Genomic DNA, 65,810 nt, shown 5'->3' on the forward strand with positions numbered 1-65,810 from the left:
GTAGAGAATGTTGGTTTAAGTTGTTATTAACAGTTACAACAAGCATTTCATAGTGAAAATTGTAGCACCAGATGTGGTTCTGATAATGAGTGTTTTACTTCTGAGTCTAATCTGTATTTGAGCAGAATTGTTTAAATACAGCGATACAAGCATATGCTGGATTTTATTCTAGAAAGCTGATGAAGTGTGAAATATTCATCAGGTATTGAAACCTTACCCACTCCTATTTGAAAATGACATTTCACTATGAATCAAATGAATCAGGCAAAATGTAAGAAAATGGCCAGACAGGATTGCAAAAGAATATAATGAATGAAATGTCATTTCACTGTGAGATTTGATTACTTCCGGCAATTTGAGTCATCTTCTCACTCAAAACACAAAACTTAATTATATTGCCGAGGAGATGGATAGCGATAATTGAAGACCGGAGATGCCTAAAATAACATTTCATTGATGTACTGACTTTTGATTATACTTGCTAAGCAGAACAAATTACGGAACTCATCTATGTGGTATTGAATTTTTTTGAGCCAGGAGAAGCCTTTCAGCATTTATAATTCTATATTTTCTGAATGAGTGTATGCATCTATTTCTCCTATGTAGATTCATGAAGTGATTTCAGGGGGTCACTACTCACTTAGCTGTCATGCATTAGTTTTAATCAGACTGTTTGGCGATGCCACTGCACAATTCTCACTACTCATTTAGCTTCGATGCATAGATCATGTAGTCCAACTTTTGCTGCATCATCATCAGTTCCAATTCCAAGTTGGAATTTCCAACTGATCATGCTTGGTCATGGACTCATGGTCATTGTTGTAAAACACGAAACAGGGTAGTGAAACGTATAAGTATTGTAATATGTTGCCAATTCATTTGAATCTGACCAGGGTCTCTCTGATTATGCTAACGACTTTTAGTGACCGGGTAGAGAGAAGAGAATATTACAGCAAGAGATGCTTTATGTCTATAACATAACTTCTTTTCTTTCTCTGTTGTTAGATACTTGGATATGTTTCTCTTTGCTTCTACATTTTCCTTCTGTGGCATTGCCGCATTGTTGAGGACAAGATCCATTTGTGTGTGGCACATATTTGTTGATACCTGTATTTCGGGATATTTTGACCCTAACCCAAGAATCAAATGGTGGAATTACATCAAAGAACTGATTGTTAGAAAGTAAAAATTGTGTCAAGGCGACCAATTGATCCCTAAAAATAAGGGTATCTGACCTGAGAATTGGTTTTAGAGAGGTTCCAGATTTCTAATGCAGTGAACTCGGAAAGAGTAGTCCAATTGGTCCTTGGAAAATGTTGCTACTGACATTTAATGCAATTGGCAAAGATGCTGGCCTCCAATCTCACAGCTAAGAGCATCTCCAACAATGGAGTCAAAAGCCAAAGTCATATGCAAAATTTGACTCCTCTAGTGTCATAACTATTCATTCAATTTTTGCATGTCCAACCATTTTTAGTCAAAAGCTAAAGCTAAAGTCATTTAATAAATTAATCATTTTAGATAATTAATTAACTACAGTTAAGCCTCTATCTTCCCCTCACCACCCATGTGCAGCTGGGGATCCACCATCTTCCATATGAAGAAATATGGCTTTCATTCTAGCTTCCTTAGTCATTTTTAGCTCCACTTTTGACTCATAAGTCAAAATAGCTGAGAATTGGGAACGGTTGGAGATGCATGCCACAAGAGCCAAAGCCAAAATGGCTTTTGACCCTTACCGTTGGAGATGCCCTAAGTGATTTTGCCCAACATGGAGTTCTAACAGAGAACTCACTGAGGCTATAGTGTTGGGGATGGAACCTCTGAGATTGTTGTCTTGAAAGTTCGTGATTCTACAAGTTTGAAACTGGAGTTGATATTGAACCATTCAACTCGATCAGATACCAAACAAACGAGCACCTATACCAAAAAATCAGTACAAGCAAATGTTAATTTGACGTGAAATATGGTTTCTGGCAAATCCAAATTGCTGAAAAAGACAAATACAAAGAAGTATTTAATGTTCTCTTTGGACATAATGAATGAAATGGTATGCCTTTCAAACTTAAAAATGCTCATTCAGAATTTCAAAATATGATGAATGACATTTTCAATCCTTAAACAAAATTTTAAATTGTTTACACAGATGATGTTATAGTCTTTTCTGAAAGGGTTTTTATCATGAGTGGGGTTAGACCCCACTTTCAAGGACCAAACTAGATAGTACTTGAACTTTAAACGCAATCAATTAGGTACCTGAATTTTGAAAACCAAGCCAATAAGATATTTCCGTTAGAATTCCGTCTATTTGCCGTTAAATATGAGGGTAAAACGACATTTGACATAATGTTCACAACAAAATGACTTTTATACCCTTATTACTTTGTATGGAGTCTCCTTCTTTTTCTCTCTCCTTCTTCTTCTTCGTCTTTGGCTATTCTGCTGTTGTCTTGAACTCCAAACTCAGAGAACTCAAATTGAACAAACAAAATATGATTAGTGTATTTAGTGTATTACCCATCCCGTGCATGGGATATATAAACCATAAATCAAAGATTTAAGGATAAGAAATCCTCATCCATCATCATAAACACATGGTTCCTCTTGTACTTGCATGAGTATTTGCCTAAGCATACTTAGTTACAATGAGCCACGCTCATACTGCAGCTATCAAGGGTGTGACCTACGGAAACACCGCCAAATAGGCTATCACCTGAGTTATGGCTTAGCCCGAGATCACCGCTGACGTGCCCACACGCGCCGCACCAAGCTCACCTCGCTGAAGCATCAGAAGCTGGGAACTGAAGCACATCAGTCCCACATCAAAAACAAAGAAGAGATTAGTCTCTCCCTCACCTATAAAAGGTCAACTCATCTCTTCTTATTACCTACGCATTTATTACTTACCTAACGTTATTCTGTCAATATAAATACATTACCTGACTTAGGCATCAAAGTAGAGAAGACCGGCAACCGTGGTCTCCCTTTGACACCCTTTGTATTTTACTTGACAGGTGGCGTTGGGGCTACGACTTCTTCAGTAGTGGTCCAAACTTGGACCAGCATTAACAAGATTTAGCTACTGCTGTAGCTAAATTTGAGACATTAACATTGGCGCCGTCTGTGAGAACTCTTGAACAAAAGGACATCCCACCATAATCTACCATGACTAACGATAGCGGTGAAGCTAACCCCTAACCCACTAATCCAACGGTTGCCGTCAACCGCGCACTCTTTAATACTCCGATCAACCCCGGAGTTGAACCCCAAGATACCCCTCTAGTTCTACACACCCAGTCAGTGGTGGAAAATCTCCCTGGCAATAACCGCCAGCCTCCAGGACAAGACCTTGCGGCTAAACTAGAATTGGCACTAGCAGATCTCCATAAGGCAAATAGAGAGTGAGAGCAAGAGATAAGGGAAAAGGCGGAAGCCCAGAAGCAAGTAGCCACACTGATGTCCAAATTCGACCTAAAGAAGGCGCTGGAGGCAAACGCTAACCCAGCTCGAAGTGAGAACTCACGAACCACGAGACTCAATCTAAACGCCGGGATAAGGATAAGGTCATCACCAATAATTCAACTGGGCGTTTCCCTAAATCCCCCTGAGCTAGTAGGATTGGGCCCTCCACCAGAACCAGTGTTGGTACAGGAGGCAGAGTCACAACCGTGCATCAACCTCGGCACAAGGCGAGCAAGAATAGAGGGGAATCACTGATGTCCAAATTCGACGACCTAAAGAAGGTGCTGGAGGCAAACACTAACCCAACCCGGAGTGAGAACTCGCGAAGCATGAGAGTCAATCTAAATGCTGGGATAAGGATAAGGTCAACGCCAATAATTCAACTGGGCGTTTCCCTAAATCCCCCTGAGCTAGTAGGATTGGGCCCTCTACTAGGACTAGTGTTGGTACAGGAGGCAGAGTCACAACCGTGCACCAACCTCGGCACAAGGCGAGCAAGAATAGAGGAGAATCCGCCAGCCCCCAGACAGCACCTAAACATGGCCCAACGCAATTTACAAGTAAGGCCCGCCAACTACGTTACCACCCTGATCTTGTAAAAAATGCAGAAGTTGGAAGAAAGACTGGTCCAAACAGAGGCAGGCGCCCCAGGGAAAATCAAAAACCCACTTTTCGCATCAAGGCCAGGACCATTTACGACAAGAATCTTACAAACCATTAGGCTTAGCGTATGCAAAAAAGCCAAAAATCGCTCAGTATATCGGCTTAACGGACCCCTTTGTGCATATGGACACATTTAAGAAGGTAACTAACAACAAGGGGTTTGATGAACTACCCTGTGTCACTTGTTCAGCGAAACGCTGGATAGTGAAGCAATAAGTTGGTTCTTCAAGTGCCCACCCAGATCCATTGACCCATTCTCTGCGTTATCAAACTCCTTCTTGTTGCTGTTCATCCTCCTAGTGGCAGGATATCACAATACTAGCTAGCTGTTCAGCGTCAAACAGGGAACAAAAGAATCATTAAAGGCTTTCGTCACAAGATGGAGGGCTTTGGCATCTCAGTGCTGCGACCTTCACAAAAAGATGGTGCTGGCAGCCTTCAAACAAGGGCTCTTAAAGGAACCATTCCTTTACCATCTCAATTACAATTTGCCAAACGCGGCATATGACCACGTCATGAGCAAGGCAGTCCTCCATGCACAGACAGAATACATTACATATGGTGAGACACTGCCACCTCCACAAACTCCCGCCAAGACAACTCAGCCTTCTTTCACTCAGTAGGAAATCGCCAACAAATCATCCGCTACATCCCTGAAGGACAAGAAAAGAGAATGGCAATAAGTTAACTATCAGGATATATAAGTGGCAGAAGGACCAGCAATACCATAGCAAGGGCAATCAGTCTTTCGATAATGACAACCGCAACAACAAGCACGCCAGGTCTTCCCAACGGTACATGGTGTTCATAGTTTTTACTGCCTCTTATGAGGAGATATATGATCAATGCAAGGATCAAACCCACCGCCACCCCCAAGAAAGTACCCAAGGACAGGAAAACCAAGATACACCGGTAAGTGTTGTAAGTACCACGAGGATAGCGGTCACAACGCTCTAAAGACGTCAATTGAAACACTTTATTGGGACGGCAAGCTAGAACAATTTAAAGTGCGTCAACCAGCGCCAGTGGTCGCCAACATTGATTCGATGCATCGCATCAACAAAATAGATGGCGGCGCACCCATCAGTAATATGTCGCACATGGCAAGAAAGCATTATGCACGCGGCAACCACCTAAAGGAAATCTGTAACATCCGCTACGAGAGATCCGTTAACTTATCAAAGATCGGTTGGGAGTCCATAACTTTCTTCGAGGAGGACGAACGTGGTGTACACCTTCCCTACAACGACCCATTCTCAATCGACGCAATACTCGACAAGTGGTCAGTGGAAAGAGTATTAGTCAATAGCGGATCCGCAATTAATGTCATGTTCAATGGCTGTTACAATTAGCTTGAGCGCAACAGAAAACTCCTCTAGGACCATGAACCGCAGCTAAGCTTCTCTGGTGACATCACACAACCGCTAGGTTCAGACTATATGCACCTATCTATCCGAACTAGTCCTTGCATAGCGGAGGTACACACCGAGTTCATCATCATTGATTATTTCAGTTTATACAACGCCATCATTGGTTTCCCAACGCTCAATAAGTTGAAATGTATTATCACTGGATACATGCTGCTCATGAAATTTCCCACCCCCAACGGCACCGGTTGAGTGAGAGGAAGCTAGCAACTTGCGCGAGAGTGTTATTCAACAGCTGTGACACACTCGATGTGCCGTCATGAGATCCTGATGGTAAGAAGTCAACTATCACTAACGGATAAAATGGATGATACCAGGGACGACGAAGAAAAATATGTCAGAAAAGAGCCTGTCAACCCGGAGACATCCCCATAGATCGTCAGCATCTCTGACAAGCACCCAGAGAGAACAGTGTGCATTGGCGCCCAACTCTCCCCTGAGATAGCGATGGAGCGCACGCAATGCTTACAAGAAAATGCCGCTGTATTCGCATGGTCCTACGCATCTCTCCTGACATCATCATTCTAAGTATCAAACCATTCTTCTACCCCGTAAAATAGAAAAGAAGGGCCTTTGACGAGGACATGTATCGTGCAATCAGGGAAGAGGTGTATAGGATTCATCCGCCAAGTCAATTATCTGCAGTGGATCTCTAACCTAGTAATGGTAAAAAAGCCCAGCGGCAAATGGCGTATGTGTATAGACTTCAAGGGTCTGAAAAAAGCATGCCCTAAGGACAGTTTCCCACTACCGCTTATCGACCAACTGGTCGACGCCACTGTGGGACACGAGCTGCTCAGCATGATGGATGCCTTCTCTGGCTACAACCAAATCAAAATGCACCCCGATGACCAAGAGTGCTCCACCTTCACAACTGACAAAGGCTTATACTGTTATAATGTCATGCCTTTCGGCCTCAAGAATGTGGGAGCAACATACCAGCGGCAGATGAACGCCATGTTCACGAAACACCTCAGCAAAATCATAGAGGTATACGTGGACAATATGCTCGTCAAAAGCATCAAAGCCGGCAGCCATGCAGCCAACCTTCGCATCATATTCGCCATCCTCTTGGCTTACGGTATGCGCCTCAACCCAGAGAAATGCTTCTTTGGCGTTACCGTTAGCAAATTTCTAGGCTACATTGTCAGCGAACATGGCATAGAGGCTAACCCGACAAGGTTCAGACAATCCTCAACATGTAGTCCTCTGAGAAGAAGGTATATGTTCAAAGCCTCTAGGGCAAATTAATCGCGCTATCCCGCTTTATTTCAAAACTCACTGACAGATGTCTCCCATTCTTCAAAGTTATAAAGAGGTCCCACCAAAAAGAGGTGGATTGGACGCCATATTGTGAGGTGGCGTTCCAGAGTTTGAAAGAGTACCTAGCAGCAATCCCACTCCTCTCCATACCTGTACAAGGTGAAATACTATACATATACCTAGCGGTCAGCTCTGCCATTATACGGAAGGAAGGACAGGAAGAGCTCCCGGTGTTCTATGCCGGCAGGGGTATGATAGAAGCAGAAACAAGATACACCCCCCTCGGGCAATTAGCCCTAGCGCTCATCATCCCCACTAGGCGCCTCCGCCAGTACTTTTAGGCTCACACCATTCATGTTTTGACAAATCAACCTCTGAGGCAGGTTATGCAAATTCCTGAGCACTCTGGTCGCCTAAGAAAGTGGGAAGTCGAGCTCAGTGAGTTCGACATTGAGTACAAACCACGAATGGCCATGAAAGGCCAAGCAGTTGTGGATTTCATAGCTGAGCTCACAGAGTGCCAAGCGGAACCCACTTCCGGACCAACACGGGAGGATGGCACCATAACAGACATGGCCCATATCAGTCAAGTGTCAGAATGATATCTCCATGATGACGGCTCGGTGTACGCTAAGGCTTGTGGTGCGGGAGTCATCCTTAAAAGGCCAGGACACTACTAGAATTCTGTTCATTTACATCAGTCCAGAACCGATGTAAAACTAAATTCTGACCGATCTCTTTGTGGCTGATGTAAAATATATAGACATCAGTATAAGCGCGTTTTTAACCGATGTCCCAGACAACCACCAACATCGATTCTAAAACACAAATCGATGTATAATCGTTATAATCATCATAATCTTATATGTTAACTATATTTAATTCTTCATATTTTCACATTTTATGCTTAATAAAGTATATCTCGAACAATACTTAAATGAACATTTAAATCGATTACAATTTCAGAAATGATGTCTAATACTCTCGTAGACATCAGTCTCCAAAAAAATTTGTTTGTTCGTGTCCATTTTTACGTGCATCTTGCCGCCTTATTCTCCTGAGAACGATGTATGTACCTTTAGGCAACATCAGTTAATCTATTAAGAATGATGTTTTATGTTACTAGGAACATCGTTTTTCGTTAGTTGAAACGATGTCTAGTAGTTTTGTAGACATCATTTCTATTTTTCAAAACCGATATCCTATATTTCATGGTAAATCGGTTTACTTTATAACAGCTGATTTGTACGTTGACAGTAGATAACGGTTTGGTGTTTAGATATCGATGTGCATTGGTTTTGTGTACATCGATTATTGGGTGACATTTCGATATGTTCATAATCATGAGACATCAGTCCAATTTTAGGTACTGATTTGTAATCTCTGAATTGACATCGTTTTCTTTGACATTAGTGTTTTGTTTCCCATTTATATACATAAATTCATATATATAAGAATGATGTGCAAATAATCATCTAGTTGCTGGTGGTGGGAAAAGATCTAGAAGTACATTTCTCATCATCCAAAAATTGGGGTTTTCCATTAATTTTCTCATCTTGATTCATGATTCTACATAATTCACAAAATAAAACCCCAAAACCTACAAAGGCTAGCCCATAAACATATTAGCAACTAACTACAAAAGTTCAACCCCAAACTTTGCTTCAAAGCAAAAACTAGTCTTACTCAAAATCATGTTGGTAGCCAAACTCTGTATATAATCAGCCACTTCAATACGTACAAAGTCTGGTCTTTCACAATTATATGTAGATGCCGGATCAACAAGCAATGGTGTCAAATTCATCTCTTTGAGTAAGAAATTCATGCAAGTACCTGTGTCAAAAGCACATACATGAAATTGCAGGAAAACTCGTTTCCAAATGCAGTAAAACCCCATAATATCATATCACCTTTCCACACAGTTACATTGCAAGCCATGTGTAAGCAAAGGAAAAAAAAAAGTGAAGAAAGTTGCAGCCATTACCTAGCTTTCCATAGTTCTGTATCAAATCAATCTTAGAGAAGACATTTATGTGTGGGAGCTCCATATGTATCATGGTTGATAAAGAAGAAGAAACGCAGTAATGTTGAAGTTTGTAGAGAACATAAACAGAAATTCTTTTCTCCAATTATTTTTAGATATTAAAACAAATCATTTCAAATCTTCAGCATTGAATAAAAGTTCATCTGACCAGTAGTGGGAATGTAGGACAACCACAGTATGAGTTACTCACCCCATGCCAACTCTTGGTTTGGCCAGCCTTTGAAGTACTCTGCTGTATTTGTGAACCATGGCTCGTGGTAGCTTATACTGAGAATGCGCGCATGCTTCAACAGTTGTATGATATGTTAATTAACTTCCACATTGACTCTGAGCATTTTACAATCTTTGCTAGTTGGACCATATCAATCTTTTTCAATGGAGCATAACATTTACTCAACAACCAGATGACAAGCCTATGAAATGCAGAAAAAATAAAATAAAATAAAGACATGAACAATAGACAAAAACAAATTACAATCAGTCAAACATTGTTTCTGTAACTTCCTTTCACATGAATAAAACAAGTTCATGCCATAGAAAGAACATCAAGAGTGCCTACCAGTTTGGAAAGGCACACCAGCAGAACTGTTAGTAAATCATAAATCAGTACAATGCATCATTCTTGGTAGTGTGAGTTTCAATCCATGAGCATGATTCCCAGACCGTGGATAGCTTGTATGGATAATGACATGCAGGCCTTCTGAAGTGCTAATTATATAGCTATCTCATAACATACTAATAAAAGGATATCCAACTTTTTCAACTAGATGTACAGTGGACAGAAGTTGAGGGAACTTAATCTCTAATGTCCAAATGAGGAACAAATATCACTACAGGGACGAATAATTGGATATAGCTCATGAATAGAGTATATTGGCATTTCATATAGAACTCCACGACATCAGGTCTCCTTAGTATATTCTTTAAAAATTAGTATTTGAATTAAAGCAACATAATAGGATTTAAACAGACTATAATACTGGGGGTTCCTATATTTTACTAAAAAAAGAAGCAAGTTAAGGGCCTAGGATTAAGTCTCAAATGAAATTCTTAAACAAGATTCAACCCAACATAGTTAGCCTTGAACTAAAAGCTAACACTAACTAACCACATTCCAGAATATAATTCATCAAATGCTCTCCAAACAAGCAGATACAAATATACATTCCCAATAACATTGAAAAATGATACAATGTAGATGGACACAAGAATATTATGTATAAACACTGTCCTCATATAAACACTCCATATCAAAGCTAGTCATACTAAGTTGCCAAATCAAAACTCACAAGAAACACAAATGATTATATGCCAATAAATCATCCCACGCCACACAAACAATAAAAATGGAGCACCATAACATATATAAATATATATATATATATATATATATTCAATAATTCATAATATTTATAAGTACCATCCATAAGTTAAATGCTAAGAAAATAACGCAGACCATTAATGTTTTTTCATCTTTATTTTTTGCGTGTGGCATTCCTTAACTTTCTAAACCTTTCAGCTAAAAGATGAAGCAATGGAGCATAGGTTGTGCTCTTAAATCAAATAAATCTAGAAAACCCCCATGATCACAAAGAAACAAGAAACTTTCACACCATAAATATCTCAAACCTAATAAAGTAATTCTCTTGTAGAGATATTGAGTAGCATAGTTATTGAACCAATAAGATAAATAGTTGCAGGATATCAGTGTCCAAACCTAGAGCTAATCTTTATTGGTATGCCACTATTTGTTACTCTTTTTTTTTTAAGCACACACTAATTGCCAGAGGCTAAATGGCATGTAGAAAGTGGAATATAAGAAAGGGGGAACTGATCCTTCCCTCCTCTACACATTAGTAGAACTTATTTCTCCTATCAAGAAGCAACATTTGCAGGTGGGGCAATCGAAACACAAATGTAAACCAAAGATATAACAAGCATTACCAAAGGATCCAAAAAGCTTCGAGAAATAACAAGAGGCACCTACATCTAGAAAAAGTCCCAGAGCTGTTTCCGACATTGCAAAAACCTGCAATGTCAATGAAGTTGACATAAAAAAATCAAACTATAAAAAAATGAGGGACAAGAAAGAAACTTCTTTTTAAAAACATATGAGAAACGTCAATGAAGTTGGTATCAGGAAGAAACTCATATGAATAAGTAATCTCATGCATTCTATATTATAACCTAAGTGGCAAAGTAAAGTAGAATATCAACTTTTCAGCAAGTATTTTCTTAAAAGCCTGAAAATGTAGATAAGCATGATAGTGAAGCATATCTACCTGACAAGTCCACAATATTGAATGACCTAACCTTGTCAAAGTCATTGAGCTTCAGCTTGGACTCTCTCTCAATCTTTGCACCAAGACCTGACAACAAATTCATGCCCGCCGAAAAGAAGGCTAGCATTACCTGCGGTTCATTATTTTAGTAAAAGTGCTGAACAGATATATGCACAGAGAAGAAGTGAAATTGCAAAGTGCCACAGACAACATCATTATCTAATGAACTATCCACTAAACATGACAATATGCATACCAAAGAGATCCTCCTATAGTTAAATAGTCTAATAGTGGTGGCAAGAAATTGTATTCCCTTCAACAGTTTATAAATTACACAGAATAAAACCCTACTTTAAAATACTACAGTCTTTATCAGTAAGAAAAAATATAAAAACTCAAACTTGTTTTAAAATTTATATAAGTAAGCAGTCAAAGTAATTCTTTAATGCCTCCAAAGATCCCAGAAAACCTGTAGTTTAAGCTCATCTGAGTTTAAAAAAAAAAAAAAAAAAAAAAAAAACACTACAACCACAACTAATATAAGCAAGAAGCTATTAGCCTATTACAAAAGAAGTCCAAGGCATGAATCAAAGTGCAGTAACACATTCTTGAAGCCAAGAAAAATAGTATGTGGAAGCATTACCAGGCCTTATAAAATCGGAGAGACCAAAATCAATAACCCTCACTGAAGCATCCTCTTCTCTTGTGGCAAAAAGAAAATTCTACCAAGCAGTCAAATGAAAAGAGTTATTGGTAATAGGTTCGGACGAGAACTGAAGATGTAAAACAAACTACATGTGGAGGGGACTTTCAATACTATTCCATCCAAATGCAAGAAAGTAGTGGAAAGTAGAAACTCTGAATGTAGTTGTACCTCTGGCTTTAGATCACGATGCACAACTCCCTGAAGATGACAATAGGCAATAACACTTAAAATTTGCACAACAATAACTTTAGCATCTTCTTCTGTGTATCTTCCACCCCTGCCACAAGGAGTTACTGAGAATAAATCAAACTGAATTCATAAATCTGAAAGTGCCCAACCACAAGTTTCAATATAAAGAATATAATTCTACCTGGAGAAAATTTTATCCAGTAGTTCTCCACCTTCACACAACCTGAAAGTGAAAGAAATGAGAGAAAATCATATCAAATTTTAAAACAGGTTTTTCTGCCAACAAAAGTGTTCATTCTTCTCAATTATAAGACTAGGCTTAATATATGTGTGTGTGTTCATAAAAGTAAACCATAAACAACAATACAAATGATGTCCCAACAAGGCTGACTCCTATAAATTGGTGTGAAGGAATAAGGCTAAAAGAAAAATTACACGTACTCCATGACTATGTGTGTGTGGGTAAAGGTAAACACCATAAAAGCTTGAGGTCCCCAAACTCATAGGCATGGAGGATGGTTCAATTTGCAAGAAAATTTAAGAGGAAATTCATAAACTTGAATAATCAAACAGATGTGAGCAAAACCCATGAACACAAAAAGGGCTCTCTTTTCATTTCTAAGCTCATTCACATTCACAGAAACACAAATAAAAAAGCAAGTCAACTCTGAACCCAGATGAAACAAATAACCAGTCAATAGCCACCATTAGCAGAACAAAGATATACCCATTAAAGAAAAATTAGAAACACCCTCAAAGCTCCAAGCTTTGCACTGGAAAATAAACCAACATTGCAGAAATCCCAAAAACAAACACAGAACAGAACACCAAGAATGTTAGAGATTTCTCTTACAGGTTTCTGTTCCCGATCTGACAAGATCTCCAATCTCTCTCTCTCTCTCTGAGATAAAAGTCTCTTTTCTTTTTTCTGAGAGAAGGGTCTAAATTCTCTGTAGAACAAGTTCCTAATGTTTTGTTAAGAACAAGTTCCATGAAGAATGTTAGGCTTCATGTAGAACGCATATGCTAGAAAGCTATAAATCCCAGTAAATAAATTGTTTTTATTCAAATCCCCAAAGCCCTACCTGGGAGAATCTTAGTACTTCCAACAAACAGAACATCCCCAGTAACCATCTCAGCTACAATATTCAATTTCAGAATACACAAAACACTCAATCAACTAATTGAACCATTAAAATCTCAACTGAATTAAGAAAGTATGAATGGAAATTGAAAGTACCGAAGATGCAGCCGAGGGCCCAAATGTCCGCCAAGTTGAGTAATCTGTGGACCCAAGCAAAATCTCCAGCGCCTGGTAACAGAGAGTGACCGTCTCCGGCATAAAAACTCGCAAAAGAAAGCAAAAAACTGACTGATCCCATCGCCAATCTTGAGGCTCTGTTGTTTCTGGTCAAGCAGCAGATTCTTAGGTCTAGGTTTCGGTGAGGATGATGTTATCGTTACAGTCGTCGATGCCCTTCAGGAGCTGGAAGAGAAGCTTTTTGACCAAATCGGACGGCAAGGGTTTGATAGAGACCGTCAACGACCCCAAATTCTAGCCTATGGTAAGCCGTTGTCTTCGTGATCGGAGATTGAATCGGCGGGTTGAGGAGCAGAGGGCGGAGAAGACCAGAGCGAGCTGTTCAGCAAGGTGGAGAGGGAGATCAGAATTCGAAGCCTCTTTAATTTCTTCGACTCTGCCAATCTCAGATTGAGGCCGGGCCTAGGATTCAGAGCTGTTACTTCAATTTTAGATCGAGATCGGGATCTCGACGCTTCAGATTCCGCCTGAGAATGGAGGAGGGAGGATTGTGATGGTGAGGAGGAGGAGCTCGAGTCTCGGTTGAGAATGGAGGTCGAGACTGAGCTTAGGGTTTGTGTTTCAGTATTGGGGTTCGGCGCAATTTTTTTTCTAAGTGTGAAAGTTTTGAGTTTTAGTCCCCGCTTCTTTATTTCACTTAAAAGACTTAGCGCTTTTTGCAAAACTAGGTTCCCGCAAATTTTCGAACAAAACATTTAACACCAGTCATTTTAAGAACCGATGTTAATGATATACATTTAAATCGATATTTTTCTAAAACGATGTCAACTTACTTTTTTACATCATGTGCAAGTCTGACCGATTTAAATGATGTGATGTAAATGAACAGATTTCTAGTAGTGGGAGGACTGAACGTGGAGTATGCCCTAAAATTTAACTTCAAAGCTTCGAACAACATGGCGGAGTATGAAGCGCTCATCACAGGACTACTCCTCTACATAGATTTAGGCGCTGATAGCATCAATATCTTCAGTGACTCCTAACTTGTCGTCAATCAGGTCAACGATAGTTTCCAGGCTAAGGACAAACAACTAATGACATACTTAGGGTATGTAAAAACCCTCATTGAGAAATTCAAATTTCACTCCATCACACAGATCCCAAGAGACAAAAACACAAAGGCAGATTCCCTTACAAGGCTTGCAACTGCTCAACTTCATCAAAGTCCAACGAACACAAGAGTGGAATTCCTTGACAAACGAAGCATCACCAAAACTCTAGCGAAAATATCAACATTAAGGTCAATCCCAGTTGGATGGAGAAATAATAGAGTACAAGCTCAATGGAATGCTACCAAGGAACGGCTGCTCAAGCGGAGAGCAACCCACTATAATATCCAAAACAATAAACTCTACAGCCAGGGTTTCACTCGCCAAAATCTCATATGCTTGACGCCAGAAGAAGGGAGGGTGGTGTTAGCAAAGATCCACGCAGGGGAGTGTGGAAACCATTCAGGCGCACGATCTTTAGCAAATCGAACCATGCGGCAAGGGTATTTTTGGCCCACACTCAACGACTACACAAAAAAAGTCTCCAAGTCATGTCGCAAATGTCAACAATATGCTGACCTCCCACATGCACCACCGGAACCCCTTTCAGTCATCAATATCGGTCCCTGGATTCACTCAACTTGGGGTCTCGGGTACTTAAGCAAGTTTCGCTCCACCGACATCTCTCTACTCACCCGGAGTTACCGAAAGAAGTTAGACGATTGCCATTGTTTTGCATTAGCTAGTTCATTTGGATTAGATTCTCTTAATTGTTAAGAAACAATGATGAATGATGTATTTAATTGGCTTATGAATAAAATTTCGAGTTCTTTTCATTATGGCTCTATTTTGATTATGAGCATATTACTTTGTGACTACGACGGCTGGGCCATTAGGATTAGTTCAAGGACATGGAATAGCCCAAATTCTGCTTGCCAAGTGGCACCTTGATTATTGTCACATAAACTTTCTACGCTCTTAGGGTAAATCAAACCCTATTGAGCCATTCGAGCTAACAGATTTCATGCGGAAACGCATGTAGAGAACGAAAATAAGTTCATTTGCAATACCTTTAATGATTGCAAACAAAGGCGCATCATAGACAAGTTTACGTGTCTCTCTAGTAGACTCTATGTCACTATATGAGCTATTAGATCCAATAAAGTCATGAGATAAGATCTCTTGAATTTAGACACATATTGGCTTTGTCACGACAAGATAGTTCATCCTAGTCATGATATGATGATCTGTCTACTAAAGACATCACATGACATCCATTCTTTCGAGCAAAGTGAAACAAGAATCAAAGGTTGATTCCTGGACTAAGTGTGATCACCGCCGCCATCCATTACAGGCCTAGGGCCGCCCTTGTCCCCCCTAATGATGCCATGGTTGGCGTCTCTTATGGCCATGACACCATGGATGGTGTCCATCATGGTAATGGCACCTCAAGTGATGTTGCAATCACCAACTTTGCTTCAAATAGCATTTCAAACTCTCAGGCCCAACCAAAATCCTCATTGGTTACTTCTAAGGCCTCTCACTAGTTTTACAAAGCTTGTTCCTTAGGGAAATTAGGACTGAGACTGTCCTATGCAAATGATATGAAAATACTAATTCTTTTTGTACATAGAATCCGTGGGGATTTTATGGACTGATTCAATCAACTTGCGGACATTTAAATATCTCATGATGTTGGTTGACACGCAAATACGATAGTCACGTGTGGTGCCATTGTCCACTTGTCATGCTGCTATACTACACTCCTAGCACATATCATATGACGACGGGCTCACTCCACGGAACATCCTATTCAGTCAATTGGACTTGACAATGCTGGAGAGTTTACATCGAAGACTTTCGGTGGTTACTATCACGCCCCGAATTTTGGATAAAGATATTTGAATTCGAAACGCGATAACTTAACCAACTTCCCAAAAATAGCATAGAAACATTCTCAATTTAATCTAAGCAACAACAAAACGTCAATAACGACTCGATCACTTAAGTCGAATATCACATCAACAAGTGTTTACAAAACTTGAGAGAACTGATATACAAATGTAAACGCTCGCTAGGAGCATACCAAAAACAGCAGTACACTAACAAAAATAGGTTATGAACCTACACTGCTGCAACCACGCCCTCGTACTCAGCCCTGGTGGTCCTCACCTGCAGGAATAATCGCTATACCATGGAATAGTGCACGGGGATTGCAAACAACAAACCCGGTAAGCTTTTTAAGCTCGTATGAGTAAACTCAATTAAAATGACTCATGTCACGCTGTTGAAACCAAAAAAAAAATTTCAAAAGCCCATAAAGAAAAATATCTTTCGTAAAGGAAAAAGTGTAAAAGAAGCACGTTGCTTCTAGAAGTTTATTTTAACTTTATCTACTGTTGGGTTACTCTAGCTTTATTCAAATTCTACAAAGGAGAGAAAGTAGAACAATACAACAATTAATGAAGCTGAAGGGTACACGTTCAGCAGATAAAGGTAGAGTTATTGATGCCAAATTAATCACAAACTCTCAGCCTTGATATGTTGGAGTCCAACTCCATCACTATCACGTCATCTTGGCAAACCCAAGTTGCCTATATATAAAGAGAGACTCTACAACAAAAAGGGGGGACGAACGTGAGGAGTATAACAGCTGCTTGAGGAGGACTGTGAAAAAAAAAGCAGAAGACTGCCAAGGAAAGGAAGAAAGCAAGAAAGAAGAGGGTGAGACTTTCACCAATCTGCATCTTTTCCTTTGCTGTTCTCAAATGATGCAGGCCTCCAGCGAAGCGATACCATAAAATGCTCCGACACGGCGTGCCTTAGGGTGCTGATATTGTCATCGAGCTCCAGCACGGCGTGCCTTCGGGTGCCGTATCATCCTCAAGCTCCGACACGGCGTGCCTTAGGGTGCCGATATTGTCGTCGAGCTCTAACGGCGTGCCTTAGGGTGCCGTATCATCCACAAGCTCCGTCTGTTACCTTCGGGTACCATGTCGTCGTCGAGCTCTGGTGGTGCCTTAGGGTACCATATCATCTTCAAATCCTAGCAGCAGGCTCTGCTCTCTTAAATCCCAGTGATGCAGGCCCTGTTCCTGCTGTTTCTTGTTGGCTTTCCAAATACCAGTGATGCAGTCCTTGTTCTCTTAAAATGCCGGCAGTGGTCTTGCTCACTCAAGTTCCAACAACATGATCCTGGCTGTCTATACTTTTCAGCGACGCTTCATGTATGCTGTTGGCTCCAAATTTGCTCTAACGTGTTGAGGCTTCTGAGCATTAGCCATGGGTTGCAGGCTTGCAGCAGAATGATGCAGTGGCCCATGTTTACGAAAAGCCAAGTCCTTATATATAAGAGGAGTTTAATCCACCGATCCCTTATAAAACAATATGCATGATTTCGAACAAAGTAAACTAAGGCCAGAAACAAAAAAGAAATTACAGTAGTCGAGATTCAGCATGAAGTGTTGCTGCAAAGATTACATAGAAAAATGAAACTGAGAACAATGAAAGGAACAAAAGTTTTTTTTTTTGTTAAATGATATGATCAAAGATAGAAGCTTTTGTTTGCATACTTTGCACGTGGTGGTATTGCAGACCACATATGGAGGTTTAGTTTAATATATGAACATGACAAAAGATGATAAGGCTTGAACTTGCTGCCATGGAAAAGCTAAAGAAAAAGAAGTTTGGCGGTGGCCTTCCAGCTTAAACATGAAAGTATAATCAAGGTTGGATGAAGACAAAAACTACGTCAAGGTCTACATGTTTCTTTGTTGATCACATTTGGAAATAATGGAGGTAGTGGCATGTTCTGGACTCTTGTTTTGGAGTATGTTGCTGCCAGCAAAAAACAAAAAGAGAGGGAGAACATGATAAAGGAAGCTTTTTTACATGGAGCGGTGGGTTTTGCAAGTCCAAGCATGAAAGTTTAATTAACATATCTTGTCATCAAAGTATACTGGAATTCTAAACAAAAGGGAAAAATACAAGTCAAGAAAAGGGTAAACCAATTTAAAATGTTCAAGGCAAAGAGGTTTACAACAGGACGTGTGTGTGCTCATCTTCGATGACACCTATTGTCGAAAATACAATATTTGAATTTAGAGTTCTGATGACACCTGCAACAAGCAAAAAGGAAGTTAATTTTTCTCCTACAAACCGCACGAAGCTAAATCTATTCTCCGTGATGCACTCCACCTGTTTGAATTCACTGACTGGCAAGACCAAAAAGATAAGTGAGAGCACCAATCACAACCTTCAGATGATGAAATCCTCCCCTGCTAAGAACACAAATGCGATTCCACTTCCAGATTAGATTGGGAGATCTACAGTCCATCTCCAAATCTTTTATCGATCGGCAGGAGTATTATGACATCGCTTCGTGTTTGTCTAGTTTTGGTGAACAAGTGAAAAATGAAAAGGAAATGAAGGGAGAGGTGCATAATTCCAACAGATGGGTCATTGCGGGTGCCCATATCAAATTTGGGGTTCAAAATACTTCTTGGGTGTCCATATTAAATTCAATACCCGGAAGAAAGGCTCGATGGGTGCCCCCGAGTTCCAAAAGAAAGTTGAGAAGTGTGACTCGGAGTTTACTCGACGCTACGGGTGTCCATAACAAAATTTGATGCCCAAAATAAAAGTTTATGCATGTCTTTGGATTCTAAAAAGTGGAGACTCAGAGTCCCCTCGGTGCATCGAAAGTCCCCGTGTTAAGTTTGGGGTCAAGAAAGCTTCATGAATCGAGGAATATGATTCGCGAGGATACAAAATAAGCCCAGTTCAAAATTTGAGCCCGTTGGAAGAATTCGGCAAAGCATGATGCTATGGGTTCCATTTCCAAATACCCAGGCTTTGGTTTCGGAAAAAAATGCTCCGGAACCTAAAAAATATCCTTTTGGTACAAAACCAAGAAAAATCCCAAATTCTCAAAATTTATGAACTACAATGGTTTGATCCCTTCACAGGGTATGTAGGCAATCTAGCGACCCACAAATTCAAATCGAATCCCTGACTCCACCAGTCACATTCAGCCAATCCAAATCTCTGACTCTGCCAGTCAAATTCACCCAAACACCAGAAAAATCAAATCATTCCCAAATTACCCAAAAGTAAATTCAGGGGCTCTAAACCCTCACAAATATCTCAAACACAAATCCAAAAATAAATGGGTCATCTACCCATTTAAATCCCAAATGCCGGAACTACATGTGGTTTGATCCCGCAAGGGTATGTAGGCAATCTGGAATCAAATAATCTAGATGCAACCGCATCCTAAACACTTTTCCTATTCCAAAATCCAAGCCTTCCAATGGGTCGTTCACCTATTGGAACTCTTGAACTACGAGTGGCTTGATCCCTTCCCGGGTACGTAGGCAACCAATTCCAAAATTCGGGTGCAGCCACAAAAACAAACAAACATACACTGGTTTCTTTATAAATGGAATCAAAGGGTGTTCTCTTGTAACAGGAGATTGTAATTAAGAGACACATTCTGTCTTGAATGGGTCGAACCCGAAATAATTAAAACTCTATTCTGTTAATGAATACGAGTGAAATTACGTTGGGTGACATTTTACACTTTGTGCAATTTTTAACCCAACATAATGCTTATAATTTCTCAACTTGTGAGATTCATTAAAGCAACAATATTTAACTCCACAAAACACAACCAAACATACAATCACACTAGGTAAAAATTAGTAATCCCTGCGTACAAATTTAGTTAAGGAGATCACCAAAAGTTACACAATTCAAATTATAGCAACTCCTGCATATAGTTTAGTTTAGGAGATTACACTAAAAATCGATAAAGAAGTCAAACAACTCACACTAAAATCGATGATCACCCATCAACTCCAAACTAAAGTCGATGATCACCCATTAACTCCCAATAAATCATATTAACTCACACCATAATATGAAAATCAAGTCCCTCCTCGGACAACAAAAGAAAGCACACACTTGAAACTCTCTTTTAAAAACATGTACTCTTGAGTGCCATAACACAAAGTTATCCCCCAAGAAGTACAACTGCAAACAGACTAGAGCTCTAACTGTATCGTAACCTACTCCCTTGACCAAGGTGCAAGCATCTGATAACTGAATGGTAACCTGCCCCCTTGACCAAGGTACAAGCATCCGATAACTTAACAACAGGTTACCACTGTAACCGTTGGACTTTGGACCACTTGGCCCTCAGAACAAAACCTTTTAAGGAAATCCCAAACGATTCACAATGTCACATCACATTTTCAATTCACTCTTTCAACAATATAATCATCAAACATATACATATCACAACACCACACCATCCAGATATATATTTGACGTAAATATATATATATATATACACACACACGTAGTCATTCACGCAGGAATGACCACTAATACCAACTATAGTTCATAGCATTAAAACCAAGAAATTCCTTTTATACTTAAATTCATTTTCTTTACCTGTGAGCCGTGGTCCTATGAACCGTAGTCTATCGAGTTCATATTATTTCAAACAAATCTTTATTTTCGAAAACGATTTACAATTATCAATCCATTCCGACAATTAAATAACTCGGTTCGTAAATGAACCACGTGAGATTTATTCACCTCTAAATTCCCGCTGTGTCTTCTTAACGGCTCAAAATACGATTCACAATCGTCTGCCAACTCAAACCGTCAATCACCTCACCAAATACGATATTTAACTTAGCGCACAATTCATAAAACGCACTTATACAAAGATCCAGCGGTCGGATCTTCACCCGTGACCACACAAAGTCATTGGGACAGTCCTATGATCATTATATCAAAACTACAAGTCGATCGGACTGCCCAATCCTCACAAATCACAAACCGAACTATCGAAATCGTAAAATTCAAAACTAAATCAAACGATCTCCAAAAATTAAGTGTTTTATGCCGAAATGATCGTATTGATATATAGAACATAAAAATGGGCAGAAATTGCCCTTGGGGTGGCCAGAAGTGGCAGGAAACGGCCGCCGAAGAAGGAGGCAGAGCCGCCGACAACCACCGCCAATGGAGGTGCAACCAGGCTTCACCTATTCGTTTCAATGTGGTGAACAACTTTCATAACTAGCTCGAGGTCAGAAAATAACGGGAAGAGGTCGGAAATTACCTCGCAAACTTCGGTTTGGCCGGAAAATTTGCAGAAACTGGTGACAGCTCCGACGAACTTGAAAACGTCCACCACTCGGCCTGATCCTTCGTAAAGCTTGTTGAGCATCTCAAGGCGAGTTCAACAAGCCAAGAATCTCGAAGATTGGTGGCCGAAAACTCGAGTTATCGGCCTTGACTCAAATCGGGTTCTTGGATCGGGTCCGCCGAGAGGGGATGAGATGTTACCATGAAGAGGTAGAGGAGGAAGAGGCGACTCCAGCGCCGGTGGTAACTCGTCCAGAGGTGGCCGGAGGAGGAAGATATGGCCGGTGGAAGGAAATCGGCGATTTCCCATCGGAGGAGAGATAAGAGAGGTTTGACTTTCTAATTTTGGAAAGTTAGGGTTTTCTGAAAATTTTTCTATTTAACCCAAAATGGAAACTTTTTCCGAATGCCATAACTTCTTCATACAAACTCGATTTTCGCGTTCCACATGTCCACGAACTAGTATCGACGCGCTCTACATCTTTTGTGAAGGAATTTTCTACAGAATCCTAACGTATAAAAATTCAACCTTCAAATTGAAACATTTCGAGCGAATAATTGTTCGAAATAATTTTCGCTCCACCCTCGAACCACTAAATTGCACCAACGAACACTTTATTAATTCCCGAAAACCATTAGGAATTAATAACGAATTTTTAGGGTATTACAGTTACTGCAATGAGACTGATGTTGGACATCAGATTCCCATGTACACACCTAAATGGTCTCACCGAAATGACTACGATGGTAGCCCGAAAATTGGTAATGCGCACCAATCTCCCTATATCCTACTTGAGGTGATGCAATATCGCATGCAGCTATGCTACTTCGTCTACGACCCACCACCACTCAATCTATCTATGCGTTACAGTTAGTGACTGGGTACCAATGTTTCGTACTTACGCATATTTTGAGTATGTCATTCATGTGCCTATTGCCCCGCCACAGCGCACTAAGATGGGTCCTCACTGAGGAATGGGCAAATACATTGGATTTGAGACTCCAACAATCATCCGCCACTTAATACCCTTGCTAGGCGATCTCTTAACCCTATGCCTTGTGGCTTGTCACTTTGATGAGACAGTTTTCCCGTCATTAGGGGGAGACAAGAACACGGTTGTTCAACAGGAACGACATGAATTTTCGTGGTTTGTGTCACGCCCCAAATTTGAATAATAAATTCAAATCCGAAACATGAATTAAACAACTTAATCAAATAAACGTTCTGAATTTTTTTGTCAGAAATAAGCACACCTCACATCACTCAATAATACATAAACCAAATCCTCAAGAGTTTATTATTACAGCACACTCTCTCCAAATTTAAATGTAAGCTCAAATGAGCATAACAAGCTCACAATAAAAATTCAGAGTATCACAAGCAGCTACTCTACACAGCTCGATCACCTTCCTGATTCTCCTGTCCTGTAGGATTACCCGCTACACCGTTTGAATAGTGTACCGGGAATTGCAACAACACAAAACCCGGTAAGCCTTTTGCAAAGCTCGTATGAGTAAAAGAAGGGATTGCACGATTTAAAGAAATCAAATCAACTCAAGCATTTTCTTTTTGCATAATAATTGAAGTGTACAACGTCACTTCAAGCATCAATCAACTCACATCTCACAATGATCACTAAGAAAACACCAAAACTTTTCTTATCAATTCAAGTTCCATTGAACGACTAAGAAAGAACAACCCCGCACTTTCTTTTATACTAAAAATATACCATGGGTGCAATAATACTATGTATTCCCCAAGAGGTATATTGTACTCAAGGGCACAATAACACAAAGTCATCCCCCAAGCAGTACGTTGCACCCAAGGGCGCGATAACTCGCAGTTATCCCCCAAGAAGTACAATGGCAGACAGACTAGAGCTCTAACTGAATCGTAGCCTGTCACCTCGGCCTAGGTTCAAACCTACGATAATAACTGCCTCAATCATCAATGTGATAAGAGTACTAGACTCTATCATTTAATCAATCTACACGACTCAATTATCACACTTTACTCAATTACTCTTCATCAAAATCAACTCAACAATATACTATAATTTATATTTTTGAAAGAGTAATGCTTGAAACGGTAAATCAATCAAATCAATTCCACACTTCCCAAATGCCACACCATCCAATATATTTTCCACGTAAATATATATATATATATATATATATATATATATATATATATATACACACACGTAGTCACCCTCAGAGGAATGACCACTAATACCAACTATAGTTCACAGCAACAAAAATCAAGAAATTCATTTTATAGTTTAAATACATTTTACTTACCTATGGACCGCAGTTAAACAAGTCCATATAATTTAAAACAAATATTTATTTTCTTAAAAACAATTTCCACAAATTCACAATTGAATACAAATCACTGAATTTCGGTTCGTAAATGAACCATGTGCGATTTACTCACCTCTAATCCAGCTGTGTCTTCTTAACAGCTCAAACAACGATTTCACGAATCGTCCGCCAAATCAATCCGTCGATCACCTAATCCAATATGATTTTAACTTAGCCAACAACTCATAAACATACTTAAATGACGATCCAACGGTCGGATCGAAATTAAACGATGATCCAACGATCGGATCTTTACATATCACCCTTAGGATCATCCTCCTAAATTATCACGAAGATCCAACGGTCGGATCTTTACAGATTACCCTTAGGATCATCCTCCTAAATTATCACGAAGATCCAACGGTCGTATCTTCTTGCATCGCCCTTACCAACATCTCCACAAACTTATACGAAAATCCGACGGTCGGATTCTCACGAATCGCCTTTCGAATTATCTTTTTACAATTATACGAAGATCCAACGGTTGGATCTTCATCCATGACCACACAAAGTCACTGTTAGGGTCATACAATTATCATATCAAAACTATGAGTCCATCGGATGGTCCGATCTTCACAGATCATGAATCGAACGATCGAAATTGATCGAAACGTAAAAATTCATAACTTAATCATACGATATCCAAAAATTTCGTATAATATATCGAAATGATCGTATTGAAGTATAGAATCTAAAAATGCACAGAAACTGTTCTTGTAACCCCCGGAGGTGGCCGGAAAGGGCCGCCGGAGTTAATGGCAGAGCCGCCGCCGACCACCACCAATGGTGTCGGGGCCGGGCTGGTCCTTTTCATCTTAACATGCTTATCAAAAAAATTCTAAAGGCATGATAACAGAAAACATCTGAAAGGGATCGAAATCTACCTTAGAAGCTACGGTGGCTGGAAAAATTCCAGAATCCGGCAGGTGCTCCGATCCATGTAAAAACTTCAACAACTCAAGGTGAGCTCACAGTCCAAGAATCACACGAAACGATGGCCTACAGCTAGAGATATCGGGATCGATTGCTCGTTTTCGATTTCGATCGGGGCTGGCTTCTAGCCTCCACCACGCACAGCACCACCTTGCAAGGACACTTCTGGGAGCTTCAGGAGGTTGAGGCGAGCTCGTGGATTGAGTTTGGTGAGGAGTGGTGACCGGTAACTTGAGATATCAAGCTTGGAACCAAAACGGGGGTAAACCGGCCTCGTGCTCCACCGCAGCGTACGGCCCACGAGACGGCGAAAGGCTGCTACCGACAGCTGTGAAAGGAATAGGTGAAGATGTGGGACGTGGTCTAGGGTCGATCGATGGCCTATGGAGCGAGAACGAGCTTGGAGAAGTTTGCTCTGTTCTTGGATGTTTTCGGACAAGAGAGAGGATTTTTTTTTTTTTTTTGTGTGTGTTACCTACCTCCTTCCACCAATACTCATACTATATAATAGAAGCAAAGCAGAAGCACTGCTTTCCCTTTGTTGTTCAAAACACGGAACATGCTGCACCATTTTTATTAAAAGAATCTCCACTACCATAGTGCCAAATTAGAAAAAAAAAGAGGTTATTGCAGTTTGTCCCCACTATGTCCCTACGGGAGAACATAATGCCACCCTACATGGAAGTAGGCATGACACCAATGCCATAGAGAGTGGTGCTCTGGCGTTACAGGCCATGGCCCCAGCTAGGATGCGTGGGAGGTCCATGAGTTTGAAGGATATTTTGACACAACCTAATCCTTTGATCATCGACACTCAAAATCTGTCTCATGAGAATCTTCCAGATTATGGTTATCGTTGGGGAACGCCTCAACGTCAGAACCTATTCTTAAGAATATAGAGCTCTATGAAAATTACAATAGTGTACATGAGACGTGGGATAGAAACTCCATCATAATTGATGATGTACATGAGACATGAGTTTGTTGAGTCCGGTGATATTGAATCACACTCCATTGATGAATGAATGCCAACGTAGAGAAAATTGGCCTAAATGAAAAGATGCGATCCAGGTTAAGTTGGATTCTCTAACGAAGAGGAAGCTTTTCGAGCCAGTGATGCCAACACCTCCTAACATAAAACTTGTTGACTAATGGGTCTTTGTTAGAAAGCGTAATGAGAAAAAGAGATGGTAATCCCGCCTTACGGTGCAAGGCTTTTGTCAAAACGCTCTGGAATCGACTATGATGAGACATATTCTCTTGTAATGGATGTCTTTGGACTCCACTACCTTGTCAGTTTGGTAGTTTCTGAATAACTGAACATGTAGCTTACAAATATGGTCACTACTTATCTATGGGGATCTAAATACGAAATATACATGAATGTTTATGGTGGACTTCATTTACCCAAGTCAAGTGGCTCTAGACCACAGAGCGCGTTTGCAATGAGATTGAAACGCTCACTAAAGTGACTACCTGATTGGGAAGGGATATGTAAATGCCTGCGCGTTTCCATAACAAATTTCATATTCTATTGTGGTTCATGTTGGACATGATGTTCATTGGAAGCCCTTAAAGAGTTAAAGGAATGAACACTTGAAATCCAAGTTTGAGATGAAGGATCTTGGGAGAACATGATGATGTCTCGGTTTGGAACTTGAGCATCATGTTGATAGATGCTTAGGCATTTTGACAAGGTCAAGCCTTCAAGCACCCCATGATCGTCCGTAGTCTTGATCCTAAAAATGATCCTCTTCGTCCAAATGATGATGACGAAGACATGGTAGAGGCAAAAGTATCCTACTTAAGTACATAGGCACATTATTGTACTTAGATCAATGCACAAGACTGAACATCTCATATGCTATGAACTTGTTAGCTATGTATAACTCTATGCTAACGCAACGCCATCAGATTCGCGTAAAAGATATCTTTTTATGCTAGAGATGTACGACTGATATGGGCATGCTTTATCCTTACTCCTTACATAGAGATGATGGATTCGGACCCATCACACCCCAAGAACGTCTCCAATACTGGCATGTGTCCTCTATCCCTATCCCAAAATGACATTAGTGATTTGGAAGGTTTTGCTGATGCTGAGTATATCTCTGACCCACACAAAAGTCGTTCCCAAACTGGTTCACCATGGGTAAGACCACAATATCTTGGAGGTCTACAGAACTGACCATAGTCGCTATATCTTTAAACCATGCAGAGATTATTGCTCTTTTTGAAACGATTCATGAATGTATATGGATTGGATCCATAATTACGCATGTTCGAAGCAATTGTGGTTTGAAGTTTACCACAAGATAAGCCTATGAGCATTTATGAGAATAATGCTGCTTTCTTTGAGCAAATAAAGTAAGGCTACATCAAAAGCGACAACACCAAACATCATCAGCAACAACAGACTTTCCTCAAGATCAGAGTGAACTAGGTTCAATCTGAGGATAGTGTGGTAGACTTGTTCACTAAGTCATTGCCTAATTCCACTTTTGAGAAACATGTTGGTAGCATCATTTGTGGAAGTTATCCGAACTCTCATGACCGTAGTCATCAGGAAGAGATGCAAACATCAGGGGGAGATGTCTACATGTATGGTCTTGAAATGTGAAGGGTGTGTTGTACTCTTTTTCTCCTTTGACTGAAGTTATTTTTGTCCCACTGGGTTTTTGTTACTGGACAAGGTTTTTGACGAGGCAAGGAGAGAAGCACCACTTTTGGGCGACATAAGGGGGAGTGTTCAAGTAAATCCAGAATATATGTCTGGCCCAAACTCTAGTTACTTGTCTGAGTTGTAATAGGATTAATGTTAGAGATATTCTCGGAGAATCTTCGTAGATATTCATTCATTTTACAAATATGTTTCCATGTACAACTCTGATTCAAGTTTTGTAATCATCTATATAAAGAGACCCCTATTATCAATGAAAGACACAACAAATTCTCTCCCAAATTTTGATTCCCTAAAACAATTAGGGGCCGTGACCACTTACCCAATTTTAGCCTGAAAATTGCCCATTTACCCAATTTAAGAGTTTTTTTTAACCCCATTTACCCAATCTAAGAGTGTTTGACAGTATTGACCTCATACTCTCTCTCTCTCTCTCAGTTCATTGCAGAAACCTCGCCAAGACCCTCCGATTACGTCCTCTGCGACCTCCAAGTCTGATTACTTCTCTTCTTTATCTTTCTCCGTCGTCCCTCTGCCCTCAATCTCCGATCGGCGGTGTGCTGGATCGGTTGCGAGCTCAATTGCATCTCGGATCCCGAGCACCACCGCCACGCGAAGAAGACGCAAGAAGAAGAGGATCGTCGCAATTGCAGCCTCTGCAAGCCATGGAGTTTAGGTCCGGGTTTTGTTCCAGCTCGGGGCTTGCACTGGTGTCGTCTGTCCCCCCAATAAAGAAAAAAGATTATTACCTCTCAATAATATGTCTACTGGGGGGCAATAATCACTGCGTTGTTTATTAAAACACACTAATCTGTTGTTGATTGAAAATTGAGTGTCTTTTTGGTAGTCTATTGGGGGGCAATAGACAGATTATTGCCCCCCAATAATTTCTTAACTATGGTTCATTTATTGCTGAAATTAGAGCTTTGATAAGTCTTATGTTATTTTGAGTTTATTAAAGTACAATAATCTGTCAATGATAGAAACTGGTGATTTTTTAGAGTGGTCTATTGGGGGGCAATAGACAGATTATTGCCCCCCAATAATGTTGGTTTATTGTCTCCAATTAAGTTAACATGAATTCATTTACTGCTTCACAGTGCTGATTGCAGACCTTTTATGCAACATTTCATGGAGAGCATAATAACAAACGGAGGAACCAAGGTTGGAAGCTGGGGACAGCATGAGGATAAAGATATTATCCTCCCCCCCCCCCCCCCAATAAACAGATTATTGCCCCCCAATAATATAGTCAGAACTACCAAAACACATTAGAAGTTGTCTCTAAACACAAAGGAAAAGATCACTGAACACAATTATAGGGACTTCATTACAATTAAGACATATTATTGCCCCCCAATAATGTAGACAGAACTACCAAAACATTTCAGAAAATGTAACAAAATGCTCTGAAAAAAAAAGTAAAATTAATCAATAAACAACAATTATGGAAACTTTATAACAATTAAGACACATTATTGCCCCTCAATAATATAGTCAGAACTACAAAAAACACTCCTCCAGTCTCTCTCTCTCTCTCTCTCTCTCTCTCTCTCTGTCTCTCTCCACCTCCGGCCAACTGCATCGCCCCGCCGGTTTTTCCAGACCGCCTTCATCATCCTTTCACCACCGCCGCACTATGGATCACCACCCCAGCCAAACAACGCGTTCTCCAGATCGAATCCAAGAAACCAACCCAAATCGGCTTCGTCCAAGCAGAGCCCGACCGTGCCCCCAAGACCATGGCACCCCCGAGCCGCCTCCGACCGCACAACCCCAGACCCTTGCAGGCCGATCCTCTCTCTCTCTCTCTTTCTCTAAAATCGGGGAGCTTCTCTCTCTAAATCTCAATCTGTTACGATTTGAGAGCTTAATAGTTACAAAAAGGAAAAACGGTCAGAAATTTTGAAGAAAACAGGCCCAACTCTTAGAGTTTTGGGTAAGTGGGGTTTAAACATGAAAACTGTTGGGTAAGTGGGCAATCTCTTAGAGTGTTTGGATAAGTTGGGTTAATTAACCCCAAAATTGGGTAAATGATCATTTGCCCAAACAATTATTATAGTTATTATTATTCCTAGCCACAATTAAAAGGACAAGTGAATAGTGATGGCCTTTCACTATGGTCATTTTCAAATGTCACGACCCTCCTGTAGGTCATTTCAAGGACCACAACAGCCAAATATGATCAGAAAAGCTCAATTATGATGTTGCCAAGTTTATGAATTCATCCAAAGAAGAACAAAACAAAGTCTCTTCAAGCTTGTCAAGTTTTGGAGATTCATATCTTCTTAAATCTTCCTAAGTTTTTCAAGAATCAAATTACTTTATAGCTATATTGTTGTAATAGTGTTGTAAAATGGCTATAAAAGCCTATCAATTGTATCAATTAATGTAATCAGAATGTGTTTTAGCTAGGCACTTGCTTCTTCAAATCTATCAATTGTAAATCACCGAAAGCAATAGTTTTTCCCTAAAATGCTAGATCGCCATTTTATGGTTGGTTCTACAAATATGAACCAAATTAATAATCATTGAGTTGTAATTATTCAAATAAAATAATAGGTCAGTCATCCTAGAAATATTTTTATGGTTATCTAAATGATTTTCCATCCACTTGAACTTATGCTGAGAATATATTATTGGCGCATGTGGGAGTCTAGCTCTCCCACATCTAAGAAATGGACTAAACACAAGGTGCTTAACACTTATTAAATGGACAAAGAGAGAGAGAGGCAAGGCCCATTGGATTGTGGAAGCAATATTACAAACGAATATTTTGCAAAGTATTTTGATTGAAATACTTCGCAAAATTATTGATTGTGAAATATTTTGCAATAAAATTTCGTAATTTTATTTAGGGTCCTTGCCCAAAAGCACCAAAATGAGCAAAACTTTTCCCACTTACCCCAGCAACAGTTTTTCATTCCCACTAACCCAATTTTAAGGAAAATAACTATTTTGCCCATAACTTAATTAAAGAATTACAAGCTTCTCTCCCTCCCTCTCCCTCCGGTATCCACCTCCAGCACGACATCACTCTATCTCTCTCTCTCTCTCCCCTCCTCCGATCTCTCTCTCCCTCTCTCTCTACCCCCCAAATCAAATGAGACGAACTCCGTCGTACGGACGCCACCGCAACTCCAGCTCCGATGCTCGGAGCAAGCCTGACCGCTACCCCTACTCGCCTACCCCCTCATCCTACTCCGACGCATCCATTGCACGCAAGTCCACCTCCGGCCAGACCACCTCCGCCCTCCGCAAGATCCGCCAAGCCCCCTCCGTCAAAGTCTCTGATCTCCGCTCCCTTATCCACGAAGACTCCGACCAACCGCAGCCGTCTGATGCCTCCAAGCTAGTCGTCCTCCGCGGCCGCGTCCAAGCCACACCCGACGCCGACGGAACCTATAAGAGCCTCAAGTCCAGCCCGATCATCAACCCCGATAATAACGAGAACACCACCATCGACGCCGTCATCGTTCAGAGGACGCAACGGGTGCGTTTAGCGTTTTTGATTTTCGTTCTTGCTAAGCAAGTTTCGGAGTCACAAATCCGAGTCACCGGCGCCGGCTTTTGACTTGGGTGCCCAGTAACCTCCAAAAACCTCCAGATCTGGATCTTCTGTTGACTCTTTGTCGGAGACGAAGACTGTATCCCTCTGCAATTTTCTTTTTCCGTCTGAGATCGACCGCTCTTCTTCCTTTTTTCCTTTTTTTTTTGGACGACGTCCTTTTTTTTTTTGGACAACAATTTTTTTTTTTTAATAGATAACATGGGGCAGGAGGCCTATAATCAAAGAAAAAAGAAAAAAAATGTTTTATTTGGGAGCAATAGACGTCTATTGGAGGGCAATAGACGTTTTGAATTGATGTAATCTCTGCGTTTTTTTTCTTTAATGGAAGTTTTATTTGTTTAATGTAGAAAAATTAGTTTTCATTCCGGCGATCGAAAGTTGTATTGGGGGGCAATAGACGTCTATTGAGGGGCAATAGACGTTTTGAATGTCTATTGCTCTCTAATTGACGTCTATTACACATCTATTGGAGGGCAATAGACGGCTATTGGGGGGCAATAGACGTTTTGAATTTATGTAATCTCCTTGTTTTTTTCTGTAATCAAAGTTTTATTTGTCTAAATTTTTTGGAGATTAGTTCTCATTTTAGCAACTGAAAGTCCTATTGGGGGGTAATAGACGTCTATTGGGGGGCAATACATGGCTGATGGTCGTCTATTGGGGGGCAATACATGGCTGATAGTCGTCTATTGGAGGGTAATAGACGTCTATTAGGGGGCAATAGACGTCTATTGGGGGGCAATAGAGGTTTATTGCCCATCTACTAGGGGGCAATAGATGTCTATTGGGGGCAAAAAAACTTTCCGGTGAGATTTTCAGCAAATTCCGGTGGGCGGCAGTAGGTGACCGAAATCCGGCGACCGGTGACCGGAATCCGGCGAAAGTTGGCCGGAATCCGGCGAACGTTGGCCGGAATCCGGCGGCCGGTGACCGGAATCCGGCGGCCGGTGACCGGATTCCGGCGGCCGGTGACGGGCTCCGGCGAAGTCTCCCATGGTTTCTCTCTCTTCTATTTTTTCTCTCTCTCTCTCTAAGTAACAAGGGAGTGAGGGTAAAATGGTATTAAAAAAAAATTAAAAACAAAAAAAAAGGTATTAGGGAAGACTCCCTTAGAGTGTATTGGGTAAGAGAGAATTAAAAAAACTTAATGGGGTAAGTGGGAAAAAAATCCCTAGAAATGGGGTAAATAGACAAAATCCCTTTTATTTATATCTGTATATTATTAAGATTTTCGAGGATTGATCCATTGCTTACTATCCTCTGTTCTAACATATATATTCTTAAAAAGATGTAATTACGCAATCAAGAAATTCGGTTATGTCTTAAAATTTCTCCTGAATATGCATGCATATCAGGTATTTAGGTGATGATAGGCACTAATGTGATATATCATACGCATTAGACGTGCTACTGACTTTGTCAATCAAGACTGGGAAAAGCCGACACTAATACGATTGCCCGATGTAATAAGAATGAGAACACTTCTATTAATTATATTGTTATATATGATCGATACATGATCAAATGCATATACGCAAGTTCTTCTCGCATAACTTATTTAGCAATTATTATATATATATCACCCATAATTATTGTTATTAGCTAGCAGAGATGCTATCTAGATCAGCAGAAAGCTCCTTGCAATTTTGCCGTTGGCACCTTTGGGAAAAAATCCGAAGGGCAGGCGCTCATTGCCGGTTCCATACACAATCCTCAAGATCTCAGGCTCTGTTCTTGCGTACGATAGTGAATTGGCATCGGCGGACAAAACGTTACTGGTCGTCCGGTTCTCTGCCCCGAGGGTTGTGTCAGCTAGTAAGATGCCTTCGCTTTTGATGCCACACTTGCCAAGGGTGTTAGTGAGCTGGGAAATGGCCTTGGTGAATTCACCCACCGTGATATTATATGGAGGCACCATTTGAGTTGCATTCGGGTACAACAATGTACGTATCACTGCACTCTGTCCAGCCTTGATTGGCAAAAGCTTTGAAGCCAACTATAAAACCCCAAAAAAAAAAAAAATGGTCGTTACAGAAACTTAATTTATACAATTGATCGAAAACAAAATTGAATATATACATGTCCAATTCTTAATTACTGTACTCACAGATAATGAAGAAGAATTTGTGGTGAGGCTTGGAATGGCGCTAACATAGGATAGTTGTGCGAGATCAGGCATGGCATAGGCCCCTAACAGAAAATTGAGGGAGTTTGCGTATGGATTAAATGAAGGGATAAGGGGTTTCCCCAGTGCTAGGTCAAAAAATAATCCCCAATTTATGAGGCCGAGATTTAGTAGAGGCCTTGGAAATCCTCCCACAGTCTGAACAATAGACCTGAAATTTATCAAATACTATATGTCATGTCGTAGTACTATAGCAACATTAATACTGAATTAGTGATCTTCATTCTTCAAGACCGATGCGAACTATTTAATGGAATCATATTGCACGAAACTCCTCGTATTATAATTTGTATATGTACGTGGAGCATAAATTTACCCCTCGGATGTGCGAAGTCCCTCACCATATTATATAAAAACTCAGAATTAAGGGAAGATTGTATCTTGGGTAAATTTGTTTACGTGTTTTGGTCGGATTGCAAGTATGGTCCTAGTGTTTTAACTTTGTAATTTTGGACATTTTTATCATTTTGATGGTAATTGATGCATAAATGATTTTCAGTTTCTAACTCCAACTCTAAAGATATATACACAACAGTCTTTCTATGCTAAGACCTAAGAATCTCTTTGGATTTTAAAATCTAAGGATCTTCTTAAATAGACTCATTTTCGATCGCATATCCACATCTCGACCGTTCAGTTTTTAGGTCCTAAATTGATGATCGTTAAAGCATTCAAAACTGTGATTTATAATTCTGAACACGAACGGTTCAGATTGGACAGATTCGGTTCGTTCATTAATTTAATCTAATTCGACACTTTAACGATCATCAATTTGGCTGAAAATTTGTAGAAGTGATCTATACATTAGGATCTAAAAATTGAATGGTCAAGATATAAATATGCGATCAAAAAGTATGTCTATTTAAGGAAATCCTTAGATTTTAAAATCTAAGGAAGTCCTTAATTAGCATAGAAAGACTGTACTTAATGGAAAAAGATGAAAGTGACTGAAACTGCAATGAACATAAGGACCAAAGTTGCAATCTAATTACGAGACAATATCTCCAAACTTAGGTACCTGATGTTACCAACTTGTTGATAAGCAATCTCTTCACTGATACGAGCGACATCAGGATTGAGAAGCAAGGCCTTCCGAGCACCAATGGGAGGCGGACCACCTTGGGCCAAATCCGGACTGATGCTGTCGAGGCCTTTGCCAAGAGCGCCGTATAGAAAATACTCAGCTTGACAGAATTCTAAGTTCAAGGCAAACTGAACGCGATCGACATCGGTGGCATTAATGGGCGCGCAGTAGTTAGGGGGACTAATAGTGATATTAATAGCAGTACTCAGACTCATAACCTGGTGAATGAGGCCGAGATACAGTGCAAGAAGAACAAGGAAGACAGAAGAGAAATTAGAAATTGAAGGAGCCATTGCAAATGAAAGTAAACAAATGCTGTAATGGTTTTAGTACGTGGTGGATGAGTGAATGAAGCATGCAGTACTGGGTTTATATAGACATGCCCGGACCCCGTGCAGTTGCTGAGAGAGTACGTAAGTGGTTAATTGGATTTAATTTGTGGTACGAAAAGATTGTAAATTCCAATAATCTTGTAAAAATATACGTAATGCTAAAGAGTTAATGCATCTGTTTAGATCTTGGTACACCTACGTTATGCATGTGACACCTATATTTACTTCTCAAAATCAATATGATTGTACCATCACTTGCCGATGCTAATTTTAATCCATTTTTGAAAGCTATTGAAGACAAATCGAGTGATCGACTTAATGTCCTTAATCAATCCACTTTTGGTGGTTTATTTGTCTATCTGTTGAAAATTGTATGTTCACGTACAAGTTCTTAACTTTTTATTTTATTTTATTTTTTTATCAATACAAGTTCTTAACTTGAACGACGAATGTTGAAATACTAGGCCAAAAATCTGCAAATAACTATGTAAGACATTAACTAGAATTTGGTCAAATATTAATTGAATTAGTCATCAGTTCAACGATCTCATTTTTCTTTTCTTTTAAAAAAATGGTTTTTCAATATCTTTTCATTCACTATACTTATATATACAATTAGAATAATGATTTTGACACTCCACGTTTTCATATACTTTATTATCTGTTCTTCATTTTTATGTAGTTTAATTAAAATAGAGTACACTCCACTATAATTATTATTATTGATATTTTTCTATCCAAGCTAAGCCTAGCCAAGGCTCGGCCTCTCTACAGTACTCCTCTCCCCTGTCTAACCCACTTATCGTCTTAACCATTGAGTGTCAAAGTCAGACGCTATATCTCCGTCTATCTCTCTATATAAAAGATGGAGCTAGTACTAATTGTTTGGCATGAGCAGGACCGCGCTGAAGCTAATTAACCAGCTAGCCACTCGAGATGAGATCGACTCACTCACTACTTGTAAGCTTTTGTTTTTTATTACCCGGCCCTAAGATATATTACCAACGTTGAAATGACATGAAAACTAAAGCCATATATTAACCATAAGTGAATAGTGAAAAGTCGTCAAATATATTATACATCATTGAAAATTGTCACATTAACATGAAATTTTTGTTATAAAATCTGTCATGGAGAGTGACTCCTTAACATAGAGAACTAAGTTTTCATTGATCGTCACATAATTAAACACTGCTCTTTATAAAAAAAAAATGTATCGTCAATAAAAGAATATGACTAACAGAGCATTTCCAACAAGAGATGTCAAAATTTTTTGTCAAATTTAAATTTGAAGGTTGACTTGGCAAATAACATTTTGTGGACTTCACCTCCAATCCATCTGCCAAATCCAACCCAACCCTTCTTGTTTTTTTAATTTCCCCATCTTGATGTTGCTTTGTTCATCGCTTTGGCAGGGTTTGCAAACAAAACCCAACCCATCATCAATTATTCATCAGTTTATTTTTCTCCTTCTCACTTCAGCAACTTGCCCCAACTCTTCTTCTTCTTCATTTATCTTCCAGTGACTACTCTTCATCTTTTCCATCTTCACTTTCCCTATTTCATATTGAGATCATGAACAAGTTTTTAGTTTGTGTTTTTGGTAACATATTGAGATCAGAAAGATTGCCATGGCCCGTGAGTTCTTGTTCATTTATTTTCCAACAATTCTTTTCCATCTTCTCTTCCTCATCTATCTCAATTATTTGCAGTTGAGTGTTTCTTTGAGATCGACATACAACATCGATGTCGAGAAGAAAGGGAATTTCAGATAGACATCAACATGAGGGATTTTAGATCGACATCAAGGAGAGAATTTCATATCAAAATTGAGAGAGTGCTCTGGATCTTGTCATTATAATGACAAATATGACCATCTGGGATTTCAAGTCGAGATCGTGAAGAAGTTTTCAGGTTTGAGGTTTTGGGAACAGACCAATTTCTTTCTGATTCTGGCAAAAAGCCATCTTTGAAAACGATGAAGATGAGTTATTTGAGGCATTTGACAGTTTTAAGATATCTGTCAAATAGATTGGGTTGATATGTCAAATACACGTGGATTTGACAGAATTGTTACAGTTGGTTTCACAGGCCTTATGTTACCGTTGGAGCTACACAGTGGATTTTGACAATTGACACCACCGTTAGAGATGGTCTACGTGTGTGTGTGTGTGTGTTTTTTTTTTTTTTTTAAATTTTTTTTACAGAGTAATAGAGATTTCATTTAATCCCAAAGTCAAAACGGCACATACAAATAAACCCTATATACTTGCACCCTAACTCAGTGGTCAAGCAGTTAAGGGAATACGAGTACCATCCACTGAGACAATGATGCCCACTTGAATTTGGAGATCCTACAACTACAAATCTCAACGTACACTAAGAAAACTATCTTGCATAATCTCCTTTTGTCAATGCACTCAATTGTGGTACTCCAGGAGATTCATTAACTTGGTGTAAAAAGAAGAGTCTTTTCCTGTATACCCAAAAAGCCTTGGTATTTTTCCCAACTGCCCAACACTTTGATATTAAACTGTTGTTGATAGACAAAGACTAACAGGGATGGTTTAAACAAACAAATGCCTTTTGTATCCTATGTTGACCTTTGGATTCTTCTACAATTCTATTCAACAAAAAGTAACAGCATTTAAAACGTCAAAACGAAAACAAGACTAGCCTTCAACATGCCACATTTCGCCTAACGACTCCTTGTCTAAGCGGCTACTCACAGGGCGGAATCACTGCTGCTTGTCCTAATTTTTTCTGTTTAAAAAACTGATTCTCTCAGATGAACTATAAAGTTTTAGAACCTTGGATTTCCATGGGATGCATGCATTTAAATAGTAAACTTAAATAGTAAACTATGAATGACAATTATCATGCATTAAAAACAAATGAACTAATAAAGACAATATTGGTTAAAGAAGTGGGTGAACAACCATCTGAATTTATTCAAATATACATATAGTTAAAACATTCAGAGCCTCATTCTCAGGTAAACAGCAAAAGCTGTTTAGCTATCCATAAGAATGAGAACAAGTACTTACTTGATGAAAGCACACTACTTCACACTTAGACAGGAAGGGAAACTCACTGCTATACTACTTGAGAGAAGACTCTTCTGCTCAATATTCTATTCTATATTTTTGAACTGCTATGTTTTTCTTCGAATCTACCTTCGAATCTTTCTTCCCATGCCTTCTAAGAGAAGCTAAAGCTCCTTATATAGGGAGCGGAACTCAAACTAGAATTCAAAATACAAAAATGTACAGAACAACTCCGTGACTCCTGCTTTTCTGAGTGCTCCTGCTAGTGGAGGTCGGACAGGGAAAAGCAAAAGTTGTTAGGGTGAAATGTTTTTCACTTTCTCTTTTTGAAAAAGCAAAAGTATCTTTTGAAAAAGAAACAGTTGCTTTTTGTCTTGGTGCTTTTCTTCTTTCACCCGTAGTTTCACTCGTGATGCTACATATTTTCATCTGTTTCAGACTGGTGGCCAAAGACAAAGGAGTTGTTGTCTGCCTGGGCCATGCGAGTTGTTGTAGCATTGTCCTCGACATCTGTATCAACATACATCTTGTGGTGGTTGTCATTTTCAAGTTTTTCCACCCAACGCATGCATGCCATTGTCGAGTCTATCTCTTTTCTGGTTAGAGATAGGAATAGGTCACTGCTGACTACGTCAGGATGATCGTAAGCAGTGATAATTGTTTTTTCTCCTGCTGCCAGGAAGGTGTTGCTGATATCTTCAGCGATGATCTTCTTCATGTATTCTAGGGCCATGGCCTTCATCCAGGGAATGCTTGAATTTGGTTAACCGTTGTACCCGACACAAGCTGGTTGAAGATATTTCCTTGGGGTGATTCTCACATAATGATATGGAGAAATATATTCAACTTCACCGTTTGCCTTCTGGATCCATTCTGGAGGAGTGGATCTGAACTTCAGACGAAGCATACAGTCATTTTTTCTGATGTTTTTGACTGTGTTGACAATAATAAGCGGCAAACCTTTTAGATCATCATTAGTTTTAGTCCACAGATTATGGGCAAAACCATTTTCAACAAGCCAAAGCTTGTGTTCTTGGGGATGTTCACTCTGAATATTTACCAGGTATCTTCCAACATATGGTCCTACAACGATGAAGAGAGTTGGAGGAACTAGGTTTTCAGGATTATGCCTTCCTATCAGACTATGGAATTCATGCCAGTTTGATTCATTGAGTGCCATGATAGGGACCTTAGCACTTTCTAGACTTTCAAGGAAGTGAATTTTGTCTTTTCTGACAGCACTCTGCTGCATATGAATTTCTTCAGTCTGTGGTTTGGCATTCTCATAAAGTTCTTCAGCTAGAGCAAAGAGTGCCGGGAACATTAGACCACTGCTTCTTTCTTGAAAGGCAAATAAGAGATTGTCCAAGATTGCCTTCTGGTGATAAGCTAATCTCCTGCTAGTTCTGAACACAGGAGTATCAAAAGTTCTTAATTCATAATTAAAAACATTTATAACTCCACTAGGAGTTGGTCTGCTTTTTGGCAAAGCAGCAGCCATCAACGGTCTTGATGTGCCTTTACCGTCTGCCGTTTGAGACGGGCTAGTTAATCCTTTACCCTGGGATTGATCAGTTGAGGCCAAGCCTTTTGAGCTTAGCAGAAATCTTCTAAGGATTTTTTCCTTAGTTTCTTTGGGATCCTCTTCAAGTTCCTATTCTTTCCCAATCCTTCTGCTTCTGGGATTACGACCTTCGTCGTCTTCTCTTTGGCTGAACATTGCCATTTCTCTGGTCAATGCGTCTGGAAGATAATTCTTGTTACCTGCAATTAATTCAACAGTATAATCATATTGGTTAAAAAATAATTGCCAGTTTGCTAATCTTCCTCTGTCAGCAGCTTTGTCAAGTTTAAAATTTTTAAAATTCTTTACTCTGGCACAATCGGTGCGGACAGTAAAGGTTTTTCCCAGATATGCTGGAGAATTTAAAATCGTTTTCTTGACAGCTAAAATTTCTTTTTCCCCTGTGGGATAATTTAGTTCTGCAGGGTTGAACTTGCCACTATAAAATTTGCAGATCTTTTCAATGTTAGTTCCAGTCGCTCTCGCCAGAACCACACCGGACCAGTAATTATCACTTGCATCTGTCTGGAGGATAATTTCATCATTCTCTTCTGGTTGTTGAAGAGGAGGGAGGTTTTTGCAGAGATTTTTTATCTGCTTCACGATCTTTTCATCATCTTCAGTGAAGTTCCATTTTCTTTTGGAACTTGTCTTAGGAGATAACATTGCTGTTAACCCTGAGATTTTAGGGATGAAATCTCTCCCATAATTTATGACACCAAGGAATCTCTCTAGACTCTTAGCATCAGGAATTCTGTCTGGAAACTTCCAGATCTTTTCAAGAATATGGGGCTGGAGTTTTATGACTCCATTCTTGATGTTTATCCCTAGGAAATCAACTTCATCGAGGATAAAGAAGATTTTCTTCTCGCCTAGGATAATTCTGTGCTGAACTATCAGCTTTACTACCTCGTGGAGGTGTTTCATGTGTTCTTCTCTGTTTTTGGAGAAGACCAGGATGTCATCTATGTAGACGACGCAGAACTCCGCAACGTGCTTGAAGATGTTGTCCATCTTTCTTTGGAAGATTGAGGGAGCTTGCTTCAGACCAAAAGGCATTACCAACCATTTGTAATGACATTGTGGTGTTCCAAATGCAGTGAGAGGAATGCTCTCAGGATGCATCTTGACCTGCCAGAAACCCGACTTTGCATCGAATTTCGAAAAGACTTTGGCTCCTCTGAGCTGGTTAATCAATACTCTTACTTGAGCAATTTGATAACCGTCTTTGACAGTCTTCTTATTGACATCTCTGTAGTCAATAACCATTCTAGCTTTTCCTCGTAGATTCTCTGCATGATTTCTCACGTAGAATGCTGGAGCATGATGAGGGCTAGTGGAGGGTTGAATTAATCTCTTCTTTAGGAGATCTTCAATATCACTTCTGAATTCTTTCTGATCTTCCTCTTTGTACTGAGGAATGGCTTTGACATGACAGATGGCGTTCATGTCATGCAATCTCAATTCACAGACCACTGGGTCTTTTTCCCAAAACTTCTGAGGATTTGTATCCACATTCTGCTCGAGTAGTTTCTTGATTTTTTCAAGAGTGGGAATTTGCTGGGACTCAAGCTTGTTCTGAAAATGCTTGAGGTTGTGCTCATGGATGAAACTAGCTTCTTCATCTTCACTAGTTTCTTCTTCTTCTTCTTCTTCAGAAGATTCTTCAACAAGTAATTCTTCTTGTTGCTTGATTTGGAGTATAGGCTCAATTTTGGGCTTGTAGGGGGTAAGATCACCACTATTCTGTTGCTATCTCTGATACTGAGTAGTAAAACCGGGACCTACCACACTTTTTGCTTGTGTGAGGCGGTCTGCCCAGAACACCCATCCTCCTTTCCTGAAGCCTATCGCTTCTTCATCCTGAATGAATCATTGTTGGAGAATCAAATCATTTCCCAACAAGAAATCAGATCCTTGGCCTTCAGATTGCCAAACATTCTGGATGATAAATGTTCCTCCACCAATGGTGATATGAACATTTTTTGCTACTTTCTTCATGGTGAGATGGCTTCCATCAAATGTAACACCAGTAGCGGACATCTTCTTATCTTCTTTCCAGAGTTCATCTGGAATTGCAAATCTCTTTGCAACAGTAAATCCTGATCCATTATCTATAAAGGCATGTAGATGATATTTTTTGTGATCTGGGAACTTCAGTCCAATCTCTATGTAGTTGCTGTATCTACTGGTAGAGACGACCTTCGATTGTTGAAGCTCATTTTCCTGAGGAATGAATGGTTTACATTCTTCTGGAACATTTTCTGGTGTTTCAACCAGTTCAATCTCTTCATCGACTTTTTCTTCACCGATGATTTCTTCCTTTATTTCAGAGGAGGAAGATGGTTCCATGGTTTCCTGGAACAGAGTTGTTTCAACTTCTTTCGCTTTTTTCTCAGCGAAATACTCTTCATATTCTTGTTCAACCAATTGGCTTACAAGGCCATTTTTGGTTTTCCTTCTTGCCTCAGCTATGAAGCATTCTTTGTGATAAGTCTTCTTAGACTCTTCACAAAACATAGGTAGACCATTCTTTTCATGACATAGGCAGTAGTCACAAACGAATGTACCAGGATTTACCTGATAAGAAGACATGAAAGTTTATGTCTTGCTTTCTTCCCAGTTTTTGATTCTCAAAACATTCATTTGTCTGGATTCAAAGTACTCTTCTTCAGAATCTATCTCAGACTCATCTGATGAATCTTCTTCTTCAGACCAGGCAGAGTAAACTGACCTGTCGTCTTCTTCATCATCAGAATAGGCTATTTCGTAGCCTTTCATGTTTGCTACTTCTACTATTTGCTCATATTCTTCAAAGATAGCTTTAGTAGATCTTTTACCCTTTTCCGGGCATTCATTGGCATAGTGCCCTTCAGCTTTACATAACCAACATCTGCAAGTTTTCTTGCTTGGTTGCTTGTGCTGATGAGTATTCTTCTTTTTCTTGAAGAATTTCTTTTTAGGATCTTCATCCTGCTGTTTCTTGTAATTGGAACTTCTCTTGAATTTCCAATCCTTCTTCTGATTACTCTTTTTGAATTTTTTAGAGTAATATTTTTCTTTCTTCTTTCTACGGAACTTGGAGTCATGACATCCCCAATTTGTGGGCGTATCCAATATTCCATAGCATAAATTTTCAACTCCTTTGAGTTGCTTCTTGGCCATCTTAGCTCTAAGATTGGTTTTGCATTGCTCCTTCAGTAATTGCCGGATTCTGTCGGCAATTCCTCCAACTGAAAATCTTTCAATTGGCTTCTCAGCTATGTTTTCTCTCACAGCTGTTCTCCATGGTTCAGGGAGCTTTCTTTGCAACAGATTAACTAGATCAGTATTCTCTAGTTCACCAATTGTACAGTAATATTCCTGAAATTCATTCAGGTATTCTTCGAAGTATCTCATGTCGCAGATCTTGAGCGCATAGATATTCAACTTTGCCGTTTCTTTGGCTTTCTCACTCAGATTTGAAAGATCTCCACAGAACTGATCGTACAGGGGTACTGCAAAATCATACGGAGACTTTGAATTCTTGATCTCTTCAAGCCAGTCTCTTCCTCTGGCAGTTTCTTTGAAGGATAGGTAGTACTTTTTTGCCACTCCGGTAAGAGTAGTTTCATAGTACACCTGCAAATCTGGTGCTTCAAATTTGCCAAGGGTAAGTGCAGAAGCCATCATCAGGCTGTCTACCCATTGGTCAATAGTTTTGCTTTTGTCTAGACTCTTGTCTAGATTCAACCAGATGCCATAGTTCGTGATCGGAACTCTTGGCAGATTGTCCTCTAGGACAAATCTTTGGGAATTTCTTTCCCCTTTTTTACCCGTGGGGGCTTTCTGAAATGAGAGTTTTGTTTCCCTTTTTTCTCTGCTTATGAAAGTTCTGGAGCTCTCTCCATCTTCCATTTCAAGATCTTGATAAGGAAAGACTTTTCTCTTCTTTTTGATTTTGAATTCTTTCATCTCTTCGATTAGTTTTTCTAATCGTTCAGGACTTTCACAATTCTCAGCTTCTTCATAAAGATCATAGAGCCTCTCAGCTCTGAGCATGTGGACTGGTCTGTTCAGATCAGCTTCCAAATCTTCTTCTGATATTGGCTCTTCAATGGTGGATTTTGTACCACTGACACTAGCTTCTCTAGTGCTGTAGCTTCTTCTTAGAAGGTTGTTGTTTATCCTGAAATTTTCAGGACCGACATCACTTTTTCTGTGGTTGTCGAAGTTGAGGCTGATTTCTCCAGTTCTTCTACTCTCGTAGATTTTTGCTTTTGCACTTTCTGCTGGTAGCTTCGGACCGGATAATTTCCATTCAATAGGAAAAGTTACTTCATTCCAAGCAACCTTGTGAATCTGCTGTGAATGGTTCTTCTGGCTGGTGAGGAATCCAGTAGTGAGACCAGGGATGTTGGAAATCCGTGTCTTCGGCTCTATTGTGGTGCTCATCAGTTTATAGTATATTCTGTATACTATCGCCAATTCTTGCATATCATTTTTCATTGATATGCCATCTGTCTTGACTCTCAGTCGGAGACAGTGGGCTGCATCCTTCAGGCTGGTTGAGAAGTTGGGGAAGCAGTTGAAATATGCTACTTGGTTGCACAGTGATGCTTCTAGAGTTCCCAACAAACTAGCTTGGAAGTCTGTCAGTCTGTTGTCTTGCAGGACGCATAAGACTGAGCAGTTGATGCCTTCTCTTGCCAAAAGCTTTATGCCTACTTGGACTGCTCCAATGTGCATAAATTGATACTTCTTTGCTTGTGCTTTGGCAACTTCAGCTGGAGTGATCATCAAGAGATCTGTCTCTCCTCCTGCTGTTGAGGGGGTTGTGAATTCAAGCAATTTGAAATGATGGCTGTCCATCAGGTCAAATGATCCCCTTTTGTAGATCTGTTTGAAATCTAGCTTTGGAATTGAGGCGTTTTTTACCTCTTGCTCGATTTCATTATATTCAAATTCTTCAGAATTCAGGAGTTGTACTCCTTTCTTTTTCCCGAAGATGCTCATCATTTTTACATCTCGAGTATCTTTCGGCTTTTCATACCGAATACTAGTCTGACTAGTAGATGGTTCCAGAAAAATCATGTTTGGAACAAGATTTGAATCTGGTTTTTCTAATGGTTTGAACCCATTAGCCTTCTTTTTTACTGTAGGTACTTTCTTGTCCTTCAGTATTTTTTCCAGCGTTTTTTGCTGTTCATTGATTTTTCTACTGACACTCGTCAGCTTTTCTTCTTCCGTTTTTGGAAGTTCTTTGATATAATCCAGTTTGTTTTCCAATCTTTCCAATTGGTGGATTATAGCAAGTAATTTTTCTAGATGATTTTGACATCTAGATACTTCTAGTAACAGCTTCTGATATTTCTCATCAGAAGATTTCAGTAGAGAATTTATTTTCTCTAATAACAATTCAGACATTGTCCCCATTAAGGAGGGGTTCTCCTTGAGCTATTTTACAAGCTCTGATACCAGTGATGTGCGGATCTAACCAATGCTCAAATAATCAAGAGGTTTTTGTTCCTCTTCCAGAACATATAAGAGATTATCAATCTCTTCTTCTATTTTATAGATTCTAGTCTGAAGTCTATAAATAATGTCCCAATAGTTGGGAGATTCTCTGTCGAGATTATCTCGATAAGCTTTCAGTTTTCTCAATTTTTCTCTCTCTCTATGCAATTCTTTGCTAGTAGTTTTGCAAATAGCAATCAATTCAAGTCTGTCTACAATCGAAATTATGAATAGTAATTTGTACTGTTTACCTTTTGAATTTAGAAGATGACTGTCAACTTCATATGTATTCAAATAAAAATCTGATGGGCCCACCACGTTTCTTAAAACCTTTAAATAAACAATGACATAGATAAAAATTGTATGAAAAAGACAGATGCATATGCAGACTTTGACGACAGCAAAGAAAATTGCTAGGGCAAAGAATAAAGGGTACTAATGGTAGGGATTTTGAAAAGATGGGTAGGTAGGAAAGAAAATGAGAAAATGTTGTGTAAAGGGGAACAAAAATAATACACTGGGGTGTATGAGAAGTATTTTCCCAGATTTGGGGTGTATGAGCATTAACCCTAAAAAGAAATCATAGCTATATAGACTTATGCTTACTAAAAATTAGCAAGTCTCTGGGTGCACAAAAGTGCCTAACTCTCCTTAGAAATAAGGAATTATTGGAAATAATACTAGTGAAAACGTAAAACAATACAGCCCCAAACAGGACCCAAATGGAGAGTACCAGCCAGGACCAAGGCCCAACAAGGCCGACCCGGCCCAAAACCCATTCCATCACCTGCAATAGAATCGCAAAACCGCGAACCTCGTTGCCACCATATTCCAGAAGACGTCGACACCTCACCTACGCCGTCACCACCCAAAGTCGCACTACCATCACAAAAACCCGACCGAAGTTGGCCTCAGGGAGTAGACACAGCCTCGTGAAGCCGCCATCAACGCTCCTGAAATTTGGTGCAGCAATCGCCCTTGCCGCCCAACGACTGCCAAACCTCCCCGTCCAGCACAATCCAAAGAGCCACAGAGAAGGCCTGGAAACATCACTTCTCCGGCAGTAGGGCCACAAATCAGCACAGCCAAAGGCCACCGCCGGACGAGTTCTGGCTTGAAAAGCCGGAACCGAAGCGGCTGGAGTCTAGGTAAAGTTTGTAAAACAACAAATATCCGTGTAGCAACTGAGCATGTGTTAAGAAACAGCAAAAGGGTAAAATTGAATCAACTAGCAGAACCAATTAAGAACCCACTGATTCTGAGTTTGAACCAATTAGTTGGGATTTATATGAATAATATTATCTCGTCACTTAATATATTCTATTTACAGTATGATTTGAAGTAATAGAGTCTAGTCATATTTGCTCTTTGTTTTCTTAAAGATTCATGTTTACTGGTCAAAATGCATTTGCAAGATCTTTGATTTAGTTTTCTATGGTCTAGGACCGTACCTTAGAATTAGTTGATAGTGAGAGTGGTACAAAATATATTTTGTGAGCTCTCAAGTTATGTGGTACTGGAGTTTTATATCATATGCTATTCATGACAGAAACATGTCTACCACTTAATTACCTTTGAATTACTTGATAGCCAGTGAGAGTGGCACAAAATATATTTTGTGATGAGCTCTTAAGTTATGTGGTACAGGAGTTTTATATTATATGCTATTCATGACAGAAACATGTTTACCACTTAACTTCACTACGAAGAGGCTCAAAAGCTTCCTATGGGAAAAAACAAAATGGCTGCCCGAAACTGTTTCAATCTCTTTCTAAATTTGATTATTGCCAAGAAAAGTAGTGTGTGACCTAAGAACATTAATATATTGGCCTGTCTCATGAAATTAGCCACCATAACTAATTTTGGTTTAGTTGATACTGATGCTGGCTACTAAAACTGATGCCGACTTCACCCATATAGAGTTTGCGCTTAAGTTTGCACATTTTCTGTTGGATGATTTAGTCTTGATCTTCCATTATCAAAATATGGTCCATCAATTTGGCTTCAATAGGAAATTGAAACGACAAAGTTGATGGTAAAGCGTCTATAAGAAAAACATAAATTCTTTCATAGCACCTTATATATCACAAAAAGTATGTAACTATAAAATAATAGATGAACAAATTATAGATACATCAAAACTACTTTTCTTAGACTCTTAGTATATTTAAACTACTACTTGAACAGTTTCTCTCTCGACCAATAGCTTATCACCATTTTGTGTTCAAATTAAGTGGGCTAAAAGAATCACTATGCCCACTTTTTGGAGGTGGACATGTTGGGGCTGACGGGCACGTAACTTGTTCTGGTGGAGTCAATTTGGATGCTTTGTCTTTTGGGGTTGTTGAAGATGTCTACGTGTTGGCATCCGAGGCTCCATGCACTTGTGAATTATTTGAATAACTCATCTTTTGAGAACAAATATTAACTAAAATTATGAACTGAAACTTGTTAAGAATAAATTGATGAAAGGAATTTGTAATCATTTCAAAACAGAGTAGGAAAAATATGTTAGTTGAAAAAGGAAAGGAAAAGGTTTTAACATATTTACTTGCCTAAGAAAGAGGTTTTGAAGGATTACAGAATCTAATGGTTAAGAATAAATGCACAGTCTTAGGCTGTTGTAATTTAAGTCTCATATATTCAATCTCAGCATGTTCCTAGGATATTACTAAGCTGGAAAAACAAAGGTACTGTTTTTAGGTATTGCTAGCTGCTTCTTTGTCTTTTTCGATCACTTGATCCATTCTGTTTTATGGGGGTTTCTATGCAGCAGTAATGCATATTTTTAAGTTATTAACATACAAACACACACGCAATTTTGATCTGAAGATGTTAGCTCTTAGTTGGTTCCCGTGAAGTCATCTTCAAGTTCTAATATCAGTTAAAAATGCTCTTATTACTTGTTCCAACTAGTTAAAGTATGAGCAAATTGTGTTAACAAGTTTGTATACAACATTGCAACACCATGTTTTGTTTCTGTTTTAGTGTATGTGTGTCTGTGTATCATATATGTCGTGTCGATCTGCGCAGTGAGCACTTGCATGTTTGTAAAATGTATTTGGCACTAATGATGTAGTTAATTTTCATAAAGAATAAGAAAAGGAAACGAAAAACAATGTGCACAGATATTGTTGTCTAACTAATTAAAGAGTCGTTTTCCCCCGTGATTAATGAAACCATCTCTGGTCCTTATATTATGGACATTCATAACTCATAACTCATTGTTGAACCCTTCAAATTCAGTTAACAGAAATTTGTGGTGGTTACCATGAATTCTCTGCTGCCAACTCTTCCTCGAGATGGTAGAATCAATAGCAGATCAATAACTCAGTAGCAAAAAAGAACTAGGTGACAGCAATGAGGCATAATAGCTAGAATTGAGTTAAAACCATATATAGGGCATGATAGTTCGGAAAGTGTGTACGTTAGTTGATTATAAGAGGAATGAAACTTGTGATTTGTACTTTGACAAATCATAATCTAGCATGTATTAGCGGTAGACCTGAAAATTCTAAAGATAATTACCAACAAACTTGAAAGTCCAAGTACATCCAACATCGCCATGTTAACAAGATCTGTGATGCCAGGAACTAGGAATGGCATTAAACAGAGAAACGAAAAACCCAACAAATTGATGAAAATGACCTCATTCCATAGCAGATTGTACTGCTCGCTTGGCCATGTAATTGTGAAAATTACAGTACATTGAAACTAATAAAGACTAATCATCCATGGCATTAAACACGACAAACCACGTACGATTTGTCATGACCATTGTCAGAATATCCCTGGATGGTCATGGAAGCGCTCGTTAGGGTCACTATCGAATTTGTGTGAAGACGTACCAAGCTCCATATTCCTGCCGTTATATCTTCACGGGATATATTGTACTAAAGCTCATTGACATCTGTGTTTGATAGCAACGTATATCCATGTTGGCGCTGGATCGCTAAGGTTTAGGGGGAAAGCTCTCCTATCATCATTTTATTTATAAGACTTTAATCACATATAAAGTTTGTTTGGTTACCTTGATGGTAATAGTGTTTCGGATTTTGCCCCTACACAAAATTGTTTACATTAAAGGGACCACACCAATTTAAGACATATAGCTGCAATTTTTCCGTTACCTTGAACCTAGCGTAAGCAAGATTTTTTTTTAATTTTTTTTTTAATTTTGGTGTTAGCAGGAATATAGAAAGGAAATCAATAAAAAGACAAAGAAAGAAGATGCACACTAAATAAAATATGGTCCATCAATTTGGTCCACTTAAAAGGACAAAGCTAATAGTTAAAACAACTATGAGAAAACATAAATTCTATCATAGCACCGGGCATATCATAAAAAATATGTAAACATAAAATAATAGACGAAAAAACAAAAGATACATAAAACTACTCTTCTTAGACTACTTGAACAGTTTCTCTCTCAATTAACAGTTTAACTCCATATGGTGTTCAAATTAAGTTGGACAGCCGAATTGCTATGCCCACTTTTTGGAGGTGGACGCTTCGGGGCTGGCGGGCACGTAACTTGCTCAGGTGGAGGCAGTTTGGATCCTTTGTCTTTTGGGGTTGTTGAAGATGTTCCTTTATTGGCATCCGTGGCTCCATACACTTGTGAATTATTTGAAGAACTCATCTTTTGAGAATAAATATTGACTAAAATTCTAAATCGAAAGATGTTGAGAATAAATTGATGCGAATAATAGGACCAAGGGCCCTCTATATATAGGGCTTGTTTTTCCTTTCCAAAATACGATAGGAATTTTAATAGGATTAGGAGTAATCTTTTCAAAACACAATAGGAAATTAAAATAGCTTAATCCAAAAAGGAAAAAGGGAACTTCTGGTTCTCTTTAATTGGCTGTATTATTTTTTTTTTTTGAACTGGTTGTCGATGATGAAAGTGGTGGTGAGTGAAGTTTTCTGTGAAAGATGGAACTGGTTGAACCCCAAAAGTCTAAAAAAACAGGGAAAAAAAAAACTGATTGACAATGTGATGAGCACATCTAGCATCTACTCCCTTTGTAAGTTGAAGCCACGTGAGACTTTGTTTTGAGCCAGTTGAAGAACGTTTAGAACTTGACCGATATTGCAAACAGAATAATTTAACGTATACAAAGCAGCATCGTCAAACAAGTTGAAGAATAAATATGTAATCGGCCATTGAGGCAAACTAACTACAGCTTTACACTCTCAAGACCAAGGCAGCATTCAAACCAGTAACCAAGCTTGCACCGGCAGTGTCGGGGAACTAATAATCTTGATGAATTGCTCATTCCAATTCACCAGGTGTTGCGAAACCGGATTCTAAAGGACCATCTTGCCAGACCTCCAAATCTCGAAAATCAATCATTAGGTGCACCAAGTTTATGCAACACATGCCCATTCCGATCGGCAAAAACGCATATATAAATACTACTGCATATCTTCACTAAGGCTTCACAAACGTCCGGCTGGACACACCGTGCAACAATTTTACAAATCCAAGGAAGCTTAGTTTCCCATCAGTGTGCCTAATCCAGTCATGGAGAACCACATGTAATGGAATGGAGGGACCAAGCCCAAGTTCCTGAATAACATATGGAGAAAGTACAGTCGTCAGTCTACCGAGCCTTGTATATCTTTTATCTCTAAACGGCTAAACCAGTAAAATAAAAAAGGACGAAGACAAAGAAATGAACATATCAAGATCCTGTTCTCTAAGCATGTCAATCTTACAGGATCAAGTCAACATATCATTCAAACTTTTGGTTTGTCATTCAAGTTTGGAACTTTTAATCCACATATCAAGAACCCTTAATTACTCATTGCTTTCATTACGATCTTTCCACTTTTTAAGAGAAGCATTGTGGTTCTTTTATCCACCATATTCATGGTTTTGTCATCACTGAGCTCAAAGGCAGAATCACTACATACAAATGCAGATCCTAACAAAGTAATTATTTTAGTGAGATGAATGGACCACATTTGCTTCAATTAAAAAAAGTTAAAAAAATCAATTGAAACAAATGAAAATATATAAAAGGCCAAAGTTTTTTTTCTTTGGACCAAAAGTATAGTTTAGCCAAAACTCCAGAATAGAGATTAAACGATGTGCATCACTGACAATTTACTTTTTGAGACAATGGTGCACTTCTGATTGTTTTGCCAATCACGTTTAACAGGATACAGTGCAGCAAGTAAAAAATGAATTATTAGACATCTAAGTTAATCCAATTCATAACTAAAATATTTGTATAATCAGAATTTTGACCAATCTGTGTTTGTCTTTTTTGTTTTCTCTTGAAATCAACCTACATCTCCCAAACTCTTCATATATACTTATATTGTTGGACTGCAAAATATAACAATAAACTACTTACTGAAGCAAGTTCTTCAATGACAATGGCCCTGTTTCCATCCTTCTCGAAAAGTTCATATGCACATTGAGCATGTTGTTCCCAACGATCAAGTGCCTCAAGCTGATGTACACTTAGTGCAGCTGCACAGAACGCCTCAAAATCCATTCTTCTGTATTGAAGTGCATTTAGCTGTCCTGGCAGAATATTAACCAGTTAGAACTTATATAACATATACGCGTATAACCATTGAAATCATATGGAATATCAAAGAAAAATTAGATACAAAGTTGGTACCGATGCAGTAAGATCAGGAATGCGAGACTCGTTCATTGCGTCTGTAGTATTTTTCATTAGGGCCTGTTGAAGACAAAAAGAAAAGAACACTTGGTAAGAGATTGATTACAAACACAGAGAGAGAGAGAGACAGACCATTCTAATATTGTCAAGAGTGATAGTGCCATTCTTATTCGGTACTAATAGTGCAAACCGCTCCTTCAGATAAAACAGTTCTTCCACATTCAATGTCTTAGACAGTCCTAACACATTTACATAGATGAATGCTAAGAGATTGATTGAATATATGTTTAAAAAGCTCTTGAAAATATAAATATGCAAAAAATAAAAGAATGAAACGAAAATGCAACAATTCAAACATATTTAAAAAGGAAGTTGGATGAAGCTATCACCAATTGATATTTTTGTTATTGCTCTTGCCTTGATAATGATTAAGAACAAAAGTTGAAGAATTTTGTATTTCAGAGAGGGAGGGAGGGCCTTCAAAATTTGTGTGCTATATCTAAAGTAAATATGACCTTATATACATAACTGTTAGAACGCAAAAATTACCACTGACGGTTATATCCAGTGATCATTTCAATTATGAAATGCTAGTTAATATTAAATTGTTTTAGGCCAGAGAAATAAGAATCCCATTCATCAAGAAAACAACCCAATCAAATGACTGGATATACAAAGTTCTTTAGGACCAAGAAACTGAATCAGAGCAAAATGAAGTTCTCTTCTTTCATCAGTGAAAACATATACACACCCTTAAAGCAGCCTTTCAAAGAGATGACGATCGCATATACATCTTCATGAGTCTAAATATTAAAATATCAAGAGGCACTTTAACATCATTATAATTCCTCATCCAAGGATGACCTGCCAACAAAAGATTATGGCCAGTGACTAAAGAGTAATACAGCAGAAACTGAAAACATAAAAGAGATATGGAACACTCACTTAATGCTTGAGCAGCTGTCATTTGCTTCCGAGGGTCCTTATTTAATAAGCGTTTGACAAAGTCCTTCGCTTCAACAGATAACGAAGGCCAAGGTGCTTCATCAAAACTGGGATCAGCTTTCAAGACCGCCCGAAAAATTCCAGACTCTGTCCGAGCCCAAAATGGCCGACTACCACATAAAAGAATATATGCTATTACACCTATACTCCATACATCAGCCTCTGTACTATAAGATCTATGTAGAACCTCAGGAACCACGTAGTATGCACTTCTGACAATATCATTAAGCTTCTCATCTGTAAGCCAGAATGAGTGTCAAAATCCCATCCATAATCCAACGGCAAAGAGATTGATAATAAAAGCAGCTGTGTAGTTGAAGAAAGAACAAACCTGGGTTGGCAAAAATCTGATAGGCCAAAGTCAATGGCTTTCAATGGCGAATCCTCATCCTTAGCAGTATACAAAAAGTTCTGATAATAAAGAACGAAAAAAATTAGTTTAATATAAAGAGAACTGCATACAGAAAGCACAACCGCCATGATAAATACAGCTAGGAACATAGTCAAGAAGGATCGTTGGGTATAAAAAAGTCTGTGTCAGCACGAAACAATGATATGTAGCCTGTTATTCTGTTCCCCAACTCTCAGCACGTTTTAGTTTAAGTTCACCCAAAAGGTAAAGGAAATTACTAAATTTTCCAGACAGCAGAGATATCAGCAACCTGTGCACTTAAGGTACACACTCATTACTTTGAGACCGACTCAAAATCTACTGAGTCGACTCTGATGATTGCAGGTGTTTAAACGTACTCATTCTACTAGAAGAAAAATAGTCCTGTACAAATGATGTTTAATTTCAGTCCAGACAACAGAAGACATCGATCATGTACAAGTACAAATAATGTGAAACAGAGAGTTAGGTAACTGTAATAAAGGAATCTTATCTTCTAATTATATACTACAAGGGTAAATAAATGTTCCACCTCTGGCTTAAGATCACGGTGCACCACACCCTGCAGATGACAAAATGCAACAGTCTTTGCATCATCTTTTGAGTATTTTCCACCCCTTCAGAAGTAAAAGAACATCCTCAGCAAACCGAACAGACCCTTTAGACCTAATCACTGCATCTAAAATCGCATTATACGAAAGCACATCAGGCATAAATCCATGAGCTTTAGCAATGTTAATAGCTTTATCAACAAAATTCAAATGAGAGTAAGACTTCACCACCAAGTCGAAAACCGCCGAGCTGGAATTGCAGACCTGCAACGAGACTCATAGTCCCAATATTTAACAGAGCATCCATCGTTCATATCTTCTTTCAGTCTCAAATATATCCTTCAAATCTCATCCGAATCAAATCCACCACGTCCTTGGCATCTCAGGATATGCTATGCTCAAAGGCTTTACACAACGTGTGCCTCCTTCTGAAATCTCTGGCAAGTGAAGATGGTACCAAATAGAAACATCATGCACATCTTCCATCATCTTTCATTACGAGGAAGAAAAAACCAATTGCTTCACCAAGTTCCTATTCACTTCTGCTTTGATATGAATCTTGAGAAAGACTTGGCCTCAGGGAATTGATGGTAACCAACACAACTATCTGTTAACTGAATTTGAAGAGTTCACTAATGAGTTATAAATGTCCATAATATAAGGACCAGAAATGACATCAAAAAAGAAAAAGCATAAGGATCATGGGGAAAACTCTTTAGTTAGACAGCACTATCTGTGCACATTGTTTTTGCTTCATGAAAATTAACTACACCATTAGCGCCTAATACATACAGGTACACGCGCACAACATATATTTTATATATATATATATATATATATATATATATATATATATTACCATGTGATATTTATATATGCTGTTGCAATGTTTGTATAAAAACTTGCTAACAAAATTTGCTCATACTTTAACTAGTTGGGAACAAGTACCAAGAGCATTTTTGGGACATGTGAACTGATATAAGAACTTGAAGATGACTTCCTGAAAACCAACTAAAAGCTAACATCTTCATAATCAAAATTGTCAGTGTGTTTGTATGCTAATAACTTGAAAATATGCATTACTACTGCATAGAAACCCACATAACAGAATGGATCAAGTGATAAAGACAAAGAAGCAACCAGCAATACCTAAAAACACAAGATAGTGTTCTCAGAAATTGTATGCTGACCTTGTGAGAACCTCCCACAATTTAATCATGGAGATGGATTAAAACCAAAATTAGGAAGAAAGAAAAGAAAAAGTTACGAAAAGCTGCAATATTTCTGTACAGATATCAAGATATGTACCAGAAATGAAATGTTATACTAATTCAAACCAAATACAGAACTTAAAACACAAACTATACTCAAGTGTCACACAAGTATGCATGTATAGTTACTTACATTCATCGGGACCTTTCCAGCAAGTGAAGGAAAGTGCAGTGGTAAATGATGAATCTTCACAAATAAATTGGCCAATGAACATGGCAATGGAGGAACAAGGTTCATTGCAGCAAGCCACCATAACTTCACTACTTCAGTAAAGCAATTTGTATGCCAACAACCAAAACTCAGATAATTATGCACTTCGGCATACCACCTTCATCATTTACTTGGTCAATCAGAGAAAATGACAATCAGCTTGAATGCTTGATATCATTTTTTTCTCTTTTTAATAAGACAATATTTACCCCCCCTGCACAAGCGCTTGCTCCACTATTTGGAAGCAGACCATCCTTGGCCATTTCACCAAGGACATTAAAAACTGCATCCATATTTCCTTCTTTATGATTTGTTTCAACAAGTAGCTTTGCAAGCTCAGCATCAGTAAGCTCACAGCTCCTCAGAGTGTTCTCTATGACTTGACTCAGTTCATTGTTCATTCCCTCAGTGAAAAGTTCTTTAATCAGCGCAATAACAGTTAGAGTATGAGGAAGAAAACCAGAAAGCAACATTTCCTTGTACAGATTCAATGCCCCCTGAACATTTCCTTCCCTACAATGACCATGTATGATAACGTCATAAACTGCTCCATTAGGTTTGTATTTCCTCTTGATCACTGTTTCAAAAACCTGATCTGCTTCTTTCATCAAACCCTTCATGCAGAATCCCTTTACAAGGGCTACCACACTCTTAAATTCAACATTCGTGCAGCTCTCTATTAGAGTATTGTATGTGACATCATCTGGGACAGAGTTATCATAGAACAACTTGAGTAGAAGCTTCTTTGCTTCTCTTGTCCTAGCTTGTTTGTTAAGTCCATTGATAAGCACACTGTAGGTCACAACATCAGGTAGGAAACCTTTCTTTATCATTTCATCATTCAACTGAAGAGCCTTATTCAAATCCCCTTCCTTGCAGTAAGCATTGATCAAGGTTGTGTATGTGAATTCATCAGGATGCAAACCCATACTTATCATTTCTTGGAAGAGATCACAAGCGTCAACTAGTCTCCCTTGCTGACAGACACCTTGAATTAGTGATGAATAGGTAACAGCATCGGGTGATATACCCTTCTCCACCATCTCCATCTTCATTTGGAATGCACTCTCCAGTTCTTGATGCCGACAAAACCCAGTGATAATAGTACTATAACTTACTACATCAGGGGATAACCCTTTCCCTACCATATCTTGTACAATTCCCATTGCCTCTTCCATCCTGCCTAATAAGCAGTATCCATTGATAAGGGCATTGTAAGTCACAACTGAAGGAGAAAATCCACCCCCAACCATTTCATTCAGAAGACCGTAAGCTTCATTTAAGAACCCTTGTTGGGCGAAGCCATCTATCAATGTCGTATACGTCCTCTCATTTGGACGAAGTCCTCTAACACGCATCTGCTCAAAAAACTCCATTGCTCGATTCAAATTCTTAGCCTTACACATGGCATTGATCAATGCTGTATAAGTGACAACATTCGGAGACAAGCCATTCCTCCGCATCTCCTCTTGCAACACAAGTGCTTGGTGAAAATTACCTTCCTTGCAATACCCACTAATGAGTGTATTATTCGTCACCTCGTCAGGAACAAAACCCTTCCTTTTCATCTCCTCAAGAATCTGACCAGTCTCATTCATCCTCCCTTCTCGACACAACCCATTAATCACCACATTATACGAAATCAAATTAGGCTCCAAACCCTTCAATGCCATCGATCTCAACAATCCGAACGCGTCATCCATCCTCTTCAACTTACAATAAGCATCCATCAACGTATTATACGTAACCACATTCGGCAGACACCCATTCCTCTCCATTTCACTCCAAAAGTACAACACCATTTCCAAATTCCCCGCCGCACTGAAACCCCTAATTAAAATGTTATATGTATACACATTCGGCGAAACCCCATTCCTAATCATCTCACTAAAAACCTCCTCAGCAAAGTGAGCAGACCTTCTAGACCTAATCACAGCATCTAAAATCGCATTATACGAAAGCACACCGGGCATAAATCCATGAGCTTTAGCTAAGTTAACAATGTTAATAGCTTTATCAACGAAATTCAAATGAGAGTAAGACTTCACCACCAAGTCGAAAACCGCCGAGCTGGAATTGCAGACCTGCAGCGAGTCCGTGAGGCACTGAAAGACCAAATTGCCCCTGTCGTCGACGGTGTTGACGGCGACGTCCTCGGCGAGGGCCTGGGCGGACTTGTAGAGCTTGAAGCGGGTGAGGATGTGGAGGGCGAGGCACTTGCTCTGGAAGGTGAAGAAGCGGTGGTGGTGGTGGTTGCGAGCCCAACTGAGGAACTTTAGGGTTAGGGTTTGGTCGAATTGGGACTTGAGGAGTAAGCAGGAGGCGGCTTCAGGGGTGAAATGGGAAGAGAGAGAGTTGAGGTTGTGGGGGTGGCGCTTGAGGTAGGTGATTGCTTTGTCGGCGAGGAGGGCGTCGGAGGGAGAGAAGCGGAAGGAGGACTGGATTGGAATTTGGGGTCTTGGGATGGGCATTTCGGTAATAATGAAACCAGAAGCACGGCGGGAACTAACAGAGAAGATGAACCTCCCTGTAAGTAGAGAGTACCAGACACAGAGTAGAGGATATTTTGGTCTTTTTAAATTTTGGGACTATGAGTCTGTTCCTTTTTGTGGGCCGGGTCGGGCAGAGCCGATCCAACGGGTAGATTTTTCTTGGCCAAGATCTTAGGTGGCTACCCTAAATCAAAAAGGAGAAAAAAACACTAGAATAACAGGATTTGCTTTCAAATTATGCCAAATAAAAGGCACTATTATGCCGAACTACATGTCCCAAATTAATGAATTATGGAAGGTTGCTTTTAAATTTATCTCACATCATTACCAATAGGAAGTTAAAAAGACAAAGTATTGATATCAAAAACATCTATGAAAAAACATAAGTTCTTTTATAGCACCGTATATCAAAATTATCATAAAAAGTAAGTAAACATAAAATAATAGTTGAACGAACTAAAGATATATCAAGACTACTTTTCTTAGACTCCTAGTATATTTCAACTACTTGAACATGCAGCTTCTTTCTCGATCAACAGTTTATCTCCATATGTTGTTCAAATTAAGTGGGATAGCCGAATCGCTATGCCCACTTTTTGGAGGTGGACGCTTCGGGGCTGGCGGGCACGTAACTTTCTCCGATGGAGGAAGTTTGGATCATTTGTCTTTTGGGGTTGTTGAAGATGTTCCCTTGTTGGCATCCGTGGCTACATACACTTGTGTATTATTTGAAGAACTCATCTTTTAAGAACAAATATTGACTAAAACTCTAAATCAAAAGTTGTTGAGAATAATGTACAGGACCAAGGGCCCTCTATATATAGGGCTTGTTTTTCCTTTCCTCTATATATAGGGCTTGTTTTTCCTTTCTAAAATACGAGAGGAATTTTAATAGGATTAGGAGTAATTTTTTCAAAACACAATAGGAAATTAAAATAATCCAAAAAGAAAAAGGGGACTTCTGGTTCTCTTTAATTGGCTGTATTTTTTTTTGGTTCGAACTGGTTGTCGAAGATGAAAGTGGTTCCTTGGTTTTTGTAACTTTTGGGTCTCTTTAATTGGTTGCATTTTTTTTTTTTTTGTCGAACTCCTTACAAAAATTCTAGTAGAGGTAATAATGGAAACCAAGCTGAATGGAGGAACAGGAGATTCAATTGCTTGTTTTTCTCCAATATTGGCATGAACGGAATTCATTATATCATAAAGGAGCTGTGCGTTACCTGCTGAGGTGATTTTTGAGAATGGAGTTAGGCAGCTGAATGAATGGCGTGCCACTGTGGAAAGACGGTATGTGAACGTGCATGGTAGTTTAATTGTGCATGGGCAAGACATGCATGATCAAAACATGCATGGGAGGGGGTTGCATGTGCATGGGAGGAGGAATGTGAATGCTGGGGAAAGAATGGGACGTGGGGCCGGAGGGTATGGGTGGCAGCCTCCAAGGAGGGGTTGTTTGAAACTGAACTGTGATGGTGCAGCCTCTGATAGTTCGAATCGATGCGGAGTTGGTTTTGTTGTGAGGTGCGAAATGGGGGCTATCGTGTTGGCTGTTGGGCACCGGATATTTCAGCTTTGGTTTCGGAGTTGCTAGCTATTAAAGGACGATTGGAGATGGTGAAGGAAAGAGGTTTACGTGATGTGGAAGTGGAGATTGATTGCCTTGGAGCTGTACAGCTTATTAATCAGCAGGAAAAATGTTTTGCGGCGGAATGTATTATTGTGGAAAAGATTCAGACTCTGTTAAGAGACCTTCAGATCTCTGTGGTTAAGCATACGCTGCGGGACAATAATAAGGCAGCCCATGCAATTGCAAACTTTATAGCCCGAGAGGAAGGGCGAGTATTATGGTTAGAGGATGTGCCTTCTTGGCTCATGTCCATCACCGAGGGTGAGAGGCCTTTAACCGAGGTAGAAGAGAGGGAAATGAGTAGTGTTTGTATCCCTACAGTGGGTGATACTGAGGCTACACCGGGTCATTCCCGAATTATGTAATCTTGATTTTAGTTAATAAAGTTTTCTTAATTCTCAAAAAAAAAAAAAAAGCAAGCTGAATGGAAAGGAAGCTAATTTCATTGTATTCCCCTATGTATATCAATATTTTAACTAAAAAAAAAAAAAACTAATAAATCTGATGGTTGAAAATAAATGTACAACTAAAGTGTATTTAGCTATCATGGAATGATTTTAATTAGCCAGAACTTATGTAACATAGGAGTTACTACCATTGAAAAAGTCATATGGAACATCAAAGTAAAATTAGCAACAAAGTTATTACCGATGCAATAAATTCAAGAATGCGAGACACCTTCATTGCGTCGAGAGAGAGAGAGAGAGAGAGAGAGAGAGAGAGAGAGAGTTCTTACATTGTCAAGAGTAGTAGTGCCATTCTTGTTTGAGAAAAATTCAGTTACTGTCCCCAAACTATGCTGCCAAGGCCAATTTTATATCCGAACTCTCAAAAGTATCAATATGATACCCAAACGCGTATTTTGACATCACGGTGATACTTCCGTCAAAAATTCCTAACGGGGCCGTCTGTTTGCTGACGTGGCAAGCACGTGGGCCCCAAAAAAAAAAGTAAAATGATCAATTTACCCTTTTTTAATTCATTTTTTTTCTTTTCATTTCTTTTTCTTCTTTCTCTTCTTCTTCCTTCTTCTTTTCATTTCTTTTTCTTCTCTCTTCTTCTTCTTCTGGGATTTTCCTCTAGCCAAACTGCCACAACTTCAGCTGCAAGCTCCGCCACCACATTTCCTTACTTACCTGACAACGTCATCAGCCACCAGCCACCCACCCCAATTTAATGATTTTAATCATACAATAGTACAATACAAGCCAATACAATTCGATAGCTCGATCAATCTAATCACGGTGAAATTGCTAAGCAACGGCAACGCCCAACCAACGAACTGGTCAACCAAGCTCCCAAGCATAACATAGTTCTGTCTTCCATTTGAAGTTATAGGAATTGATTCATTGAACAAACCACAGCACAAAGAGCACCGTATGCCACCGCAGCCTCTTGCCTCACCCCATAACCTTTGCAATTCAATTTCCAGACAAACAACATAAACAAAAATAATTTCGGCTAGATTACATACATGATTTTTGCATGACTCAAATCGAAAGCAAAGCCATTTTAAAATCTGATCCCTAAATATAAATTGAGGCATAGTATGAAGCTACTTACTTCCAATTTCAACACAGTAACTCACCAAGAGTTTCACAGAGAGACTTTAACCTTGAAGAATCAGAAATCGAACAAGAAAATAACCAAGAGTTTCTGCTTTGCTGCTTGAGGAAGAGAGCAACCAAGAGTTTGAGGTTCTTCGATTGAAAACCTAGAAAGTAATGGAGATGTTCATGAGAGAGATTGATTGAAAACCCATAAAGTAAAAGCCCAGACAGATTGATTAGAACATTGCTTCATCATCTCCGATCTTGTCTCCACCGCCTTCTCCGAGCCTCCCGGTGGCTGGTCCTCCCTCCACAACCTAGCCGTTCTACTTCTCTTCAATGTGAACACACCCAATCACAATCACAAACCCAATAACCATAACATCAACCATCCTCAATATCACACACCCAGAATTTACCACCAAAAAAAAAAAAAATCTAATCTTTACCCAAGCCGTCGATGAACGCACAGCCACCGCCACCATCAAGGCCGCTCGACCACTTCTGCCACCGTAACTCCGACACCACCTCTGCCAACAGCCGCTCCTAACCCTCGACATCGTCATTTAATCTGAGTGACGACACTCCCCTCTGCCCCTGGTTCACAATTCACCATTAGGGAGCAGCTGCGAGTGGGAAAACAATGGCGTCGTTTTGGAGATGGTGATCCTTGTCATCTTCAAAATCGACGGCTGCAGCGGCATCGTCGTCGTCGATTTTGGTGTCCGGATCGGCTGGTCGTGGAGGGGTACTATGGATATGGAGGCATGGTGGATAGTGAAGAAATCAAGGATGAAGTTGGTGAGAGAGAGGAGACGGGGGTCGAGAGAAGGAGAGAGAGCGAGAGACTGATAGCCTCCAAAGCCATAAAAAGCCAGAAACCCGAAAACCAGAACCGAGTGGGAGGGGAGAGATGGAGCTCTGTGCTTCATTTTTTTTTTTAATTAGTTAGTAGTAAAAGACTATTCTGTCCTTGATAAAAATATCACATAGGACCCCACGTGCTTGCCACGTCAGCAAACACACGGCCCCGTTAGGAATTTTGACGGAAGTATTACCTTGATGTCAAAATACGTGTTTGGGTATCACATTAATACTTTTGAGAGTTCAGGTATCAAATTGGCCTTGGCAGCATAGTTTGAAGACGATGACTGAATTTTTCCCTTCTTGTTTGGTACTAAATACTAGTAGTGCAAACTGCTCCTTCAGATGAAAGAGTTTGTCCAGAGTCAATGTCTTAGACAGCCGCCTGAAACATTCACATAAATGAATGCTAAGAGATTGATGAAATATATGTTAAATTATAAAGCACTTGAAAAATATAAATATGCAAACAAATAAAAGATCGAATGATAAGAATATGCAACAATGCAAACATATTTAAAAAGGAAGTTGGATGAAGTGATCACCAATTGCTGCTTTTGCCTTGATGATGAATTAATGATTAAGAATCAAAGTTGAAGAATTTTGAATTTCAGAGAGGGAGGTGATGGGGAAAGCAAGAAATACTTGTGTGCTACATGTAAAAATATGACCTTTTACAAAATTGTAAAAACACAAAATTACTCCTATGTCGAGCGATTATTTGAATAATGGAATGCTAGTTAATTTTAAATTGTTTTACGACAGAGAAACAAGAATCCATTCATCAAGAAAACCAACCCAATCAATTGACTGGATATACAAAGTTCTTTAGGACCAAGAAACTGATTCAGAGCAACATAAAGTTCTCTTCTTTCACCAGTGAAACATACACACACTATCAAGAGGCACTTTTACATCATTATAATTCCTTATTGAAGGATGACCTGCCAACAAATGATTATGGCCAGTGACTAAGGGCAAAATAGCAGAAACTGAAAACATAATAGAGATATGGAATACTCGATCACTTAATGCTTGAGCAGCTGTCATTCGCTTCCGAGGGTCCTTATTTAATAAGCGTTTGACAAAGTCCTTCGCTTCAACAGATAACGAAGGCCAAGGTGCTTCATCAAAACTGGGATCAGCTTTCAAGACCGCCTGAAAAATTCTAGACTCTCATCTCTAAGACAGAATAAGTGTCAAAAACTGATCCATAATCCAATGGCGAAGAGGTTGACAATAAAAGGAGTTGTGTTGTTGAAGAAAGAACAAACCTGGTTTGGCTAAATCTGATAAGCCAAAGTCAATGGCTTTCAACGGCGAACTCTCATCCGTAGCAGTATACAAAAAGCTAGTTCTGATAATAAAGGAAGAAGAAATTTAGTTTAATATAAAGAGAACTGCATACAGGAAGCACAACCACCATGATAAAAATAAATGGCACGTCATTTTATTTTATTTTTATCAAAAGAAAACTTCATTCAAAATTAAACGATTACAGTGGGGATGATACACAAGTTATGCTCCAACTTTCGACAAGAAAGAAAGAGATAATAACTTGTCCACTTTAGACTTCACACTTAAAGTCAATATTGACACATTGATGGAGTCACTTAGCTCCCAGACTCTAAGCAAAGAAAAGGCTTACTAAACTTCAACTTTTCCTTTACAAGGCGTTGAGCAACTTTATTACTATCTCGGCTTACAAAATGCCAACTACAAACTTGAAAAGACTTAATTATAAATTTAACTTCATCCAAGATATATATGGCCTTCCAAACTCATATCATCACTTTCTTCATTCAAAGTATATATCACAATTAGCGCATGTGGGGGTGGTCAATTAATTTGACCATGCAATAATGGCACCAGTAAATGCGATAGTTAATGTAGCCGTAAATGCGACGGTTAATGTGACATTTAGCGTGGCAATCATGGCTGCCAATAAGTGACGGTTATTACTGGAGTAAGTGCAGCCTTAATGGCGACTTGCCATCCAAGTCATCGGTATCTTGCCATGCAAGTTTACTTACAGCCCAAGTTGTAAGTCGCCTATAAAAGGAAAGCAGAACCTCCAGGTATGGCATGGAACTCTAATTGAGACTTCTATACTTGACTCAGAAAAATACTGACTTAGGCATCGGAGGGTCTTTTACAGGTACCCCCTCCTCCTCTCTCACACTGACAACAAAGAGGAGACTTCGCTTCTTCATTAAAACCAAGAAGCGGAGAGAGATTATGGAGAGGAGCTACGGAGGGAGGTTACATAGGAAGATTATGTAGGGAGATTACATAGAGAAGTGACAGAGCGGAGAGAGATTACGAAGACAAGCTACGAAGGTAGGTTACGGAGGGAGCTCGCATAGGGAGGTTACAGAGGGAGCTCGCATAGGGAGGTTACGGAGGGAGCTCACATAAGGAGGCTACGGTGAGAGGTTATGGAGTGGAGAAGAATAGTGGAGCGGAGACAAGTTACGAAGCCAAAAGGAGTCTTCGCTTCGTCAACAGAAAGTTAACAACGAATAGAAACCTCTCGATTATCCCCAATTCAGCTTCCGCTCCAGTCCGCATTAATTGTTGGGTCAAGTTCCTAATCAAAATTTTTCACCTCCAACAGCGCATCACCTTCGATTTCCAGGTTTCTGAAGGTGACATGGAGAGCAAATCTAAGGTCATGAAGGAGATGGCACGTCATTTGTTGTTATACAATTTTGTGTTGCAGCCTTTCAGATATTTTGGGTTACACTAATTTTTTTTTTTAAGGTGTTGATTTAATCACTTAAGAGGGCATGCATCTCTGATGAAATTGAGTTGAAACCATGTCTAGGGCATAATAGTTCAGAGAGTGCAGCATGATTGTCTGATTACAAGAGGAATGAAGCTTGTGATTTGTACTTTTACTAATATTAATCTAGCATGTATTAGCGGTAGACCCGCAAATTCCAAATATAATTACCAATAACCTTGAAAGTGCAAGTACATCCAACATCGCCATGATCACAAGATTTGTGATGCCAAGAACTAGGAATGGAACAGAGAAACCAAAAACCCAACAAATTGATGAAAATAATCCTCGTTTTAAAATGGGCAATGATATAGGGCCTCAATGAGGCCTAAGATTTGTGGCCTCAATCCTAGGTGTCAAGCCATGTCACCTATACACCTCATTAATTTGTCAAATCATGTCATGTCATTCTTGAATAAAAAGACTATCTTATCCTTTCAAAATCTAATGGCTCTAAATTATTTTAACTTTATTCTATAAAAGATACATTATTTTATTTTTTAATTTTAATTTTTTTTATTTTATATATATATATAATTTGTCTAATTTTTTTTATATTTATATATTTTTGTGAATATATATATATATATGTTTATCTATAATTCGTCAAAATATATATATATATATATATATATATATATATGTTGTTGAATATATAACGGCTCTAAATTATTTTGACTTTCTTTTAAAAAAAATATTGTTTGGTTTTTTCTCCTTTCTTTCTTTTTCATTATTTTGGATTTTTTTTCATTATACATATTAAAAAAAAGTATGGGTGTGTGTGTGTATATATATATAATTCTTCCAAAAAATTTATATATTTTCGATGGAGAATTAATGTGGTGTGTGTGTGTGTGTGTATATATACATTAATATCGTAATTATAATCCATGAAATCTAGTAAATTGAAGTAATATTTAAATCTTTTAATAAATAAAATTAATGGAAGATTAGTTACCTTATATTAACAAGTTAATTTGAAAAATCAAAAATTAAATTAGATTCACAAAAATGGAAAGAAAATGTATTTAAATCGTAATTTTAACTCATAAAATCTGGTGATTAAAAACCTAGATATCTAAATTGATTGGGAAGTTGATATCTGAAAAGAAATTGCTTAATATGGAATACAATATATTGCACATGAGGAAATTAATTTTTGAAAGTATACTTGATTTGTTGATCCCAATTTTTTCAATAGACAATAATGATTTTTAAATGTGAATGATAGCTTCTATTTTAGTGTAAATATGTCATTAGAAAAAAGTTCTCAGTGAACTCTACTTGTTTATTATTAGCTACTTAGTACTTTTTTATTCGTATAAGACATGTTAGTACTTAGCTGACTTTCAATTTCAATGTGAATGATATATGACTTCAATTTTAGTGTGAATATGTTATTAGGGAAAGATTCCCCGTTGAACTTTACTATTGGCTACTTAGTACTTACTTGTTTGTGCAAGACACACTAGCTTATTTTAAGTTTCAATAGATGATGGCTTCTATTTTAGTGTGAATATGTCATTCGGGAAAGGTCTCTAGTAAACTTTACTGGCTCAGTATTAGCTACTTAGTACTTATTGTTTGTGTAAGACATGCTAGCTAACTTTAAATTTCAGTATGGATGATGACTTCTATTTTAGTGTAATTATGTCA

At 39.0% G+C, this 65,810-nt stretch overlaps 4 protein-coding genes across 10 annotated transcripts; all 4 read right to left on the minus strand.

The window, feature by feature from the left end:
* Positions 1–10,519: 10,519 nt before the first annotated feature.
* Positions 10,520–13,418, minus strand: LOC112170860. Its single transcript, XM_040508437.1, has 6 exons — positions 13,277–13,418; positions 13,122–13,175; positions 12,218–12,259; positions 12,016–12,140; positions 11,173–11,271; positions 10,520–10,888 (listed from the first exon to the last, which is right to left on the minus strand). The coding sequence occupies exons 1-6, from the start codon at positions 13,416–13,418 to the stop codon at positions 10,706–10,708; spliced, it is 645 nt and encodes a 214-aa protein (XP_040364371.1). The 3' UTR covers positions 10,520–10,705.
* Positions 13,419–32,532: 19,114 nt separating this feature from the next.
* Positions 32,533–34,648, minus strand: LOC112174440 (desiccation-related protein PCC13-62). The gene is made up of 3 exons (XM_024312209.2): positions 34,259–34,648; positions 33,163–33,391; positions 32,533–33,051 (listed from the first exon to the last, which is right to left on the minus strand). Exons 1-3 carry the CDS (start codon positions 34,615–34,617, stop codon positions 32,674–32,676), a joined length of 966 nt encoding a protein of 321 aa, XP_024167977.1. The 5' UTR covers positions 34,618–34,648; the 3' UTR covers positions 32,533–32,673.
* Positions 34,649–49,856: 15,208 nt separating this feature from the next.
* Positions 49,857–59,639, minus strand: LOC112170861 (CDPK-related protein kinase). Its single transcript, XM_040508738.1, has 4 exons — positions 59,627–59,639; positions 51,394–51,410; positions 51,132–51,299; positions 49,857–50,338 (listed from the first exon to the last, which is right to left on the minus strand). The coding sequence occupies exons 1-4, from the start codon at positions 59,637–59,639 to the stop codon at positions 50,201–50,203; spliced, it is 336 nt and encodes a 111-aa protein (XP_040364672.1). The 3' UTR covers positions 49,857–50,200.
* On the minus strand, positions 51,163–57,374 carry LOC112172961 (pentatricopeptide repeat-containing protein At5g39710). 7 transcript variants are annotated; one of them, XM_040508737.1, is made up of 8 exons: positions 54,759–57,374; positions 53,586–53,968; positions 53,336–53,476; positions 52,744–52,823; positions 52,353–52,649; positions 52,159–52,271; positions 51,405–51,467; positions 51,163–51,304 (listed from the first exon to the last, which is right to left on the minus strand). In XM_040508737.1, exon 1 carries the CDS (start codon positions 57,305–57,307, stop codon positions 54,992–54,994), a length of 2,316 nt encoding a protein of 771 aa, XP_040364671.1. In that variant the 5' UTR covers positions 57,308–57,374; the 3' UTR covers positions 51,163–51,304; positions 51,405–51,467; positions 52,159–52,271; positions 52,353–52,649; positions 52,744–52,823; positions 53,336–53,476; positions 53,586–53,968; positions 54,759–54,991. The 7 variants fall into 7 exon arrangements, with proteins under 7 accessions (XP_040364671.1, XP_024166260.1, XP_040364670.1 ...); XM_024310492.2 differs by having other exon boundaries at positions 53,336–53,420; positions 53,583–53,968; XM_040508736.1 differs by having other exon boundaries at positions 53,583–53,968.
* Positions 59,640–65,810: the final 6,171 nt, after the last annotated feature.

This window comes from Rosa chinensis, chromosome 6 (genome assembly GCF_002994745.2).
Source record: "Rosa chinensis cultivar Old Blush chromosome 6, RchiOBHm-V2, whole genome shotgun sequence".
Taxonomy (NCBI): Eukaryota; Viridiplantae; Streptophyta; class Magnoliopsida; order Rosales; family Rosaceae; genus Rosa; species Rosa chinensis.

Bases quoted from the DNA above. Each gene is read 5' to 3' on its own strand.
- LOC112170860 (XM_040508437.1), bottom strand. From the start codon at position 13,418: ATGGGATCAGTCAGTTTTTTGCTTTCTTTTGCGAGTTTTTATGCCGGA. The intron at 13,176-13,276 runs GTACTTTCAATT...TGAATATTGTAG, and splicing joins GGCCCTCGGCTGCATCTTCG to CTGAGATGGTTACTGGGGAT. The intron at 12,141-12,217 runs GTAGAATTATAT...ATTTATTCTCAG, and splicing joins CTGGATAAAATTTTCTCCAG to TAACTCCTTGTGGCAGGGGT.
- LOC112174440 (XM_024312209.2), bottom strand. From the start codon at position 34,617: ATGGCTCCTTCAATTTCTAATTTCTCTTCTGTCTTCCTTGTTCTTCTT. The intron at 33,392-34,258 runs GTACCTAAGTTT...GATAAATTTCAG, and splicing joins CAACAAGTTGGTAACATCAG to GTCTATTGTTCAGACTGTGG. The intron at 33,052-33,162 runs GTGAGTACAGTA...GGGGTTTTATAG, and splicing joins CAAATTCTTCTTCATTATCT to TTGGCTTCAAAGCTTTTGCC.
- LOC112172961 (XM_040508737.1), bottom strand. From the start codon at position 57,307: ATGCCCATCCCAAGACCCCAAATTCCAATCCAGTCCTCCTTCCGCTTC.
- LOC112170861 (XM_040508738.1), bottom strand. The intron at 50,339-51,131 runs GTAAGTAGTTTA...TATGTTATTCAG, and splicing joins TCATTGAAGAACTTGCTTCA to GAACTTGGGCTTGGTCCCTC.